This window comes from Aulonocara stuartgranti, assembly GCF_965226115.1.
Source record: "Aulonocara stuartgranti genome assembly, chromosome: 20".
In the NCBI taxonomy this organism is placed as follows: Eukaryota; Metazoa; Chordata; class Actinopteri; order Cichliformes; family Cichlidae; genus Aulonocara; species Aulonocara stuartgranti.
Window position 1 is genome coordinate 6,063,264 of NC_138956.1, and position 64,927 is coordinate 6,128,190.

A 64,927-nucleotide genomic window follows, 5' to 3' on the forward strand; every position below is an offset into this window, starting at 1 on the left:
CAAAGAACTCCAACTAGAGAGTGCAGTAAATGTAGCCTAAATATTATTTTTAAAATACTTCTTATATTTTAAAAAGATTTAATTAAATACACAGCCTCTTAAGAAGAAATCAAACATTGTGAGACGTACTGAGAACAGGAGGGACGCAGACTTCATAACCATTATAGACGCAGCATGTGTGGTCTCTAGGACAGTCATTACACCCCTTACGTGACAGAGCAAGATTAAGATGCGGTGGACATTCTGGTTTGGGAGGAGGCACTAAAGCAGAAAAGGACATAGATCAGCTGTGGTAAAGTGGTAAATGAGATAAGAGTTCTGATGCTGTGTGATTGCCAGTTTGGCTGTTTAATGAAACAAACCAAACATGCACATTTTAGTAATAAACAGTAAGCAGCAGATTATAAACTGAACATGTCTGAGGCAAAATAAACTTGCTTGTTAAAATATCTTCAAGTTAATTGCAAATATGTCTTTAAACGCTTAATTAGCTCCAGCCGTCTTTTCACTCATCCTCTTTCCCTGTCGTCTCAATGACATTTCTGTCTATTGACTCAAGATTTAATTTTCTTTTTCACCCTATCTGACTTCAAATTCGTGTCTTTCTGTTTTGCTCTGATTGTCACAGTGCTGGACCTCCATCTCATACTTTTTGTCCTATGTGCGTACACACACACACACACACACACACGCACACACACACACACATATATGTATGTATATACAACGTACATATTTAAAACTGACCTCTTGACCTGTCAAGTTTCATGAAGTTGCAAGTAAATGTTTTTTTATAGTTCAATTAAATAAGTCAGGTAGAGACATCCTTTGCAATCACTCTTTTTCTCTTCTTTCTATTGTAGATGATATAATAAACGAAATATCTTGCAGATAATTTTCACTTTGGAGTGATCTTTGCTACTTTGTTCATCTCTCACCTCCAACAGGAGCCATGCACTCACGTCCACATCCATTGGGGCAGCACTTCTCGTTATCGGGACAGTCATAGTCATGAGAGCAAGATTCAACACACAGTCCAAAGTCCCAGCGTTTTTAAAAAAACACGGGTCCCTTTTTTCACGAGGGTCACACATGGGTTAAGTGTGCAAGAATACTTTGCTCATCTCTCACCTATGTATGGTGCCATGCAATTACGTCCACATTTGGTAGAGCAGCACTTCTGTTTACCGGGACAGTCACTGTCATTGGAGCAAAGTTTACCACACAGTCCAACAGTCAGGTGCGTGCGAGGACATTCTCCTGGCTTTGCTGATAGGAAAAATAAATTAGTACAAACAAAGAACTCCAACTAGAGAGTGCAGTAAATGTAGCCTAAATGTTATTTTTAAACTACTTCTTATATTTTAAAATTTTAAAAAGATTTAATTAAATACACAGCCTCTTAAGAAGAAATCAAACATTGTGAGACGTACTGAGAACAGGAGGGACGCAGACTTCATAACCATTATAGACGCAGCATGTGTGGTCTCTAGGACAGTCATTACACCCCTTACGTGACAGAGCAAGATTAAGATGCGGTGGACATTCTGGTTTGGGAGGAGGCACTAAAGCAGAAAAGGACATAGATCAGCTGTGGTAAAGTGGTAGATGAGATAAGAGTTCTGATGCTGTGTGATTGCCAGTTTGGCTGTTTAATGAAACAAACCAAACATGCACATTTTAGTAATAAACAGTAAGCAGCAGATTATAAACTGAACATGTCTGAGGCAAAATAAACTTGCTTGTTAAAATATCTTCAAGTTAATTGCAAATATGTCTTTAAACGCTTAATTAGCTCCAGCCGTCTTTTCACTCATCCTCTTTCCCTGTCGTCTCAATGACATTTCTGTCTATTGACTCAAGATTTAATTTTCTTTTTCACCCTATCTGACTTCAAATTCGTGTCTTTCTGTTTTGCTCTGATTGTCACAGTGCTGGACCTCCATCTCATACTTTTTGTCCTATGTGCGTACACACACACACACACACACACACACACACACACACACACACACACACACACACACACACATATATGTATGTATATACAACGTACATATTTAAAACTGACCTCTTGACCTCTCAAGTTTCATGAAGTTGCAAGTAAATGTTTTTTTTATAGTTCAATTAAATAAGTCAGGTAGAGACATCCTTTGCAATCACTCTTTTTCTCTTCTTTCTATTGTAGATGATATAATAAATGAAATATCTTGCAGATAATTTTCACTTTGGAGTGATCTTTGCTACTTTGTTCATCTCTCACCTCCGACAGGAGCCATGCACTCACGTCCACATCCTTTGGGGCAGCACTTCCCTTTACCGCGACAGTCATAGTCATTGGAGCAAAATTCAATGCACAGTCCAACAGTCAGGTGCGTGCGAGGACATTCTCCTGGCTTTGCTGATAGGAAAAATAAATTAGTACAAACAAAGAACTCCAACTAGAGAGTGCAGTAAATGTAGCCTAAATATTATTTTTAAAATACTTCTTATATTTTAAAAAGATTTAATTAAATACACAGCCTCTTAAGAAGAAATCAAACATTGTGAGACGTACTGAGAACAGGAGGGACGCAGACTTCATAACCATTATAGACGCAGCATGTGTGGTCTCTAGGACAGTCATTACACCCCTTACGTGACAGAGCAAGATTAAGATGCGGTGGACATTCTGGTTTGGGAGGAGGCACTAAAGCAGAAAAGGACATAGATCAGCTGTGGTAAAGTGGTAAATGAGATAAGAGTTCTGATGCTGTGTGATTGCCAGTTTGGCTGTTTAATGAAACAAACCAAACATGCACATTTTAGTAATAAACAGTAAGCAGCAGATTATAAACTGAACATGTCTGAGGCAAAATAAACTTGCTTGTTAAAATATCTTCAAGTTAATTGCAAATATGTCTTTAAACGCTTAATTAGCTCCAGCCGTCTTTTCACTCATCCTCTTTCCCTGTCGTCTCAATGACATTTCTGTCTATTGACTCAAGATTTAATTTTCTTTTTCACCCTATCTGACTTCAAATTCGTGTCTTTCTGTTTTGCTCTGATTGTCACAGTGCTGGACCTCCATCTCATACTTTTTGTCCTATGTGCGTACACACACACACACACACACACACACACACACACACACACACACACACACACACACACACACACACACATATATGTATGTATATACAACGTACATATTTAAAACTGACCTCTTGACCTGTCAAGTTTCATGAAGTTGCAAGTAAATGTTTTTTTATAGTTCAATTAAATAAGTCAGGTAGAGACATCCTTTGCAATCATTCTTTGTCTCTTCTTTCTATTGTAGATGATATAATAAATGAAATATCTTGCAGATAATTTTCACTTTGGAGTGATCTTTGCTACTTTGTTCATCTCTCACCTCCGACAGGAGCCATGCACTCACGTCCACATCCTTTGGGGCAGCACTTCTCTTTACCGCGACAGTCATAGTCATTGGAGCAAGATTCAACACACAGCCCAAAGTCCCAGCGTTTGCGAGGACACACTCCTGGCTTTGCTGAAAGAAATGAGAAATCAAAAGTGACCAAGAACTCTAACCAGAGTGTGCGTTAGGTTGTCCCTCTGAAAAATCTTATTGAACCCTGCAGCAAATGAATCAAAATGTCTTGAGGCCGCTGGCACCACCGGGCACTCTGACCACCACCAGTAGGCAACAGGTGAAGTGTCTTGCCCAAGTACACAACGACCAAGACTGTCCGAGCTGGGGCTTGAACTGGCAACCATCAGATCACAGGACAAACTGCCAACTCTTGAGCCACAGTAGCCCAAGGCAGTGAGGCAAAAAAGGATATGGATCAGCTGTGGTAAATCAGGTGACAGCTGAGGTGACAAACATGCACATTTCAGAAAGAAACAATACTCAAAAGAAACTCACTTATTAAAACGTCAGGTTTAGGTTTCACCTTAGAAAAAGCCGTGCCAAAGTGCACCAATGCACAAAGTGCTGCAATCAATATACAAACTGTAGACGAGCTTTTGTCCATGTTCACCTCTTTTTTTTTTAAAAAAAGACTGTCCGCAACCACTGACTGAGCAGCCAGTTAAAGGATGATGGATCACTGTGCTTGTGGTCTTATATTCTGTCTGATAAGGTTTCATATCACACACATTTGGTTTTTTATGTTCCTTGTTGCTCAAATGATGATACAAATTTTGTGTTTACATCTTAGTCAAACCACTAGGCAGTTTTCATTATCTTTATTATCCAGCATGACAACAACCACATAGTCATGGAGAAATTAACACCACTTTATCCCAATGTTAACTTTATTTTTATACTGTTGAACCTTGTTGGTAACCAAGATTTTTAAAAGTTCTTAGAAAGAGAACTGGACAACACAATCACAATATCTTTTGTTTCTTTATGTGCTTTGTATCCTTGTTTATTTTATTTTTATTTTTTCTGTTCCTGTGGTTCAGATAGGACCAGAATGTGCCTTTAGATAAGGAGGAGTCAACTCACTATGACATTCATATAACAAAATTATCCTTAGCTGTAAAGTGTTCTTTATCGTCTTTTTATTGTTGTTTTTTCTCCTTGTTCTTCCTCAGGGTTGTATAGATATCCCTCGTTTTTGTTCACCTCTTACTAGAATTCCATTCAGTCTCTAATAGTCTAAGTGATTTTGCTGTTTTTTTAGGATAACAAATTAATGCACTATATTTGATCACATTACCATCAATGCGTTTTAAGGTTTTTTTTCTTTCATTTCTTGCACAAACTTTTCTTCTTCTATTGTTGTTGATGATTCGTCTGTTTCTATGAGACATCAGAAACATCACTGCGTGAGGTCCATTCACCATGAGAGACGTGATAGGGACAACTTAGTGAGATAATATGAGTCTGCACAACTGTATTTTCCTTCTGCATGAGCATGAGGTGATACACAGTTTAGTCTGTATTAGATTTCAGATCACTCTGCTGGGAGACTGGACGGCCAGACTATCTGATTCGGTCCCCTGATTGTGATAAAGTGGTGCCAGCACACATAATCTACTGTACTCTGTCAGGATGTACAGTACCAGCCCAAAACACAATATGTTTGTACTACATGTAAGGTTTGAGTGTTTAAGCAGTTCTTTTATGGCATAAGAAATAGTCCAAAGTGATCAAAAGTGGGGAAACATTCCTAACAAAAACAAGTAAATGTACTTATGATGAGACAAATGAACACTTATAAATAATACTTTAAGTAATGTGGTGTTCACTAGTATAAAAGGCAGAGGTCAGGTCCATCGTCAGAAAAGCAGAACACTGTCTCTCATCACTTCACTGAGAAGAGCTGTTTCACTGAAATGAGCTCATTTTCACAAACACTGTATTTGTGTAAAACAGCTGTACGCTGCACAGCTGTAACCTTTTCTAAACTCTTAAAAGTAAATGGTAATGTTTAAGGTTAGCTAAATGTTTTTTTGTTTGTTTGTTTGTTTTTTGTTCTTTTTAAGTGAGTGGATATATAAGATTCTTAAAACAAGCAGATTCTAGTGGATCCTTGATTATATTGAGCACACAGAGTCAGATAGACTGAAACACATTTTTGAGCAAAGGTGCAGGTCAAATTTTGTGAGAACAGAAGGATGCTTTCATCCAGTCAGCTAACACTGAAAACTCAGGTAACCAAACAGGTAAAAAGCTGGAGTACAACAACGATAAACAAACAACAAGAAGGCTTTTACAGCCTAATTTGAAAGAACTGTTAAAGCTGGTTAAGAAGGAGTTCATAATCCAAGGTTGCTGAATAATACCTCAGGATTACCTCTGCTCTTTGAAGCCAGGTTTGAAAAAAATAGGCGTCCCTCACATGTATTACTGAAATGTTGAAAAAAACTGTCATGGTTCTGGGTCAGTTCTGACCCAGCATTTTGAGTTCTCATGTTTTGGTTTGATTTTGTATTTTTGGTTATTGTCTTGATCTATTGTCAGGTGATGATGATGATATTTAGTATGTTCCAGCTTATTCTGGGTTAGGTTTAATTCTGCCCGTGTAAAGTCCATGTTTCTTAGTCTGCGTCTTTGTTTATTGGTTCCTGTTTTATTTTGAAAGATTATGTCTTATGTCAGTGTGTCCAGCTTCGCTCCCCTGTCTCGTTAGCCCTAACCTCTCCCAGCTGTGTCTCTCTCCTGTTTCCCATTCCCTGATTACTCCCCTGTGTATATTAGCCCTGTGTTTGCCTTTGCTCAGTGTTGTGTTGTACTCTCAGATTGTGCCTGTGTGTTTCTGTTCTCAGTATTCATTGTTCAGTTCATGTTTTGTTTTCTGCCAGCAAGAAAGCTGAGGTTTTTGAGTTGTATTCAGCCTCCGAGTCCTGCATTTGGATCCTCACCTCCACCTGCCCGCACACAGAGCCCTGACAAAAACAAAACAAAAGTTCCTTTAAAGGATGGAGATGGATGTGTAAACGAGTTGATCTCCACAAGAGATCAACTTTTCAAAGAACACTTTAAACAGCGAGTACTGGCATTTATCCAGGGATGAAAGTTTAAAAACGGGCGCAAACGTTGACTTAAAAGGAAAGACTCATAACAAACTGTTATTAGTCAGGGAGGACAATACAACACAGCGCAGTAAAAAGGATCCTTAATCCTCACCTTAAAAAGCATAAGAAACTGTTACTAACAGTTATCTTTACAATTTATTGCACTATGTGTTTACATGTTGGATGATTTTGGCCAAAATGCATTAGAAATTGACGATATTTTAAATTCTTAAGATCAAAGGACCAAGTAGCAAGGTGTATGTGTGTGTATATATATATATATATATATATATATATATAAATTAATGCTTTAAGCTGATAACCTGTATTTGAGAAAAGGAACAGTCTTCTGTGGTGAAACAATTTAAGACAGGTCTACCAAGCAATCAGTTTTGTTCACCTTAAACGATGAAAAAATCATTCAAGAATGCATTATGAGAGGCATTTATATTAAGATGAGAAACAGAGTCAAATATTTACATCCAGTTTCAGTAAGGAGTTCTCATAAACATTACACACACAGGCAGTCCAGGAGAGCACAGGCTTGAGCCCTAATGAGCTTGTGTTCAGACATAGTGCGCATGGACCCTTGGCTGCATTAAAGGATAATGGGGTTGATTCAGAACCACTTAAAACCTTGGCTGTCATTGTGAATAGGTTTAGATGCCAATTGTTTGTAGTTGGTTTTATGGCAAAAGGCACAGACTGGAATGAAGAGTGTGAATGATTGTGGCACACAACATCGTCAGTTTAATCCTGGGGATCAAGTTGTGGTGCCGTCTCCAATTGTGGGATCTCCACTTCAGGCCTGATATACAGATCTTCATATGGTCAGAGAAGCTTTCTGATCTGAACTATTTAGTTTCAACATCAAAATGGACAAAGTCAGTTCAGCTTTGTCTTATTAACAAACTCCAACTGTATCATATAAGTGACATCCACATCTGCACAGTTGTTCCTTCAGCCCCTGGCACTTCACTAGTTTCCTGTGCTCCTTCTTTCTTTCTTTTTTTTATTTTTAAATTCATCTGTAGTCCTTACCATCTCATGACCAGAGTTGGCAAAAGTACAGATATTCTGTACTTAAGTAGAATTACAGATGCTATTGTTAAAAAAAAACTTACTCCAGTAAAAGTTGAAGTACCGATTAAGCTTCTTTACTCAAGTAAAAGTGAGAAAGTACCAGCTGTCAAATGGACATGCCACATCTCCTGGTGATTAATACATGAAGAGAATTGCCTTTCATGCATTATTGTTCAGGCTCAAATTGGTTTGTTGGACAAAGTCAGTTCAGCTTTGTCTTATAAACAAACTCAAACTGTATCATATAAGTGACCAAAATTCTAGTCAGAGTGTTAAGGACATTGTGCACCCTGTTTTGTCTGTTTCTTAGTGGTTAAAGTATACCTGTTTGTTTGGTGATGTACCATTTTGCACTGACTGGGTTGAACATGATATTGATGTTGGAGATGTACAGCCAGTTAAGAAGCGATTCTATCGCAGGTCACTGGAAAAGCTTAAACAAATGGGTGCTGAAGTTTCTTTTATGCTCTGAAATGACATTGCTTTTCCATCTATCCTGGTGCCAAAGCCAGATAAAACATTTTGTATAGATTTAAAAGTCAATTCTGTAACAAACTCTTTTCTGTTCCCACGAATGGATGACTGTATTGACCAGGTTGGATCGGCCACATTTTCAAGTAAATTTGATTTGCTTAAAGGTTATTGGCAGGTGCCATTGTAGGCACGGGAACAGGAAATATCACCTTTCACCACCCCTTTAGTTCCTTATTCTCATAAAGTCATACCATTTGGTTTAAGAAATGCTCTGGCAGCATTTCAGTGATTAATGAATGAATGAATGCTTTATTGGCCATATGCAGGTTGCCCCACAGAGGAATAGGACCCTCTGTGGACGGTTACAGCTTTAGGAATAAAGCTGTAACCGGCTTAGAGGGTCACTGACAAGTAGGATGCTCATCTTCATCACATGCACACCTCAGGCCCTCCAAACCTTGGAGGGCCTGAGGTGTCCCCAGAGAGGTGGCGTCTGATACCCAACCTGACATATAGACACAGACATACAGGCACACACAGACACAAACATCCATTCCCACCCTCATGCTCTCATATGCACTCACTCCACACTCAACCAACGTGGAGACAGACATAAAGAGACGCTGTACACACAATCACACTCCCCAAGCGTACTCTACAAACCGGGTCTAGGTACCCTTGCCCCTGGAGGGGGGAATTGCACCCAGACCCAGGTGGTGTTACCCTTTTCCCTGCGGTGGGGAGAGGCAGACCACCCCGACTCCGCAGCAGCAGGGAGGCCCCACACCCCAGACCGCAGTCGGACGGCCAACTCCTCCTACTAGCCCTCCCGCTCCAGCAGGCCGCAGAGAATGGGGGTGGGAGAAGACTCCAAACCTCCCTCCACCCGCTCATTGTAGTGTTGATGCATATGTGTTCTAAGGTGCAATTAAAACCCAGGAGGGCATGGAGCTACCTGCCAAGGAGCAGCAGGTAAGCGCATAGTCCCTCCTGCTAACCCTCAATGACTAAGTGTATTTAAAATTGAGAGGTGGGCAACGACGTCAGGGGTGAGGTATACACTCTGCTATTTTTCAACAAGCAGACGGTTGAAGCTGTGTTCAGCTTACCGCATTTTATATCAATTGCACGGAAGTAGCTGACTACGTAAGTAATCTGGACGCTACAGCTTTAAGCAGCTGCGCGCGCTCCCGCGGACGGTAATCACAATCACTGTCTAGCACAACACCTGGAGCTAAGGGGGCAAAACAATTGCATGAGTGGTGCTGTTTGACTGAGGAAGAATAAAGTAGTCGTGGTGAGCCAATCACACGACCACTTAAAGACAAAGCAACAAGGTGATATATACCAGTTTTTAAATTGTGTCGATGGGCCACGTAAAACCAGAGTCATGATAAACAATATATACGCGGCGTTTTTTCCTCAATAGTTTCGTCACGTTTACTGTCTAAGGCACAGGTGTCGAACTCCAGGCCTCGGGGGCCGGTGTCCTGCAGGTTTTAGATGTGTCCTTGATCCAACACAGCTGATTTAAATGGCTAAATGACCTCCTCAACATGTCTTGCAGTTCTCCAGAGGCCTGGTAATGAACTCAGGTGTGATGACCCAGGGTGAGATCTAAAACCTGCAGGACACCGGCCCTCGAGGCCTGGAGTTCGACACCCCTGGTCTAAGGGCAGCGCTAGCAAGCACTCTCTGCTTATGAGCAAAAAAACAAACAAATTATTTTTTTGGAGTGGCACAAATAATTTGTGTGGCATCTTATTGAATGCAGAACAGCTGATTGTTCTGTAAATAGTTTGAAATGGTTATTTGAAAAATCAAGGTAAAAGGTAAATGGATGCAAATAACTTTGTTGTTTGCAAAACTTGTGCATAGGATTTTAAAACTGACAATTTATATTTGCATTTAAAGTTATGAGATATGATTCATGTTTGTGGTTGTTACAGTAAAAAATATAACTTTTCTACTCTGATTTTATGTTTTTGTCTGATTTTAGATCAGTTGTGTTAATACAGTATGTCAAAATAAAAACATAACTGTAAATTCAGACACGTGAGGTTGTGCTAAAAAGAATAATACCAAACAAGACAAAGTAAATAGTTTTTAAAGGTAAAATGTCGAGGTAAAATCAAAAGTAGTTAAAAATGGCCAATTATACCCTGGACCCCAGAGGGTTAAACGTTTTTTTAAAGTAACGCAATAGTTACTTTTCAAGTAATTAATTACTTTTAGAATATTGTAACTCAGTTACTAACTCAGTTACTTTTTTGAAGAAGTAACTAGTAACTATAATTAATTACTTTTTAAAGTAACTTGCCCAACATTGAACCCCAGTGACCACGTGGTTGTTTGCAGCATCCAAACAACCGCATGGTCATAAAGAAGAACTACTTTTCACAACATGATCCACAACTCATCATCTTTTATCTTCTCTTTTTTCTTAAAAATTTCTTAAAATAAAAATACTGTAACTAAGTTACTGCTGTAACTTTTGAATTTCCCCAGTGTGGGATTAAATAAAGTGTATGTCGAGCTGTTTTATATGATGTGATACAAAAGATATGCTGTAAACAGTCACTTTGTTCATTTCTCACCTATGTAAGGTGCCATGCATTCATGTCCACATCCATTGGAGCAGCACTTCTTTTTATCAGTGCAGTCGCTGTCTTTAGAGCAAGATTCTACACATGGTCCAAAGGTTGGGGGATGCCCGAGAGGACACACTCCTGGCTTCACTGAAAGGAAAACAAAGTCAGTATAAAGATATTTGGAAATATGGACTTGAAGCTGTAAAGCCAGAAAGAAGTGTGATCAGCTGTAGGAAATGAGGTATGAAGTCTGTGATTTGTGATTAAAAAATGAACCAAAATCTTATCTAAGAGTGTGTGACAAATATGAAACATTTTATTGTCTTTTTAAGATGATGTGTACTCAGCACTGTCGTCTGATTCAATAATCATTTCTACCCTGCGACTCATTATTTAACTTTTTTTTCACCCTAGTGATCTTTAGTTCAAGTTCTTAGCTCTCTGTTTTGCCCTGATTCTGTTTCCCAGTGGGAGGCTACTGTACCTCATACTGGTGATGAGGTACCATCATGATTAAACTGTAGTTTTAAGTCAAATTTACAATTTATTCTTCATATACATGATACAGATGATATAATAAACAGATATCCTGTAGGTCATTTTCACTTTGGGGTGGTCTTTGCTGCTTTGTTGTTTTTTCACCTATATCTGGGACCATGCACTCATGTCCACATCCGTTGGAGCAGCACTTCTCACTATCGTGGCAGTCACTGTCTGTCGAGCAAGACTCAACACATGGTCCAAGGGCTGCGGGAAGCCTGTGAGGACACAATCCTGGCTTCACTGAAAGGAAAACAAAGTCAGTCAGAAAATATGGACTTGACGCTGTAAAGTGAGAAAGAAGTGTGATCAGCTGTAGGAAATGAGGTGTGAAGTCTGTGATTTGTGGTTGCCAAATTGGTTGCTGAACAGAAAGCAAATGAGAAAAAAATCTACATATTTAGATATAATACAAAGCTACTTTGTTCATTTCTCACCTATGACTGGAGCCATGCACTCATGTCCACATCCGTTGGAGCAGCACTTCTCATTATCGTGGCAGTCACTGTCTTTAGAGCAAGATTCGGTACAATCTGCATGTATGTAGTACCTGACAGGACACACTCCTGGCTTTGCTATTTAAAAAAAAAACAAGAACATCCATTTAGACAAGGAGCTCTCGAAAATGCAAATGTGGCTTTTATTAGAAGAAACGTAATTTTTGTACTACTTCGAGTGCTTTTATTTAATGAGATTGTTCACACACACTCTTAAGAAGACATTAAACATTGTAACACGTACTGAAAACAGGAGGGACACAGACTTTTCCACCATCATAGTTACAGCATATTTGGTCTCTACAATAGTTGTCATTCCCATACATTACAGAGCAAGATTAAGGTGCCATGGGCATTCTCCTGATTTTAGAAACAATCAATAAGTAGACAGATTGCAAACAAAGACAAAGGAAACTCACCTGTCGAAATGCCACCTCTTCTCAAAGCATGTGCGTGAAAAACAGTGCCAAAGTGCGGAAATGCACAAAGTGCTACAATCAACACATAAACTGTAGATGACAGTTTGTCCATGTTCACCTCTTGCTCCAAAGATTGTGCACAACCACTGACTGAACAGGCCAGTTAAAGGATGCCAGATCCTTGTGTGTTTAGAGTTTTATTCTCTCTAATAAGGTGTCATATCAGGCACATTTAAGGTTGATTTTTTTGTTCTTTTTGCTCACATGATGATATGAGTCTTGTGTTTACATATTAGTAATGCAACAAGACAGACTTCAGTATCTTCTTTATCCAGCATGACGACAACCACATGGTCATAAAGAAGATTAACACCGCTTCAATGTTAACTTTTTTTCATAGCAATAGACCTTGTTGGCACCCAAGGTTTATCGTTTCTTGGAAATAACATATTTTTGCTTGTACTCTGAAATCTAATTGTTAATCTCTTGTTCAGTACCATATGTCCTTGTTAATGTTTTTAAAATCATTTGTTTTTTGGGGGGTTTTTTGTTTTGTTTTTTTGTTTGTTTTTTTGCCTGTCCCATTTGGTTCTTTAGCCATCAGAATTGTTGTCTGAAGACCAACAAGGATACCCAATGGATTTACTTTGCCAAACGGATCATCATGGCCTTGCCGTATTGGTCCATTTGATCGACCTTTGTTTTTATTATTTATTATATTTTATTTTCAGATGTTACAGACGGGACAGACATGAGTGAGGGATAGGAAAGGGAGAAAGAAGAGGAAGGAAAAGAAAAACAGAAGGGGAGAGGGACAGTGAGAAAGGGGGGAGAAAAAAAATCTCCTGGATCACCTGTTGAGAGAAGAAGAATAGAAAACAAGCAAAAAAAAAAAAAAAAACCAAAGCAACATACTAAACACAACACCATCGCATTAATCTAGCTAAGCGTAAACAGCAGTAAATACTAAATATTCAATGTTGTTGTGCAGCACGCAGGACAGACAGCCCACAATGTGCTTTGAAGTAGCAGCCAAGAAAGGTGTAATTTAAGTCTACGAGCAGTGAACACCCGTGTGCACACCTGTGTGGATCAGCGCGCTTGTATTCAAATGGTTTCCACATGTAATGGTCTGCAAGAGGATGTAGCGAGCCATAGCCCCGTCCCCCAGGGCATGAAGCAGGCATGGAGGAGATCCAGGCCCCAGACATCCAGAGGCCTCAGAGTGCGAGAGCCCAAGGAGGACCACCGGAGGGGCATCCGTGCCACCCTCATGGGAAGGGCTGAGGATCCCTTAAAATCATTTGTTATTTGTTGTTTTGTTTTTTTAGTCTTATTTTTATCGCTAGGATTTCTTTTTATCCCTTCATTCTCTCTCAACTAATCTATACAAGTGAGATTACTATTTTTTAGATAAAAAATGAATACACTAAGATTAATCCAGTCCACATACATGCATTTTAAATATTTTCTTCCCTTTCATATCTTGTTGGTTGAGCATTTCGATTACTGCTCCAAACAGGCTTGTTGCACACTGCTCACTTTTTCTTCTTCTATCTCTTGTAGATTATTCTTCTGTCTCTATGAAACATCAAAAACATCACTATATGATATCATACCCATGAACCATGATAGTAGTGATAGGGACAAATTAATGAGATAATATCAGTCGGCACAATTGTATTTTATTTCTGCATGAGCTGACACAGTCTGTGTTAGACTTCTGATCACTCTGCTGTGAGACTGGACTGCCAGACTATCTGATTCGGTCCCCTGATTTTGATAAAGTGGTGCCAGCACACATAATCTACTGTACTGTGTCATGATGTACAGTACCACCCCGAAAACATAAAGAATGCTTAAACAAAACATGTCTAAGCATTTTTTTATGCAGTAAAATGTAGCCCAAAGTAATTGAAAGTTAAGAAATGTTTCCTACAAAAACAAATAAAAGTAACCATCATAAGATAGATCATTGCAGTATACTAGTATGTTTAAATAATAATACAATTTCATTTAATATAGCACATTTCAAGATAAATATCATAGAGTCAAGTCAACTTTATTTGTATAGCACATTTGAAAGATATCAAATGTCAGCCAAAGTGCTGAAAAGAAGAACAAAGTTCTTAAAAGTTTAACAAAGTTAAAATAAAATAAAAGATTAAAATGAATTATCTCAAAACATTACCAAAAGTCCATATACACGCACACATACCTATAGAAACATATATAGCATATACATGTGCAGTATCTCAGCTGTCCTGGACAGAGATCTTGGATGTTGTTCCTGGGATCTGCTGGAGCCACTCGCCCAGCTTGAGGGTCACTGTACCGAGTGCTGCGATTACCACTGGGACTACTTTTGCCTTCACCCTCCACATATTCTCGAGCCCTTTTTTTTAGCCCTTTGTACTTCTCAAGCTCATGTTCCTTCTTCCTCTGTTTCTCTGAATCACTACATCTATTACTACAGCCGACTTCCTCTGCTTGTCCACTTCTACTATCTTTGGTTGGTTAGCCATCACCAGTTTTTTTGTCTGTATCTGGAAGTCCCACAGGATCTTAGCTCGGTCATTCTCGCCCACCCTGTGGGGTTTGTCCTATTTTGACCTCGTCTTTACGCAGCCTGCATCTTGGGTCTTGCCTGGTGTGGTAGACCCCAGCCTCTACGGATCTTGTACTTAGAGCTTGTTACTGTGCCGCCATGGTCAGTTCCTCTGTGCTGTCTTTCAGTCCAGCTTTGTCCACCCACTGGTAGGATTTATGGATGTCAGCCACTTCTATCTACCGGTGGTACATACTGTGCAGGGGCCTTTCATTCCATGATGGTTCCTCCTCTTGGTCCTTTTCTTACTCTGCTTTCTGTTGCCTGAGGTATTCACTAAGCACGCAGTCGGTTGGGGCCATCTTCCTGATGCACTCATGGATGTTTGATATCTCATTCTGGACAGGTGTTCTGACACTCACCAGTCCTTTAACGCCTGACACAAGCTTCAGTGTGGTACTGAGGGAGATTACTGGCCGGTAGTTTGATGAGACCGGTCCTTTCTGGGGATACTTGGGGGGAATACTGGGGATCTGGCAGTTGGTTCATTTGTGCTGCCAGATGCTCATGGAGTGCAGTCAGCTTCTTCAGCCAGTAGGCATAAATCATGACCAGTTCTTTATAGTGGAGAACCTTTCTTGGATGTCTTGGATGTCTGGATCCTGGCTCAGGGGGTTGGGAAGCGTATCTGTAACCGGAAGGTCGCCAGTTCGATCCCTGGGCTCTCTGTCCTGGTCGTTGTGTCCTTTACCCTGCCTCCTACTGGTGTTGGCCAGAGGGGCTGATGGCGCGATATGGCAGCCTCGCTTCTGTCAGTCTTCCCCAAGGCAGCTGTGGCTACAACCGTAGCTTGCCTTCACCAGTGTGTGAATGCGAGAGTGAATGAATAGTGGCATTGTAAAGCGCTTTGAGTGCCTTGAAAAGCGCTATATAAATCCAATCCATTATTAATATTATTTCTGCAAGCACTCAACTTTTCAGCAAGAATACATTAAACAGCAAGTACTGGCAATTATCCAGGGAGAGGAGTTCAAAACAGCAGCTTACCTGGCTATAACAAGACACACTTTTTGTTAAAAAAATATATTTTGTAAAACAAAAATACCCCATTTTGTTGAGACATCAACATTATCTTGAGGGAATAAAAATGCATTAAAAGTGTCAGAATATTTAACAGTAGTAGAAGACAGAGGTGGGACCAAGTCATTGTTTTGCAAGTCTCAAGTAAGTCTCAAGTCTTTATCCTCAAGTCAAGTCTCAAGTAATGTCAGGCAAGTCAGAGTCGAGTCTCAAGTCACTGGTGTAAAAGTCCGAGTCAAGTCACAAGTCTGAAACTTTGAATTTCAAGTCCTTTCGAGTCTTTAAAAAAAAAAAACGAAAAAATAATGTTGCAGTTATGCTAAATGTAAATATTAGACCATGTAATTTTAAAATCTGTGTTTTTCTCAACACATGACAAAAGAGTGAACTTAGAAAATATACACAAATTGTGAAATTGCACCTCTTTAAAATGCAGCTCAATTAAACCTAGCTCCAAGAATAATTTTCACCGACAGTTCTGAGATAAGCTGCATGTTATTCTTGGATGCGGTTGTAGGACCGGCTTTAAAATCGCATGACAAAAATATCATACACATTAAAAAAAACTGCATCACCAACGTAGCCTGGACAACATTTGCTAGTTAGATGAAGTCAGCTATCTCATCTTAGCATATTTATTTCAATTCAATTCAATTCAATCTTTTTTTTTATTTTTATAAATTTTATTTTCAGTCACAGCAGCATGTTAACAACAAAACATTGAACATACAGTAGTTTGCTGTTCAGTATTTACAATACCCCAAAAGATAACAGAAATAGAGAAGGAAAAAACAAACAAACAAACCAAAGAAACCCCTACAAAACAACAAAAAACAAACAAACAAATAGAAAAATAAAATGTATAAGGGACATTCAGCGTACAGTTAGCTATGATAGCGATATAGAGATATGGTATCTGGTCATGATAAGGTGGTCATTTTAAATGTTTCCATGTACATCAAGAATGGCTGCCATGCCCTAAGAAATTTGGTGGTTGAACCTGCCAGTGTATATCTCATCTTTTCTAAATGTAAAAACCTCATGAGCTCCGCAAGCCACTGTTCATGTGTGGGAGGAGCTTCCTGCTTCCATCTTAAAAGTATAAGGCGCCTTGCGATAAGTGAAGCAAAGGCAATAGAATTCGAATAGCATTTTGGCAAAGTGATGTCTTGAGGTATCACCCCAAAGATAGTCGTTAGAGCAGAAGGCTCATATTTAACGTTATACATCTCTGACAGAGTGTTAAATATAGACACCCAATAGGTATGAAGATTGGGGCATGTCCAAAAGGTATGAAGGAGCGAACCTGTTTCTGCTTTACATCTGTTACACAGAGGGTCAGCTCCTGGATAGAACTTGGCTAACTTTTCCTTGGAGATATGTAATCGGTGTAGGACCTTAAATTGAAGGAGCCCATGCCTGGCACATATCGAAGAAGAGTGTACCCTCTGGAGAAAAGATTGCCAGAGCTCATCTGTTATAGTCATCCCAAGGTCTTTCTCCCACTGTGCTTTAAGGATGAAGAGAGAAGGAGATTGAAGATCTAATAGTATAGCATAGATTTCTTTAATCGCCCCTCTCTTATGAACGTTTATATTAATAATTTTATCCAAAGAAGTTTCCTCAGGTAGTTCCGGAAATGAAGGAAATCGACTCGTTACAAAGTGACGAATTTGTAAATAGCGGAAAAAATGTTGCCGAGGAACATTAAACTGCTTCAGGAGCTGCGTGAATGAGGCAAAAATCCCATCTACAAAAAGGTCTTTGATATTTCTAAGGCCATTACTTTCCCATATTTTAAAGGCAGAGTCCATCATGGAGGGTGGGAACATATGGTTTGAGCAGATAGGTGCTTTAATTGACATTAAGTGTAACCCCAACCTTTTCCTACATTGCACCCAGATTCTGAGCGAGTCATACAACAAAGGGTTACGTTTATAGGTGTATAGTTCTAATGGGAGAGCTGAACTCAACAAAGCTGATAGGCAAATTTTGCCACAATTGGATGACTCAATTTGGAGCCAAGCTGGAGTCTCTGTAGTAACATTACTCATCCAGTACAGCATATTACGAATATTTGCTGCCCAATAATAAGACTGAAAGTTTGGCAAGGCTAATCCACCCATTGGCCTAGTCCTCTGCATGAAATCTTTACGAATTCGTGGACTTTTGCCATTCCAAATAAATGCAGAGATATGCTTATTCAGTGTTATAAAATACTTATTGGGTAAGTAGCATGGGATACATTGAAATAAGTAAAGGAACTTGGGAAGTATGTTCATTTTGATAGAATTGACGCGGCCAATTAATGACAGTGGTAAATTGTTCCACCTCTGAAGATCTGTCTCAGTATTTTTAAGCAGCGGGACAAAGTTTCTTTCATAAAGATCTTTGTATGAGTGGGTAACCTTAACCCCCAGATAGGTCACATACCCTGATTTAACGCTAAATTGAAAACCTGAAAATGAAATCTTTCTGGCTATAGAGTTGACACAGAGAAGTTCACTTTTATGCAGATTTAACTTGTAACCTGAAATATTACCAAAACATTCAAAAATGGCAAGAGCACGGGGAAGAGAGCATAAAGGCTCTGACATATACAGCAGGAGGTCGTCAGCATATAAGGATATTTTGTGCTCCTGGTCACCTCTGAAGATGCCCTTAATGCAACTGTCAGCTCGCAGTTTAATCGCCAGTGGTTCAATTGATAATGCAAAAAGAAGAGGGGATAAGGGACAACCTTGTCTCGTACCACGGAGAAGTGGGAAATAAGAAGAGAATAACGAATTTGTTCTAACACGTGCCATAGGTGAGGAGTAAAGTAACTGAATCCATGAAATGAAATTAGGGCCAAATCCAAATTTATGCAGAGTATAAAACAGATAATCCCACTCCACCCGGTCAAATGCCTTCTCAGCATCGAGTAATAAGGCAATTTCAGGGGTTGTAGTTGACTTGGTGTGTAATATGTTCAAAAACCTGCGCAGGTTGAAAAAACCATGCCTACCCTTCACGAAACCTGTCTGATCTGGAGAAATTAACAATGGTAGATGTTGCTCTAGCCTGAGAGCAAGTGTTTTTGACAGTATTTTTAAATCTACATTTAAGAGTGATATAGGACGATATGATGAACACTCTAATGGATCTTTATAATTCAATTCAATCTTAATTGGCAGACTTCATGTCCATAAAAACAAGACAAAAAAAAAACAAAACACACACACACAACACTCCCCCCCCCCCAACACAAGGTATACACCATTAAATATATATATGTATATAAATAAGTATCTAAAACATTTGTAAAAACATAAAACCATAATATACATAAAACACAGTTACTTAAAATAAATCAATAAATACACAAACACTTTAACCAGTGCTTTCTGAGACTGGATGAGTAACGGGAACCACTCACTGTCGGATCTGTGAGTGCTAAAATTATACTGTTACTCGAACCATCCAGTCGTTCTCTAAAATTGAACATTAGCTTCCTTAAAAGTGCTTTAAAAGTCCAAACACCCACAGCTACAAACATCTGGCTGGCACTACCACTTCTAGGTATCCTGCAAAGGATTCTCATCGCATCATTATATGCAACATGCAGCTTCTGCATGCTACATTGTTTGTAGGATGACCACAAGGGGGCAGTATATAGCGGTGTGCAATACGCTTTAAACAAAGCCACTTTAACTGGAAGTGAACAAAAGCTGAATTTGCGTGCAATAGTATTTGCCTGCACATAGAGCTTACACCGTTGTCTGTATATGTCATCATCATCATTCATTTGCTCAGTAATAAAGTGACCGAGGTATTTCACCTTTTTATGAACTTCAAGAGTTTTTTGTGCCAATTTAAACAAAGGGAAATTTAGCTGTTTATCCTGCTTGGTTCTACATATCAAAACAGCACTTTTAGCAGCATTGTACTCAATGTCATATTGCACACCATATTCAGTACAGACATTAAGAAGATCCTGTAACCCAGCACTGCTTGGACTAAAAACAACCAGGTCATCTGCATACATAAGATGATTTATCAGTGCTTTACCTAATATACACCCAGTGTTACAGGCTCTCAGTTGTATGGACAAATCATCAACATACAAATTAAATAAAATTGGAGACAAAATCCCACCCTGTCTGACACCATTGCTGACACCAAAGGGGGCAGAAATACTGCTTCCCCATTTAACCTGCATGTTCTGATGAGCGTACCAGTAAGAGAGAATCCTCACGATGTACTGAGGAACTCCCCATCTCTTCATTTTATCAAAAAGTTTTCTGTGGTTCACTCGATCAAAAGCCTTAGAGGCATCAATGAAAGACATGAGGACAGATGAATTTTTAGCCCTGTACAAACTGACTATTTCCTTGAGTGCATATATGCACATGTCAGTGCCGTGCTTTGAAGCCAAACTGATTATCCAGAGAAGAGATGAACACACTAACTCTGTCAAACAAGATTCTTTCTAACACCTCAGATAAAATACTGGCTAGTGCAATCGGCCTGTAATTATCCAAGCAGCTCACTTTTGCAGCTTTGTCCTTCATAACTGGTACCAGTAAAATACACAGCATTGAGTCTGGTAATATGCCATGAATCATAAACCCAGTGAAACAGAGTGCTAGAAGAGGAGCTAGCCTTACACTAGCATGTTTTAAATGTTCTGCAGTGATGTGATCCAAACCAGAGGATTTATTATCAGATAACCTATGAATGGCTTCATATACTTCATGTGTCCTTACACTTATTGTGTCATTACTCATGTCAAGATTGTCCTCATATGGTTCACTTTTTATACAGTTAAACAACGCACTGTAATGCTGTCTCCATAATGCTGCAATGTTATCTGCCCCAGAAACACCTTCAACAGTTGATGGTAGAGATGGTTTACAGTTATTAAGAGCTTTCACCTCTTTCCAAAAATCTGCCGTATTATTACACAGCATTTTCCTGGCCAAAGAATCTGCTCTCAGCATTTGCTCATTTTTAGTTATAAAGCGAACAGCGTACTTATATCTGGCATTCGCACATTTTTTCTGTTCAAATTCTGGGCCTTGTTTAGGTCTTCCAGCCATGGCCCAACATTTATAAGCTATGCGAGCTTCATCATGGTACATGGATACATGTTCTTTCCAGCCAGGTCTGATGTTAGGTTTCTTATGCTTATATTGTTTATCAAGCAGTGTGCCACTTTTATACAGAGCAGTCACTATATCATCATACATGGAGCAGAGTAAATGTTTATGCACAGCATTCTTACAGTTGACATCTTTGCACAAAATAGCTTCTTTATTTATATGCATATTAATAATCATACGGTTCTTGGAGTGAGTGCATACACTCATGAAGTTTAGTAACTTCCGGTCACTGCAACAAGTCCAGGTACAGTTTACCGCCGGATGGGTACAGGACCTTGAAATGCACCGTGTAGAACGAAAGACCATCGTACGTATCATAAGTTTACCAATCTCACAAATCGTCGTCATAAATACACATTCCTTAACCGTTTATTAATATAACCTTTGAGCTCAACGGTAATTAATTAGTAGTGGAAATAATTTCTGGTTCATCACAGAAATGTAGCAGTGACAACAATACTGTATGCTGTAATCGTACTGGGCAATTAGTGATACAAAAAAACCTGTTTTATCCTGTGAATAAACGTATATGTTTTTGTCAATGTACCATAATAACATAAGCGAAACGCAATATTGTGTCAGGACAATTCACTATTTATGCACAATAAATAAAGGAGCATAGCGCGACCATTTCTGTTCAGCGCCAGACTTGCTTGTAACCTATATCACCAATTATGTTAAGAAAAATGACGTATTAACTACTAAAAGACACTGACCTTCGTGTAAATGCTTGGAGCAGACTAACCTGTGAGCTGGAGTGTTCTGGGACGTTATATTTGATCTTTGAATGGCTGCAATCCAGTCGCCTCTTTGTTACTTCGGAAACATGGCTCGAACAATTTCTCTTCAACGACATAATCCGATAACAACCGATCTCTTTACCCGTCGGCTTCCCGTGGCTGTCATGCGACCGGCTATTGCAGTTAATAATACAACAGCTTCTTGACATTTTTGTGTTTCTTTTTATCGCTGTGTGACTGATTTCAATTGAAAGCCTGCGTGCGCTAGTACCGCTTGCCACGAGTTCCCAGAATCCTTTGCGGTTCTACCCGTGAATGACGTCACATTTTCAATCTCTATATAATATGCATGTTAAATTTTATATTTGGGGTAAAATATCAAGTCTTTTCAAGTAAACCGGTTCAAGTCCAATTCAAGTCCCAAGTCATTGGTGTAAAAGTCCAAGTCAAGTCACAAGTCTTAGAACATTTTTTCAAGTCAAGTCTAAAGTCATAAAATTAATGACTCGAGTCTGACTCGAGTCCAAGTCATGTGACTCGAGTCCACACCTCTGGTAGAAGAAGAGCGAACCATGTAGCAAACAGGAGACAGAGACACAACAAAGGACAAGTGAAAAAAAAAACTGATGATCAGAAATAAAAATGTCCTCAGAACAAATACAGTCACCAACACTTTTTTGTTATTGTAGTTCACATTTTAGGATGAATGAAAGAAATCCAGTCAATTTGTTGCCTTCTAGTGTTTATGGACTAATGAGAAACAAAGAAAACTATGACCTGAGAACAGTAAATAAAGCATGACACTGACAGGGTTTTTTATGTATTCATTCTTTCTGACTTGCCAGATTGTCAGGTACTAAATCAGTATCTTTGTGTTACAGGGTGGAAGTAGTTTTCATGTTTTTATACTGTGTGCTTTGTTGGTTTGGTTTTATAATATAGTTTTATGCATGTTTGTATATTTTTTGCATTTATTTTGAGGTTGTTACATGTACCTACCAGTGACTATTCAAAGAAATTATCCACACCTGCTCACTCTGCATAAAGATAAGAGGTGAGGACAGTCAAGGAGCTTGTACAGAAGGAGTGCAAGCCACAGCGGAGCATCAGCAGCAACAGGATGGATAGGTCAGAAGGATACTAAGAAGATGGGACTGGAATTGTCTGTGGAACCAGTGTTGGAACCCTGTAGAAGGCCTTTCCCAGTGAGACAGAACCAGTGAAAAGTGTGATTTCTGTGATGGTTGGTGCTAGAGCATCTGTTTCAAGACTGTTACACCTGTGCATATAATATATAAGTGGGGCTTCTTGTTTGTCTTTTATTGCTTTTTAAATTCCCTGGGCCTGTTTTATTGTAAATAAATTACTGCTGCTCATGTGTTTTGTACTCCTTGGCTACCTTTTATTTTAGCTCCTCTCCAGCAGATGGAAAAGGACCTCTCTCTTTCTTCTCCTTTTCCCTCTTCATTACATTTAGTCCACATCAGCATAGGTGAGCGCGAACAAGAAGAGTAGAGATTGTATTATACACTGAACAAAAATATAAACGCAACACTTTTGTTTTTGCTCCCATTCCCCATGGGATGGACGTAGAGACCTAAAATTCATTCCAGATACACAATATAACCATCCCTCCCAAACAGTGGTCACAAATCAGTCCAAATGTGTGGTAGTGGGCACATCTGCTATATTGAGATAATCCATCCCACCTCACAGGTGTGCCACATCAGGATGCTGATCTGACATCATGAGTAGTGCACAGGTGTACCTCAGACTGCCCACAACAAAAGGCCACCCTGGAAGTTTACAGTTTTTTGTTCTATTGGGGGTCTGGGGACCCAGAACCGGTCAGTATCTGGTGTGACCACCATTTGCCTCATGCAGTGCAACACATCGTCGCATGGAGTCTATCAGATTGTCAATTGTGGCCTGTGGAATGTTGGTCCACTCCACGTCAATGGCTGTGCGAGGTTGTTGGATATTCGTGGGAACTGGTACACGCTGTCGTATACGCCGGTCAAGCACATCCCGAACATGCTCAATGGGTGACATGTCCGGTGAGTATGCTGGCCATGCAAGAACTGGGACATTCTCAGCTGCCATCTGCCCTGAACAATGTGAACCATGATTCATCCGTGAAGCGCACACCTCTCCAACGTGCCAGACGTCATCGAATGTGAGCATTTGCCCACACAAGTCTGTTACGGCGACGAGCTGGAGTCAGGTCAAGACCCCGATGAGGACGACGGGCATGCAGTTGAGCGTCCCTGAGACGGTTTCTGACAGTTTGTGCAGAAATTGTTTGGTTGTGCAAACCAATTGTTCCAGCAGCTGTCTGGGTGGCTGGTCTCAGACGATCTTGGCGGTGAACCTGCTGGATGTGGAGGTCCTGGGCTGGTGTGGTTACACGAGGTCTGCGGTTGTGAGGCCGGTTGGATGTGCTGCCATATTCTCTGAAACGCCTGTGGAGACGGCTTATGGTTGAGAAATGAACATTCAATGCACGGGCGACAGATCTGGTTGACATTCCTGCTGTCAGCATGCCAATTGCACGCTCCCTCATTGCTTGTGGCATCTGTGGCATTTTGCTGTGAGACAAAACTGCACATTCCAGGGTGGCCTTTTGTTGTGGGCAGTCTGATGTACACCTGTGCACTACTCATGATGTCAGATCAGCATCCTGATGTGGCACACCTGTGAGGTGGGATGGATTATCTCAATATAGCAGATGTGCCCACTACCACACATTTGGACTGATTTGTGACCACTGTTTGGGAGGGATGGTTATATTGTGTATCTGGAATGAATTTTAGGTCTCTACGTCCATCCCATGGGGAATGGGAGCAAAAACAAAAGTGTTGCGTTTATATTTTTGTTCAGTGTATGTACGGCTGGGTAAAATAGTCTGAATATTGCCCATTTAATTTTCCCAAAGGGCCACATGAGAAACTCAGACTGTTTTGGAGAACTGCACCAAATGTTTTTTGGGTTTTTTTCTGATGCACAATGTTTTGGTGTATAGTCTGAATAACACATCTGCCTATCTGACAGCCAACCATGAGCACACATTTCTGTATTGGATCGAATTCACTAAAGGCCATTCTGGAAAATAAATAAATAAATAAATAAAATGAAGGGGTTGTCTTATATAGTTTAATTTCATCAAAAATATATGTCTCATGTAGCTTTTGCATGTACAGTGTGGCTCACACACAACCCTCAGCCAAACAGTCATCAAAAGAACTTCTTAGGCTTTATACCATTTAGTCAAGCAAAATTAGCATATCATATATTCAGCAAGAAGGCTATCATACAGCCACCTCACAGCAACCTGTTTTAACAAGCTTGATTTGGGAGCCACTGGTAGAATGAGATATTAAATATAACAAAACACGTCCTGATCTAAAGGTAAAGTAATAAATCTTTATTTTTTTTTCTTCCTTGCATTACATATATTGACCTCCAAATGAATACACAGACCTTTCTTTGCAGTCTTTAAAGTTGCATGATAACAAGTCTCCCACTTCAGCTGAACTTGTCTGTGTTTAACTCTAAACCAAGGCACAATGTACATTTCAATTCCTTTAATTTTAAATATGTTTATATTGTCTATCCTGTAAAATAGTCAGATATCTATTCATATTAATGTACAGAATTCACCTGCTTGCTGCTACTACTGCACATTCACCCAGTGTGTGTGTATATATATATATATATATATATATATATATATATATATATATATATATATATATATATATACACATTTCACTGTGTGTTATACTTGTATAACTATGCATGTGACAAATAAAGAACCTTGAACCTTGAACTTGAGCTTTCATTTTGTAGCCTTCTGTCAGTTATGCTTGTTAGCTTAAAGGTGCTGTGAAGGTGAGCTTTGGGGTGCACATCACTGTGCATACCACATTTTGACAGGCCAAAATTGATTAAGAACCTGTAGTGATATGTGGGCAGGATTGAAATTTTGCAAATGGCTGGATTTGGACACAGCTGCACCGGGTTCATGCAGCTGCTTCTTTTCACCAGCAGGTGGAGAACATGTTTCAGTGTTCCTATTTGACATGTTTCTTAGTTCTTTTGGATGATCTACTTGAACTACTGTATAAAGTTTATTAAGTAATCATGATATCAAGTCATATCATTTATAACACTGCAGAAAACTCTGAAATGTGCGTCAAAGAAAATGTGGATGGACATACTACTAGAGTAATTTTTGATGTGCAAATACTTTAACCCTAGTCTCAAGCAATGAAGTTGTTCGATAAGGAGTCTTCGAGTTGTCAAACATTTGTCGCCCTCTACAGTTTTCGAGTATGACCTGAGAAATGAGAAATCCTTAAAGACGCTATGAACTAATATAGCTGGAAAGAGTGGGATTCTTCTGTATTCATGGTTATTGACTTGCCAGATTGCCAAGTACAAAGTCAATCTGTACGGCCGTATAATGACGATAAACGTCATTCTCTTTTCATTCTAGATCAGCAAGATCCCTAATAGCTAATCTTCTAAAAGCCTAAGTGTTGTGTTGGTGGTGACGTTTCGTGATCGATTGTCCCCTCTGCATCCTTTTAATGGTACGGTCCGTTGCCTAGGTGCTGGTAGAAGCCAATTTACACTGCCAAGCCTGTCCACAGCCGTCCGTATTTACTCTAAAAGGTTCGTAGAACTTTAACTTTGCATTATGTGCTCAGCTTTACCGCCTCGGAGAAGTTAGGGTTAAGTAGGAGTCTTAAGATATCACAGAGTCTATCTTTTGCTGCCAAGCGGCCAGTGGTAAAAGCTATGGCTACCGTTAGCGAGCTAGCGTTAGCTCAATGTGAAGTATGCCTTGGTAAGTTTGGAAAGAACTTTGCTAACTAGCATCGTGGGAAGTCACATCTGTCTGTTTTCGTTGTGTAATATCTTACTAAAACAGCTTGTCTTGGTTAACACATCTGTGATTGTTACATATCTCTGACTGGAGATCTTGCCAAAAGAAATATAAAAATCCCCGTTTGCTCCTCGTCGTCAGACATTTTGGAAAGAAAGGTTAGCCGGGAAAAAAAATATGTTTTTTTTAACAAAATTAAATGATCCTTGTCTATTATTGGGAAGACACTTGCATTGTTTTTATTGCAGGGAATTTTCATAGATCTCCCTGCTCCATGAAATCTTCCTAAATGTTGGAGAGGAAGCTTAGGGCTAGATGTGTTATCCTTACCATTTAAGGAAACAGCAGATAAAATAGCTCACCAGTTTGGAGTTTTGCATAGCCTCGGGTGATGCAATGTGTGTCAGCTGTTAAAATGCATGTGCCTGTAGTAGGTAGATAATCTCTAAGCTTATGACTGCCTGTCCTACCTGGCAGCACTGTTCTAAAGAATCGCGTCTTTCACAGAGCGGACATGAGATACTGGATGGATTACTCCAGCAATGTGAGTGCTGAAGTTTGAGGATCTGCTGATCTCTGGCGCATCGTTGGAGCCTGAGTTAGCAGAAATGTTGTGTGGGATCAGTACTTCGACTGATGGAGATAAAATTCATCCCTTACAGACGCTGCTGTGCCAAACTTAATTTGTAACGATGGATAATAAAGAGGTAACACAGCATTGGCTACTTTTGAGATACACTAGACCTATCTGCTATGCTCCTATGTGCTGGCCAATGTAACTTTTCTTCAACTATGAAAACACTGTACCTAAACTGGTTTTGGTGGCGAATAAATCTTGCACGCACAATCACCAAATTTCTGATCTTTTAACCATTTAGTCCGCGATAGCATAGACCAGGTGGTGCAATGTTTGACTACAACAAGTACATGAGACCTGATACCCAACCTGTGACAATATGCAAGATGTTGTTGGAGCCGTGACAGCTCCCAGAGTAGTATGCAGTTTGCATGACCGCTGGCTCCAGTTACCAGCCCTACAACGTACAGTGTTGAATTCTGCAACATGTGTTCAATGTCACATCATTGAACCGTGTGCCACTGCAAAAAGATATACCATTGTTCATTATGCTTAGTCTTGTAGTTAGCTAGCAGGAAAACTGTATAGAAAAATACTCAAAATGTAAAACCTTTTCACTCTTACTTAAATAACACTGGAGTTGAATAAACATTAGCAAACAAAGAATTATAATACCCAAAGCTGCATATGCAACGGCAAGATGACTGGAAGGAGTGTACATGTATAAATTCTTAAAAGCTGCAGGTAAACATTGCATTAAAAAATATGATAACTGGACCTTCTCCGGACCTTCAGGTGTTGACGGAGCTGGACAAGATTTCTAGGCGGCTCCAGGAGGATGGCTTATCGCCAGGGGCCAGTGGAGAAGAGAAGCAGTGCCACCTTTGGCAGCAGCTTCTCAACAGTGAGGCGAAGCTTCATGCAGCTACCCAAGAGGTGCAGACCCTACGTGTGCAGCAAGCCAATGAGATGAAGGAGGTGAGACTCTCCTTTGTTGTTTTATTTGACCAACTTTCATCATAGAGTGAGCCAATGATGTGTAATGAAACGCCCAAAAAAAGTCTAAAAAGAACGTGTCACTTTTCACATGAAGTACAATCATGAACATGTGCGGGACACATCAGTGTCACAGCTAAATTACACTGCAATTATTTTTGTCTATCAGCTGGAGAGCTATGTTGCACATATTCGTGGGCTGTTAGAAGAGCGAGAGGGCCTGGCTGCAGAATATGAAAGACACAATGAACAGCTGCAGCATGAACTTCACCAGATTCAACACCAGCTGGGTGAATTTTTCACAACTGTAGTACAATGTGTTGGGCATTTTTTCCTTTGGGCTATACCCTAGCTTTGCTTACCAGTGGAAATGTACTTTGTAATTACTATGTTGCTGTAGAGCATCATTTGTTCGTATGTGGGGGGTTTTTATAATTGTACATGACAAACTGCTGACCAGAAGAAAACCCTCCTTTCTTCTAGAGAGTCAGAGCAAGGAGTTGGCAGAGATGCTGGCTCAGGAGGACCTGGTGGAGATGGGCTTGACCAGCCCCAGTGAGATAGTGGCCTATTTACTGGTGGAGAGGGCCACACTGCTGGAAAGGTTGGAGGCTACTGAGAGGAGACTGGAAAGTCAGAGTCTCAGTGTTAACTTGAAGGAAGTTGACCACCAGGTAAAGAGCTGACCTACGTAAATCAAAGGCTTTATTTGGATGTCAGTTATCTCGTGGGACCAACGTAATTTTGAAATGTTTTGAGAGCTAATAGAGTAAAATAGTATGCCCAAAGGCTTCATGCTTGTAGTGAAAAGCAATGGTTAAAGCTAACACGTGCAAAGACTGTATGTGTATGTAAAATGCTAAGTAAGGCCTTGTCTCTTTGTGACATTTGGACAGGAGTTTATTTGCCATATGAGGGGGGATGACCTGAGACAGCAAAAGGAGGATCTCCAGAAGACCTTCAATAACGCAGTGAAGGTGAAGTGGCGTTCATTTTGCCCTGGCTGAGATCCATGTCCGAATAGTGTTTGTTGTGAGTGTGTATACAGTGGTTTTTCCTCTCAGCAGTGCTCATCCCAGAGTCCGTGGAAGAAGCTGTTTGGCCTTCGCAGGTCTGGTCAGAGCAAGCACAGTATTAACCCTGTAGGTCTCCACTTTATAGCTTATGCTAAGTAATTTAACAGTGGTATCATGATAAAGAGCCAAACTTCACCGGCTTGTTTCAGAGGGCCACTGCTTTTTGAAATGTTTTCCACATTAATAATATACCTTGTTATCTGCATGACTGCTGTGCTGCAGAGCATTTCACTAATACATCTATAAATGCATTTTTTAAGGGTGTCCCTGGTTCTTAATGGTTACAAAACATTTGACTGTCTGCGTGGACCTTTGCTGCATGTCATACCCTCCTCTCACCTCAACAATTTCCTGTCTACTGTGGCTGTCACAAAAAAAAACTGATTTAAAGAACATAATTTATCATAGGGCAGTGATGGCATAACACAGGTAACAGCATGTGCACTTTTGGTCTTCCTGGTCTCTCTGTGCAGGTGAATGCTGGGATATAAATATATACTTAATTTCCCCTGCTTTGTTCCAGGCCTGCAGAGATGATTACTCGCAGTCTGAAAATGCATGTCTCTAACAATTGCATGTTGGGTCCATGCATCTCCAGTCTACCATTCCTACCATTTTTCTTTCCTCCCCTTTCTCCTACTCCAGTTGTTAATCCCTTATTTCCTGTACATCAGGCCCACAGTGAGGAGATTTCCCAAGAGCGAAATGAGCGTCAGCGACTGGAACGGGACTTAGAAGAAGCATCCCGGAGGCTGGCGATGGCTCATCAGGATATCCGCAGACTCACTAATGAACTGGATGCTGCCAAAAACAACAACCCAGACCCAAGCGGTATGTTGCAGTTACAGTATGGTCCTAAATTTCTGCCCTGCACACACATCCTATTAACCTTTCCAGTGTTTAAAGTCAGCATAACAGTAGCTTTGATGTCTTCCCCTAATGAAATGTCAGTTACCTGTTATTTATAACCATAGATTTTGGTAACATACCTCATCTTTGACTTTACTGAATGTTAATATGAATAGACACAAATTGGCACCAAGCATATTTGTGGTCCACAGAATTAAAAATGTGCTTTTAATCTCAGGATCTGAGCTTCAGGGAACCGTCCAAGAAGTAGAGAACCTGAGGAAGGAAGTGGAAAATCTTAAACACTCTGGTGAGACAGATTGATGGAAACTTTTCAGATGTTTTTTTTTTTTTTTTTTAAACTATTTTTAAATTTAGGTGGACAAAAAAATCACTATGTAGATATTTTGTATCTCAGTATAAACTGTGCTTGTTTAGTTTTGCTTGTATTTAATCTGTATTCATAGGAAAAATAAGGATAATGTAAAAACTTTACTCATCTAGTAAATTGTTTATTTTTTATTCTTTTAGATTTAATACATTTTAAGACTTTAGTCACTGTTAGAGAGAAGCTACTTGTAATTCTACAACACTGGAGTAAAAAAAAAATCATTATATAAATGTTACAAATATTTCCCCTTTGCCTGATATTCAGTTCAGTGACTGCAACATAATTCGTACACCACTATGCTTGACAGTTGCTATGAGGTGTTTGTGCTGGTCTGCTGTGTTGCTTTTCACCAAACGGGGTGCCATGCATTATGGCCAGGCATCTTTACTTTAGTCTCATCTGGGCAGTTTTTTCAGAAGTTTTGCGCTGTTTGCAAACCTAAGCCGTGCCCTTTTCTTTTTTAGATAGAAGAGACTTTCTCTTGGCAGTCCTTCTAAATCACCATATCATGTTCAGCCATTTTTTAACTGTGCTGTCATGAACTTTAACATTTAAAATGCTAAATGAGGCCTGTAGAGTCTGAGTTGTAGCTCTTGGGTTCTTTTGAATTTCTCAGAACATTGCATGGTCAGACCTCGGGGTGAATGACTGGCATTGTTTTAACACATACCTGCTCCAGAGCAGAAAAAACAGCTACTCTTGCTGCTTCCTTGTCTCAAGAGGTTTCCACAATCTGTGCCTCTGCATATTTGATTTGGCAGATTTTTATACCGCTCCTCATGCAACCCTCAGGGGATTTGTATCCTCTCCTTAGATCAAACTGGGCATCTATGACTTGTTAGACAAATATGTAAACCACTATTACTATGGCTATACTGCAAACTGCCAAAACCTTCTGCTTTTATAGGGATGATCACATTTGCTGATCACCGGCATTTTAATCTCACATTAATACATTTTTCACTCCACAGATGTGATGAAGTTGCAGCAGGCTAAAGAGCAAAATGACAAACTAGATGCTGAGAACAGAGCTCTGAGGGACAGAGTGCGTATTTTGGAGTCGGAGAAGAAAAATCTCCTTGACCAGGTTAGTATTTACAGAACATACCTATTAATTTATTATAACAAAATGAATAAAATAAGTTATGATAGAAGCTTGGCACTGACTGGTGTTGTATTTTTTTTTTTCACTTGGCAAAGAATGATGCAGCCAAAGAAGATAGAAAAGATAAAAGTGTTTGCAGTGACCAACAAAACAATCTGTCTGCTTTATCAGCTCAAGAAAAAGACCACATTCACAAACGGTAAAAACTTGAATTCCTGGATAATTACATTATGATGGGTATTCACAATCTGCTCTCTCTGGCTGTTTAATTGTAATTTATTGACGGTTAGGTGTCAAGAGGCTGTGGAAGATGGGCTTGTGCAGGTGAAAGACCTGCAGCGACAACTGCAGAGGCTACGCAAGGAACATGAAGAGCTGGAGGAGAGGAACGAGGAGCTGGAGGCCTTGCTGGGGGAAGCCCAGAATGCTAGCAAAGAGGAGAGGCATCGACATGAGGGAGAACTCGAGGGCCTGCGAAGAAGGGTACTTATCAGAACTGGTTCAAATATCAAATATCAAACTCATTTTACATTGTGGGCCACAAACAGCCTGTAAAAACAAATGTGTAAAATTACAGAAAAAGTTCTGGTAGCCCATTGTCCAGACTGTCATGTAATTATAAAACACATTTTTTGTTAATTCACAGAATTTTTTTTAACCATGGACCTGTTGTAAAAAAACAAACAAACAAACCAACAAAAAAAAACATATGCTTCTATAATAGTGTGTGTGTGTGTGTGTGTGTGTGTGTGTTCCTGTCTAGCTGTCTTTGTGAGGACTGAAATCTGCATTCTACCATACTTGTGAGAACCAACAGTCACTTGTGAGGACACACAACCCGGTCCTCACAAATTTGAAGACATTTAAAGGCATTTTTGAGGCTCAAAATGTGGTTTTAGTGTCAGGGTTACAATTAGGTTATGGTTAGGTTTAGGGTAAGGGGCTAGGGCAGGGGTGGGCAATTCCAGGCCTCGAGGGCCGGTGTCCTGCAGGTTTTAGATCTCACCTTGGGTCAACACACCTGAATCACATGATTAGTTCGTTACCAGGCCTCTGGAGAACTTCTGGACATGTTGAGGAGCTAATTTAGATCAGCTGTGTTGGTTCAAGGACACATCTAAAACCTGCAGGGACACCGGCCCTCGAGGCCTGAAGTTGCCCACCCCTGGGCTAGGGAAAGCATTATGTCAATGAAGGTCCTCACTAAGATAGCTGAAAGGGGTTGTGTGTGTGTGTGTGTGTGTGTGTGTGTGTGTGTGTGTGTGTCTATTTGTCTGTCTGTCTTTGCCACACCAGTTCTGGCTCCAGACCTTATGTTTGACACCCCTGCACCAGTAACTCTAAAGAAAGCTGTTTTCACAGTCATTAATTACTAATGGCAGTTTACTATAGTTTAGTTACAGATTTACCTAATGACTAATAGTCTTACATTTCTATGCAGATCACAAACCTGGAGGCAGAGATAAAGAAGCAGAAAACCCAAGAGAAAATGTTGCAGAATGGAGAAGAGGTCAAAACCACCGAATCCTACTTAAAGTTGGTAAGAAATGCCCTTTAATCATTACACAACAATGTGCGGTAAGAATGCAGTAGCCGTGGAGGTCACAAATTTAAATGAGTAACTAAGGTAAAGCTCACTACAAAGTACAAAGGGGGTGCGAGTTATGATGTGACATGAATAACTTTTTTGTTTGTTTTTATGCAGTATGTCTGTTTCTGTGTTCTTGTCCCACCATATATGAAGCACCTAAGGAACAGTGGTCAAGAGAGCCTGGCTATGCTTGAGGCTCGTCTGACTGAGGAGAAAGACTGGAGGAAACAGCTGGAGTTGGACCTCAGTGCTGCACAGGCTGCCCTGAAGAAAGAGAAAGAGGTAAAAACTAGACTTTCGCTTTGTGTGAAATACAGAACAGAAACGCCACACGTACACAGAAATTCAATTTAGGACTGATGCAAAGAGTTATGGTTGTATTTTCAGAATGTTTTTAACAATGTTACAAACTAAATGCCACACAGTTACCACGTGTATTCTTTGGGTGTTATTCTTTGGTTCTTTACACCAAAGGCTTTGCAGATAAGTGAGCGAGAGCGAAACAAACTGAGACTTGAGAACAACAGCCTTCATATAGAATGCCAACAGGGGAAAACACTCATCAAGAGTCTCACTCAAGTCAAGGTGGAAAAAACACTTCTGGAAGAAAAGGTTTGTTAATTTTTCATTTTAAACATAATGAAACGGTCACAGTCTTTCTTCAGAGGAAAATGGTTATAGACTAGAAACATTTTGGCAGAAATAGGCCTTTGGTGTAAATGGTTTAAAAAGTAAAAATACCTTGCACACAATACAGCTTTAGAGTATATGAAAACAGGTGTGTGTATAATACTAAAATATCTTGACTCCTAATTAATTAAATAAGTTTACCAATGAGTCTAATAAATCCCAGATAAAATCAAAAAGCTCAAGTGCAAGTGTGCTGTTAAGTTTGTAGGCGTCTTCACTGTGTTTAAGTGGTGAATGGACAGAAATTTTAAAAAGCACTACAGAGAGACTGGGGATTTCTTTATTTAATTATTCAAGTTTTATTTATGATTATGGATATATGGGACATTCGTTGGGGGCAAGAAATGAAGGAGAAAATTTGGAAGCATAAACAGAGAAACTTGAAGCGGCTTTGGGATTTCTGAAAGACACCCTTCTCTTTCAAATCTGACTTTATGAACTAGCTCTTTACACCCTTGCAGGATGATAACCACTGTATATGCAGGCTATTATGCATATGATAAAATAACAAACTGATATTTGTGTTCTTTGTATTTACTCTATTAAAAAGAGAACATTTCTTGACTAGAATTCCACTGGTTATCATATGAAACAAAAGATTTTCCAGCTTCAAATTGACTGGTTCATGATTATTAGGTAATACAAAATTATAGCATATTAAACAAACTTCAGACTCTTAGCACTAACATAAGGTATTTCTGACACTGAAAATTAGAAGTACATTTATTAACTATTCTCCAAATAATGTACTTATTTTACAAGACTTTCGTGCAGGGCTGTACATTACGTGTCAGTATAAATATGTCAGTATGAATTTATAGCATGCATTAGTTTGACATTTACACCCCCCAACTTGAGTTTCTCATCACCTTACTGTCTTTAACTCTGTGGCTGTCAGGTCTCCCAGATGGAGCGTGCCTATAGCAGACTCCAGGGAGAGCTGCAGTGCTACAAAGACAGTAAGCAGACCCAAGAAGAGATGAAGGAAAACATGCTACACGTCAGCCAGCTGCAGGAACAAGCTGACCGGCTTACTGCTGAACTTAGCAGCCTCCAGACAGCACACAACAGCCTGAGGTTGTTTTTTAGTTCCAGTCCTACAATAAGATAAGATATTTTATTCATTGCATATTTGGGAAATTCAAATAATATATAGTACATGTATGGTATTTATGAGATGTGGATTGAAGTGGATCATTGTTGGATGAGAACTGATATCACTGCCTCAGTTGTTACTTGTACCTTTTTTCATAGTCAGTGATGAGATAAGACTGGAACATTGTAGCTTACTTACTTTGCATATATGTGAATATTTCCCAGAGATGAGATGGCTTCTGAGCGGATGCAGACTGCAGAGCTACAGGCCAGGCTAAGCTCTAGTGTTCAGGAGAAGCTAGCAGCAGAGGGCAAACAGGAGAGATTGGAGCTGGAGATCCAGCGCCTCGTTAAGCAGCTTCAGTGGCACCAAGACCAACTATCCACCACGAAGGAAGTGCTTGGCAGCAGCCAGAAGCCTGAACTGCACATAGCTCATTTTGAACCTAGAGTCAGTCCAGTGGAAAACCGCAGAGAAGAGTGCGTGGCTCAGGTAACTGGATTGGTTTCTTTAGGTGGGTTAGGGTAAATGGGGTATTTCTTATGCCAGAACTATAGAAGATGGATATAAATGTTTTCACTGCCTTCTTTGGGGCAGGAGCTGAGTGATCTACAGAATAAGCTAGAGAAGGAGCGGCAGCAGGGTCTTGAGCACAAAATGGCCCTCGAGGCTCAGGTCAATGAAGCCCAGGCACATATTAAGGTACATATGAAAAACAAAAATCTATTCTGTAGGTTTATTATGTAACTGGCTCTTTATTGCTATAATTGTCATACTGTAGCAGCTGCATTAGCCTTTATGCTTTAAGCAGCTGACATCTTAATATTCTTATTAATTAGCAACTTCAGCAATCTTACTGAAAGACAGAAAGCCGGAATTTTATGGCAGTCTACCTCTCTTTTGTATTGTAGTAATAATAATGATAAAAGTAATAATGTTGTAATTATTTTCATCATTAACACAGAAGCTTCAGATGGCCTTCTTTCACTAATGTTCCATTAAAATTACAGAAGTTGACTATCTCTGTTCATTTGCTAAATCAGCATAAACATGAACACTGACAACAGTGTCCATCTTTAGTCCCAAGATTCGGTGCTGAAGCAGAAGACAGAAGAAGCTAAACAAATGAAGCAAGACCTGCAGAGGGCCCAGAGCCTGTTTACCTCAGCAGAGAAAGAGTTACGCTATGAGAAAGAGAAGAACTTGGACCTGAAGAGACACAACACGCTGCTGGATCAGGAAAAACTCAAGGTGAGTATTCCCTGAAACCCTCGGTTTATCACTTAATTTACTTAGCACTTCCTCATCTTCATTCCACTGTTAAGAGATGTCTAAATAGGAAGCGATTCACAGCAACATGACGGCCAAAGACCGCTGGATGATTTTAAAGTGATGATGGGAAAAATAACCACAAATGAAGTGACTACTGTGTTAGCAAATAATACTGTAGATTGACATATGAAACTGGTAACTACATAGGAGTGTTACTTGGGCGATCATAACCTGAAATCTTCGTTATCAAACAACCATCAGCAGCAAGGTGATGCGCGACATGCAGATCACTTTCTGTGTGGACAACCCTCACTTGAGCTACTAGATACTTATATTAACTTATGAACAAATGTGTAACTGCAATCAACATGTAAATGAACACTCAACATCTTTTTTTTGTTTGTTTGTTTTTTTACATCTGCTGTCCTCCCACATGTTTTCTCAGCTTAGTGCAGAAGTGAAGCAGGTCCAGACAAAGCTGGTACAGATGGAGCAGAAAGTCACTGGTCAGGCGGCCGAGTGTGAACATCAGCAGCAGAAAATCAGGCAATTGGAGCTGGAACTGGCTCGTAGCTCCGCAAACCGCAATGCCACTACTAGTCTGCAGGGGGACCTCCAGGCTGAGAGGGCACGACTCATCGCTGCTGACAAGAAGGTTAGCATAACTGTAAAGACTCTAGTCCGGTGTGAAATCTGGATCGCCTGGTTTGTCAGTGTGTCAACTGTTATTAAAGGCTCCAAGTGGTTTTATTCAACAGTTATGTTATTCTTGCTGTAGTTGTTCTTATCAGTGAAATAACCAGTGACACCATACTGAGCGCTTAATGGAATATCCAGTCTATGACATGTTTTGGTCCTAAGCAAATGAAGTTAATGCTTTTCTGAACATTGAGTAAGATGAAGAAGCGGTTGCAGTCAACATTATTTGCGAACATTGTGGAGTATTTTTTGTTTGTTTGACATCATAAGGAAATCCTGACATATTTTGTTGATGGGTGTAAAGTTAGGAGCTTGTGTTTTTGAGCAAAACCTGTGGTTCTGTTGTGGTTTGGAAGGTCCTGGAACTACAACAGCAGCTTAAGTCTGTCCAGCACCAGCTGCGTGTGGAGGAAGCTCGTGCAGGCGAGACCAACCGCTTGGAGAGGGAAAGCAGGGATCTATCTGACGCCTTGTTAGCTCTGAGAGCCCAGCAGCAGGAAGAGCACATCACCAGGTTCCACAAAGTGCAGCACAGCTGACACTGTCCTTTTTCTTCACCTGCTTTTTAAGAGCTTTGAATAGTCTTTTTTTTTTTTTTCTTCTTCTTCTTCCGGTCTCCTCTCAGGAAGCTGTTAGAACAGCGTGAGGAAGAGCTGCAGCAACAGGTTCGCTCCTTGAGGCATAAGGAGGCCTCATTGACCAGGACAAATGCAGAGCTCAGCCACCGTGTCCAGCAGCTGGACACCCGTCTATCCGTCCTGGAGGCTGAGCTTAGCAATGCTAGAGAGGAGGTGAGGAATGGTGTACCGTGCTTCCTAAGATCTGCTGTGGCACTTGAGGTCTCATTGAACTGAAAGTTTTCCCTGAAAAGTGACAGTCAAAACATACACCCATTCCAAGTTTGCTACACGCCTTAAAAGGAGTGTGTTATTAAGTGTCTTGTTTGTTTGTTTTTTAAGGCGCCCTGCTGACAGCCCAAATCAAACATTGTTTGCGCAGTATGTATCTTCTGTCACTTCCTCTGTTTTCGAGCTAAGATTTCAATCCTTTGCTGCAAACCAGAAAGTTTTTCAGAGGAATGCGTACTCAGTTTTGACAGTAAGCTGCTATACAGGGCACATTTAACCTATTAAGTACATTATTTAAGATTGCTTAATTGCTGACAGATATACAAAAAAAATCTATCATATTGCAAGAAGTTTGCTGTCAGCGCTTCACTGTGTTTAACACGATTGTACATTTTATGCACTTGTAATATCTGTTGAAATGTATATGTTCTGTAGGGAAAGGACAGCCAGGCGTCACGTCAAAAGCTGCAGGAGGAGCTGTTGGCCAGTCAGCAGGATTGTAAAGGACTGCAGGATGAGCTGCAGCAGGTTCTCCTCCAACTCGACGTGCATGTCAGGTTAGATGCATCTAACAACCATAATATAAAATAAAGTAAATGGTAATTAGGTTACATTAACCTTTTGCCTTTCTTGCTCTCAATCGCCTCTGCTCCACCAACCAGAAAGTACAATGAAAAACAGAGTCAACACAAGACCAAACTGCGTCAGGCTAAGCTGGTGTTTCTAAAGTCAACCGAACAGAGAGACAGCACCATCCAGAAACTGGAGAATGATCTCGAGCTTGCTTCCATGCTTTCTCAGAAGGTCACACATGAAGCAGAATGCTGACTCCTAAATATTCCTGAAGAGATGTGAAGCACTGTAGAAAAGTGTTCTTCAAAATCTGTTTTCATTCATTTTTCTCTTGTCTTCTGAATTGTGATAGGACAAAGAGAGGATCCAGTTAGTGATGGAAGTCAATGAGAAGCTTTTGGAGGAGAAGAGAGAACTGGTGCAGAAGATAATTGAGGCCGAGGAGATGGGCAGCAAGGCCACGAAGACCGCCTCAACAGTCCAATATAGGTATCCTCAGTCACTGTTTACACATGTACATGATGCAGAACAGTATGAATATTACTCTTTTAATTATTTCAACCAGAAGTATAAAATACTATTTGTTAACTTCATTAGTTGCATAATGCAGTGCTAAGAAATCACATTTACTTGTACATATATTGAGATGGTTGGAAAGCTTTATATTTAGTATTTAACACAACAGAATCATGTTTTTTAGTTGTTAGCCTGAATGTTTTTGTAACTAAAGATGTGAAGAATATGTTGGAAAAATTATTGTGAAGTTGTGAGTGAATGCTGTGAACATTATTGTGTTCAAGGGTTAACCTCTTAGAAGTGGAAAACAAACAACTGCAGGACGAAACCTTGAAACTCTCCAATCAAGTCAGTTCTTTAGAGCGTGCTCTGAGGAATGTCCAGTCACTCTACAGCATGGAGGTAGCTCTTTATACATCTTTATGTTGTTGCAATATTTTTCTATACTCATATTAAAAATGACAGGATTGCCATTTCACTAAATGACTGGTGTTTTGTTTTTTGTTTTTTTTTAATAAAAGAAGAATAAAAAAACTGTAAAAATGTTTCTCATCTCACTGTATTAAAAAAAATATGTTGGCATGCTTGCTAATACATTTTAAATGATCAACAGAATGCCAGAAAAATGCTTCCCACTGATGCTCTCACTGACAGCATCCTACATACGTCTGCACTAAGGTAAGACAACTTTAAGAGAACAGCTTGCTGACCTAAAATATTGATTGATATTTGTAATTTGGGCAATTTTCATATCATCTGTGGTTTGTCATCAGTTTGACGTCAGGTTCTGGTAACAAACTGGGCGTCCTGGATGCAATCTGTCGGGTGAAGGTGGACGATGGCACCCGGACACCTTTCACCATACACCAACCTTCAGAGCAGGGATACCTGAATCTCACTTCCCCATTGATTCCTCTAGCCTCTGCCAAAGGGGCGGAGGAGAGCTCTAAAAGCAGTGACCCGGTATAAGAAATGGTACGATGTCTGTCTTCATCTACAGGGAAAAATCTGTGTAGAAGTAATGAATATATATTATATATAGAATCCAAATTATCCTTGTTAAAAGAGTAATAATGAAAGGGAGCTTCCACTACATTTCTGCTCAGGACGGTGTCTACGTTTGATGTGTTAGCAGGTTCTTCTTTGGCTGGGAGGTACATGTGTATATATCAAGTCAGATTTTGGACGAGGGAAAATTTGGGGGGTTTGTAAAAAAACAAAAAATGCCTGTGCTAGTGTCAATACGATATTTTTATTACATATTTTCAAGGGGCATTATCTAAAAGGAGATTTGACTTGGTAGCTGAAGAAGTGAATCGATTTTGTAAAAAAATCTTAAGCCGTCTAAATATTTAAAATCACATTAGTGCTTTTCATGCTAATGCAGTGAATGTCTCTTCATGAGGAATATTTGAATGGTACTAGTTTAAACTGAGCACTTTACAAGATGTTTAACTCGTGTTTACATTTGGGGAAAGTGTGGGATATTAAAGGTATGCATTTTCCCCAATTAAATTTAACCTTGGCAGTGTTCTGATGCCGGTGAGTGCGAGCGTGTGCTGGTGGATGGTGCCCGGACACTTTTCTCCACACACCAACCATCAGGGATACCCGAGTCTCTCTTCCACATTGATTCCTCTAGTCTCTACCAAAGGCACAGAGGTGATAGTAATGAATGTTTCAAAGACATTTTAAAAAGAATAAGCATTTTTACAAATGTAAAAAAATCGTACTCATTTCATATCAACCATAAAGACAGACTCAAGATAGACAAGGCGGACTCACTTTTTCGTTTAATAAGAGATTGCCATACACTGAAAGTAAATACTGGACTCTGTTCAGAGATGAGTACTTGCTACAATCAGTGCTTTATTTACTATTTATAGTTTTATTTTAGTCTGCAAAGTCACACAATTCCAGGCATTTTTTTCCTCTTTTTTTTACACTTTTTTTCTGTTCTCCAAGGACCCGCTGTTTAAGGTATTTGTGCTTTAGTCACAAAGACGATCAGCAGTAAGACTTTAGCCATTTGCACATGGTATTAAATACAGGTTTTGTATCCACCGTTATACAGTGTCTTTGGTTTTGTCTTCAACGTGCCTGAAATGACGAAGTGTGAATACATCTGATAACAAAAACGACATGGGAACAATGAGATGTAGTCAATAAGAAACTTTCACTCCTGTTGTATTTGTACAAATGCATTTTTAAACAAAGCTATTTTCATAAATAAAGACTGATAAATAAACAATGCTTTTTGTTTGTTTTTTTATTTCCCCTACATCTCAATGTGCACTGTTGTGACTTAGCGAAGGATGCAAAGCTGCTTTAATTTTACACTGATAACATTGAGTTTAACATCTCTGGAGTTGTTTTTTTGTATTTGTAATGAATGAAAATATATGAAATATTTTAGAATGAAATTACTGCTATTACCATCTGCTTTTTAATAAAGTTGCTCAGGAGAGTTTTCACTGTAATTGTTGCCTGACATGCATTAGCTTTAAATCCTCGTTGAGCAACAATATTATTATAACTGCATATTATGCATTTCACACTTCTCATCTGTGTGGGTATCAGTGTAAAAACCAAAAACAGGAAAAAAAACTCAAAAAGCATATCAATCATATTTGGATTTTTTATTGTGGTTTGCTTTATGTTTTTTTGCTGTAACTCGACAACAAGGCGAAGTATGGTATCAAATTGATACCATAGGTGTATCTACTAGAAAATCGTTGAATCTCAGTATCTTCCCCCTTAAAGGTCAGAGGTCAAGTGTTCTGAAAATCTTGTGATTGCAAAAACTTGAGAACAAGGCGATGTAGGATTTTGAAATATAATAGGTGTGTCTACTAGGAGGCTGAGGGGGTAGCACTGGCAGATGCCAGTATTTTTATAATTTATAAAGATATAGAAATAACTTTAAGAGGGTCTCTTGGAAATTTTCCATTCAAATCAATTTAAAGCTGTTTGTCGTTTTATCATTGGAGAAGAAATTCTGTCATAATCCTTAAATTATGATATGTTTTGAACTCAGTTTTGTAAATGAGAACAAAATAATAATTTTATATTTTTATTGTTTGGATGAAAGAGTTCTAAAGTTACTGTTTAGGGTGGGTGTGGTCCTTTTCAAAACTCTTTCCCTTAAAAAAAAAATATATAAATAAAATGCACAGAATCCTATTTAGTATTATGCATGTGTGGAGGTTTTATGTTGACATGATAGTGAATAAACTGTATTGCAATACCTGTTTTAAGTTCTTAAATCTTTCCTCCAAATAGCACTAAACAGATACCGAAATGCATGTTACACAATAAAAATGAAACTGAAAAAAAGAAAAAGTAGTTGAAACTAAAATCAAATGAACAATCTGATCTAAATAAATGATCTAAAAAGTACAAATAAAAGGAGCATTAATGTTAAATAAAGTATTAACAAGCACAACCTAAATGATGTGAAATGCTTCCCAAAGTGTTTTAACTAAGTATTATATAGCGAGGCTCTTGCGGTGTCAGCAGCTCTGTCAGCGGTTTTAGTGACATTTCGGCCATCGCAGTAACAGGAAGAGGGCTGTAAACAGGAAGCCTTAGTAGCTGGTGAGCATCCTGCAGGCCACAGATGGGCTGTAATAACAGTTAAAGAAAGGATCTGTCATAACTGGTTTACTTAATAGGAAAAAGAACCTCAGTGTTGATATGAAATATGCTGATAAAGGTTTTGACAAATGCTTTTAAAGTAATAGTGATTCCTTAAAGTGCATGGCAGTGCAGGCAGACATGCACAGGAATAGTTTGGTATTAGAGTAATAGACATGCATGAACTGTAGTACCTCTTTTATCCTCTGGGTGGCTGTCTCCATTCGAGGATCTCAGCAAACGAAACCTTTTTTTTTTAAATCATCCTCCAGTCAAATAAGTTTATTAGAGAAACATAATTGCTGCTTAAGATGGATCACTTCCTAACAATAGCCAAGATTAAGTGTTTCATTAGATTGCTTTAATGTTTAGATCAAAATTAGGAAATCTGATAGTCTCATAAATCTTGTTCATAAAAATGGCATTATTCAGACAATATTTCTTGTCAGTGTCTCTGAGATGCTACACTGTGGTATAACTATGTAAATATATTCTGTGTTCCTTTGAGATGATTGACAGGCATCCCCTGAATCCTCAAACAAGGAGAGATATTATATATGGGTTATTATACGGGGTGCAGTGAGTAGAGAGGACTAATTTTACCCCCAGGAGTGGAAAGGCCGTGCAATTTACATGTCCAGCCGTCATGCCTATAGCAAGCTTAGTAGCCAGTGGGATTTCATCGGTGGGCTTTTCAAGATCTGACATTTGTTCTTACTGTCAGCTGGTTTCAAATGTTGTGTGGAATACTGGACAGTTTGAAAGGTTTGTATGCTGAATACTTTTGCACATGCATGTTTCAAACCCATAAACAAGATTAGAAATAAATATTTTCATAAATTGGTTTTATTAAAAGAAAATTGAGGTATGTTTCACTTTGCATTCTCAGCCATCCGAACCTTCTTTCATCTCCATTGCTTCCCCTTTTATTCCCTCTTCCTCTCGTCCTTGGGAATTCAATCATGGAATAGTGTTGCTGGAAACCTTTCCTCTATGTATTCATGTAACAAGGCTTGGCTGGTGGGTGTTATTGTATGTCCTTGAAATGATGTAGATGCTATCAGTTTCACTGCTGGCTGTGAATGTTGAACGTGTGAATGAGGTGGAAAAAAAGATGGTTCGGTGCGACTGTAATCGAGCAGGTGACGGTGGTGATGACTGGAGTTGTGAGAGCTTCAAATAAGGTCATCTGCCCACGTTTATGGCCGTATTATTCCTTTTCTACTGTCCTCAAACACAGGCTTATAGATGTGGCCATGTAGAACAACAGCAAATTGATATATGCACAACGTGGACAGGGGGGATTTTATTTTTTTATTTTTTTAAGGATGTCTAGCTTTCTGAAATTAAATATGGACCTGTTTCATGAACTATTAAAGAAAATGTTGATGTTGTAACAAAGATATAAAAAGCTTGTACAACCTAGGTTTCCTTTCTCCAGCATCATGACAAAATCAAATGACAAACGTGATAAATGGACATAATTCAACTCATCTTGTGCTCTTGTGCCCCAAAACAAGACTCGGAGCCACCTCTTGACCTCTAGGCCCCTCCCCTCTAAGATCTGCTACTGAATGATGTATTGCATTGTGCATTAACCTGCCATTGACCTCTCTATGCTAAACCCAATTGCCATATTATCTCCACTGTAATGTCCCACTCCCAGTGAATCAGATTTTGTCTCCCACTTTACCCCCGGGCTTAAAAAAAGAAGAAGAAGAAAAGTCTTGAATGAGCGAGAAGAATTGGGGGTTGTGGGGTGTGAGGGGTTGGACCCTGACTCACCAAAAAGTCAGGTAAAAGCACACACTGAAGAGCTCCAAATGAAAGGGGAAATTTCAGGTGAGCATGTAAAGCATCATTTTCTGATTAGAAACAGAATTTAGCTCTTTAGCGCTGGCCTCTCTGACGGACACCTGACACTAATGTCTCCAATTATTGCCAGCAGGCTTGACAAATAATTACTTTTCTTATTACGATCAATGTGTTTGACCCACGTGTCCGCTTGCTGTGCTAATACCAAGAATAATGATAATCCCTCAGATAGTGTTTTGAAGTCAAAATAATACTAATGCCTGTAATGATGAAGCATGCTCGCAAATCCCTTCCCGTCATCCCATTGTCTCCTGTGGTGAAGATGCTGGCCCCCACGGCCCCATGGGATATCTGTAATGTATTCAGCCAGGCCTTGGGAGTAAAATGAAAACAAATGTGGTGTAATAAAGGAGAGAAGATGAAGCGATTCTGTGATGATGCTCTCTACTAGCCTTATAAATCAAAATAAAAGTGGAGCAGGTCATATGTGCCCCTACCGTCAGTGGATACACCCACATCCCCCCATACACACACATATATATATATATTGCATGTGTATGTATATACATATATATGTGTGTGTGTGTGTATAGGCACACATGTGTACGAAAACCTGGGGTAAGAAGAGAAGAAATCAGAGGAAAAGTCTGTGGAACATTGTTTTATTCATTTTCATTCTATTAAATCAGAATACAAGGTTGTATTTATTGTCCACACAGAAAACGAAGCCCAGTTGTTCTTGGATTTTTCTCCTTTACACTTAATCACCAAAACAAGATCGTAGCTTCTTTTTTTTAAAACCTTTACAACAAAGTATTTGTGGCCCATTGTTTTGGTCGTACGTCATTCACGACCTACAAAGAGATTTTTTCTTTTCTATTTTTTATTTTAATGTGCAAGTTTATTTTCCTGCCCTGCCCATCTTATTTTTAGATGTCTAAAGAGGTAAAATTAGCCAGTAATTCACAAGCAAAGATTAATAGAAGCGCCCGGAATCATGAATTTAATTTTGTGCAGTATAAACGTTTTGTCTGCTTCCCTATCCCGTTAATCGTCTCGTGACCTTTTGAATTTATCTTGCAATCAACCTGCAGTTTGGAAACCTCTATTACTGTAATTAAACCTGACTGGAGCTGATGGCAGCGCCGCTGTGTACCTGTAGGGGCTGCTGTGGTGTTGGTGTACTGTATCAACTGGACGGTTGATGATGGTTACAGTAGCAGCAGCAGCAGCACTCATTATACAGGAAATCCAGAAAATTAAAATGTGGGGGGAAGAAAAAAAACAAACCTCACAAACAGCTGGCCCATATTTTAATCAGATGATTGAAGACTCAAAAATGTATTGAGAGGGCGAGTATGGTTGATTTTAAAATTGCCACCCTCACAAATCCGTGGCTTCGTTTGCCAAGTTTTACAGTCTTAAATAATATTATTTTATTCTTCTTTATATTGTTTATGCAACATTCGCAAATACAACGTCCCTTTCAAACCTAGAAACTCTGACAACACATTTGAGACTTCAGCTGACAAGGGGTGCTGCTTATTACATGGATAAAGAATAGTAAACAAAGGGTACGATAAATTATTGATGCCTAATAAGTTGAGGCGACTGCACTGAGGTTCCTTTTATTATTATTATTATTTTTCTTTATTTCTGGCCAAGAATAGAGAAAGCCTCCCGAGTTGTTTATTTCCTTCCTCCTTTTCTTTCTTTTCATGTCCTTCTCATTTTACGAGCCATGAGTCAACACAGCACACGTAAATGATATTTTGACACAGAGATCCATGAATAATGTATTTGAATTTACTTTTATGCCAGAGTTAGACCCCTCTAAGCACCCTTCTCCCCCTCCTCACCTTACCTTTTTTCCCCCAATATCGGTTCCCCTCTTTTCTCCTCCTTCCTCTCAATCCACCCCTTTCCTCTTTACCCCACCCTCTGCTTCCCCCCTTCTCTTCCTCTCTTTTCACTATTCCTCCTCGTCAGAGCCCAACCTCATTTCTCCTCTAGGGGCCCCTCCCTACTCTTCTCTCCTTCTGCATGTGGTTTGCTCTCCACCTATACCTCTGCCAGACAGCAGACAGGAAACAGTATGGTATCTTTTTAACACTCAAGATCACATCAGTGTTTCCTATCCGGGTCGTGCGCAGCTGGCTGCTCACTGATAACATTTTATAATCATGAGATCGGGAATTGGGACAGACACATGTGACTTCAGTAAGCTGGACAAAGGTAAATAAAGTCAAATGAAAAAGGAAGCATAGTTCATCTAGGAAATTAAAGGAAATTCCAAGATAATTTGCTAAAAAGCGAGGATGCTGGGAAGGGGGGAATTGGCTTTAGCATGTCGCCTCGCACTACATAATGAAGGTTTGTAAGGTCAGCAAGGCCTCCAATGAAGCCAACGGCAAGCATTGATTCAGTTTCTAAATTAATCATCCATAACTTGATCTGTTCCGATAAAGTCATCAGCAGCCTGCATACTGCATGATCAGCAGCAATCATTCTTCCCTGCCACGCTGCTGATATTTAGCCTAGGGCCCACAAACTGCCAGGCACGGCTGTGTTTTAAAAGTAAATTAAAAACATTTATTCTCATGCTAAGCTCGCTTGTAGTCATGGCGAACAGAGGAAGTAAGGAGGAAGGAAGTAATGGTGAAGTTCAGGATCCTCTGTCCGTCTGATTGTTCTCTCCATCGCCATCACTCCCAGGCTGTTTCAGTTCCTCCACCCACGCATCATTATTATCATCATCTTTAAGCAAAGCCGAGCATCCATGTAGCCTTCCCGTTTTTCTGTAAACTGAACCGTCACTTTGATCAGAAGCCTGTCTTTAAAAAAAAAAAACCAAAATATATTCAGTCAAAGATCAAAAGTTACATAAATACATTTGAAATACACACACATTAGTGATTCAACAGTGACTAAAAGAAAGCCCTCAGGAGAAGTTTTTTCAGATTAAACAACTGAAGATTGAATCCACCGTATATCGATAGTAGTCTTTGACATTATAAAAAAGTTTGGGGACCCCCTGATCCACACCATAATCCAGATGGTGATACCAGTCGCTGTCTGCAGCCTGTAATCTACTTACTTTACACTACTGAGTAATACAGTCCTCATCCCTTTGGCGTGAAATCCCTCTGCTGAGAAGTGGCATCGAAGGAAGCAGGGATGAATAATCTGCATCATCCTCTTCGCCCACAGAGTGGTTCTTCATTCATAATTTACTGCCACCCCATTACATTTAATGAAAGCCACTGACCTGAAAACACAGAAGGAATGAGTTTCTACAACTATGGCATCGGGATTGTTTCCGTTACCTCGTAAACATCAGTGAGAGAATCCAGTGTCAACGCTGGGATCTGATGTCCTTTCTGCTCGTGCTCATGGGAATATGAGACTGACCAGAACTTCCAACTTCTGCTTCTGTGAAGAAGTGTAACATCATCTCAAATAGAATGAGCATTTATAGTTCCTTTTAAAAGAACAGAAGAAGTGTCATGTATTTGCGGCTGTCTGATATTCAGTTACCAAATCTGAATTGTTGCACACAGAGATGGCTTGTGAGTGATAAGCCATAGGGTGGCATAGGGTGTTTTTGACACCACAATGCAATGCTTTTACAGGGTATGCATGTGTCCATGAAAAATTATAAATTTACTGTATTAAATGCAGTTATACACGGCTCTTTTCTTCCCCCTGCTGTGACCCAGAAACTGCAGCGTTTGAAAAGTGCAAAGAAACACTAATGCATTCATTTCTTTTTAAATTGTGGCGTGTGCTCACATATTTGTGTGTGTGTTTAGCTGCAGCACACAATTAGGGTACCTTTTGTGCTGGCCGTACATTTTCCTGAGCTCAAGCCTGTTTTAGATGGCATCCCTTTGTTCTTCTGTATGATTGCATTGTGACAAACAATGGAAACAGCTTAGTCCACAATAACAAGTAAATAACAAGTTAGTGTATCGCCCTTTTCCTGTAACACCCTGCCCTGAAAACAAAAGTAAGAGTAAGTAGGAGCATTTTAAATGGTGTGAGCTATTTGATGAATTTTAAAGAGAATACATCAATTTTTTTTTTAAGTAGACCCAAAATAATAGTTATAAATATTAGTTATATAACTACCCTTTTCCCCCATGTTTTTCCTTTTATTTCTTGGAAAATGTGACCAGTTTTCACATTAAATATACAGTATAGCCTGTTTAATCACAGCTAAATGCATTAGTCACTGTGCTGGCCCCAGGCATTTGGGGTGCATTCACAGCGCATCATTTGCTGTGATATCTAAAGCTACAATATCCCTTTAAGCTAGTTTAACTGTCTGTATTTCTTGTTGCTGTTAAATGCATATTTAACAGACTTTCTAGTTTCTTCTGCACAGTTATTCATATCAAGCTTTTCCAGAGATAAGCGAGTCTTACACACACACACACACACACACACACACACACACACACACACACACACACACACACACACACACACACACCACCCAACACAGCCATCCCCCAGACAAGAGTTAAAAAGTAGAACAAAAGGAAGAAGCTCCAATCTTGTCAAAACTATACCCATCCTGTATATTGCAAACCTTGGTGTGACTTCAGCTCACCACATGAGTCATCTGGGATTGTGAGTCATATTTTACCTGAGTACAAGAAGAGCCTTACCGCACTCCTACAGACAGGAAAACTTTTCACAGTAGTTACCACTGCAGCATGCCTGTGACTGTTGACGCACTAAAACTGGGGCAATAGCTTCTTTTTTTTAATGTGGTGCTGCCTAAAATTTCAACAGAAGTGATTAGATCCGGTTTAAACTGATGTTGGAAGGTAAACATCCCCTTCAGCTGTGAAAACAACCATGACTGACGTGTAGCAGTTGACCTTTCAAAATATATTTCAAAATTTTCATTCGTTTTTTTTTTTTAATCCCAGATGTGCAAAATCCCAAAAGTTGATAGGCTTTTTAGATCGTTACAGGCATATATAGAAACAGCGTCAATGACCTAAATTAAATCATTGTTGCATACAAATTCATAAAACCAAAATAGTTGCATGTGAAATCTCAAACAGTCAAATGTAAACATGCAGGAACAAAAAGCCCTACACTCGCGCTTCATCAGCCAAACTTCATATGAAGTTGCAACCTCTCTTTGAAATGGATGCATCTGTGCCATTATATGGATATAATTGTGGCCACTTTCATCCTGAGCGCAATTAGTATCTCTTCTGTGAAGTTATCAGTCAGATAAAGCACAAGAGCAGACAGAACCTTTATCACTTTAATCATTCCTCTGTTTTTTCCCCCCATCGCTGGAGTGGACTGAGTTTCCTGCAGCTGAATGTCAACAACTCAAAATGTCCTTCAGTCCTATTTCACATCATTAGTGCTCTTCTTTCAGATGATGTTGTGACACCATCAACCTGTGCTGTATATTAGTGTATTTAGAAAGAGTGTGCACTGTGTCTGTTGTATTTCCTGAAACAGCGGTCACGTTGTCTGATCACCATGAAAACACACAGTATATGAAGTAAACTAAGTTAATCTCAGCACAGTTACCAGAATCAGACTTAGTGATGCAGGGAAGATAGGATAATATACCACACTGTGCAAAAGTCTTGAGCAAAAGTCTTGCTAGGAAAACTGGAAATAGGTGCAGCATTTTTTTTTTTTGAAACATGTGCAAACATAAATGGAATTACATAAATAAATAAATAAATAATTAAATACATGGAAACATTGTAAGAAGCTAAGAAGCTTAGAAGTCAGTATTTGGCATAACCACCTTCATTCTTCAACACAGCCTGAACTTTCTTAGGTAAACTTTCATGTAATTTCTTTAAGTAGTCTTCAGGAATAGTTCTTCGGGCTTCCTGAAAGACATTCAAAGCTCTTCTTTGGATATTTACTGCCTTTTGTTTTGTTCTCTGTCAAAATGACTTCTGTCATGAGTTCAATCTATGACTGATGGAGACAGTCTACCATTATGTTTGGTTGTTTTTTTTTCAGTCCAGATATATGGTAGTTGTTTCGGGATTACTGACATGCTGAAAAATTAAGCCATTGTCAATCAGATGCTTTCCAGGTGGTACTGCATGGTGGATCGAAATCTAACTTTGCTGCATTCACAATCTCTTTATTTTTGACAAGATCCTCAACACCACTGGCTGAAATGCAACTACTAACCATGACAGAGCCTCCGCCGTGTTTTACAATGATGATGGTTGTAGACACACACTGTTGTACTTCTCTCCTGACCTCCTCCATATACATACTAATTTGGATTCATCACTCCATAAGACCTGTTGCTAATTTACCATCCAGTACCACAACTGTTTCTCATTGTTTCCTTCCTTAAGAATGGCTTCTTGACAGCCACCTTGAGATCATTTCTGATGAGGCTTCAGTGAACAGGAGATGGCCTGCAATGTGTTCTATTGTCTTCCAATTGTCCAGTTTCCTTGTATTTTTTAAGGATGCACTTGCTGAGATAGGCCAAGTTTTCATCTAAGAGCTCTTTGGGATTCAAAAATATTTCCAAAAATACTCGCTGATGCTTGTCAAACTGTGTAATCTTCGGCACTTTCTGTGGGGAACAAATAATGCATTTTACAAATGGTAGTAACAGCCTAAAAGTAGAATTTAGAGTTAATTTTATGCTAATTTATCTTTTATGTGTTGACACAATGCTGGTTTAACCCTTAAGCTAGGTGCCTTTTTTATACTTGAGTGATTCATTCAAAAAACATTCCCATTGAAATGGTCAAAAGAGTGAAAAAGCATTTCCAAAGGAAATCTGGAGAACTACAGCTCAAGAACACTTTAACTAATTCCAAGGAAGGCGTATTTATCTGTATTTATTGATTAATTAATAGAAAAACATCTGGACCTGATTAATGTTAAGGCATCAGTAACAATACAATAATAGAATGTAATATTCTAAAAGAGCATGCTTGGCATAAAAAAATACCTTTGTTTTTAAAAGATGTGCAGATAATACTGCCATGCTTAAGTAAAAGTCACAGATAATCGTATTCCTGCCTCTTAAGTATTCACTCTCTCATTTTGCAATCTTTGCCCTCCTACAATCACGCATAAAGAAACTTTTTGCTTATGCTGGAGCTACACTGAAGCTGAGTGAATTAAAGCTACAGTTTGACTCCCCACCCCCGTATACCTCCTAATAAAACTGATTTGCTTTGGCATGTATTGTTTTGAAAAATAAATCAGTCGACTCGTTCCACTTCATGCGCTCGTGACATCATTTGTTTCCCCTCTTAACTCAATTATTGTCACTTAGTTCATCTGTGGGCCAACAATGACCTGTAGCTACAGCATGCAAGGCCCTTCCCACTCTCTGCAGCACGACACAAACGAGTAGGTAACAGTTAATGCCTTGAGCCTGTAAGTTTGTCAGAGTTAAATGCAGCTGGGAGTATTACTCGCCTTATTTTTCTGTCACCCAATCCTCTTTTGCCCGCCTTGAAAATAAGCTTTAAGGTAATTGTGTCATTGTGTCATAAAGCACAGGAAAAATGGTAATCCATTAAATTGTATTCTGTGTTCTTTGCTCCTGTTGTAGTGCAGAGCGACACCAACGGATTTTGGAAAGGTGAATTATGAATAATTACCTTTGATCTGCAAAGCCTGACGAGTAATAACGTTTAATACTATAGCCGATCAATGAAACGAAGTCTTTGGCCTTTTCTTCTTTTTGTCGCAAAGATCAGTTTTGCAGAAGGTGCCAGCATGTTTATTATCACACTTACAAAGTGAAGTTGTATTTTACATCAGCTGTACTACCAGGGTCTTTACTTTGGTTTACTTCAGTTTAACCTTTTAACCTTTGCTGCCTGACACTCACATCAGTAGCTGAAATGTTGAGTTGTTACTAGTTTGGATGCCAAACACTGAATTCTATGGCTGGTAAATAATTTAGCCTTAAACATGAGAAGGACCAGATGTTACTGAACGCACACATTTGAAAAGGTCTTTGTTGTGTCAATTAGTTGATTAAGTATCATCTACTCCCCTGCAGTAGGGAAACTTGATCTGTTTTTAAACGGATTCATATTACAGGGGCAGTAGAGAGCAAGAGAACAGCAGCATTTTCAATTACATGTCACCTTATTTGACTGACGGTGAGCCACCATTTGATCAGGCTTTTACTTTAATTGCTTGCATTTCATTGAGCAGAAGCATTTATGGTAGAATTTAATCAGCAAGGATTCAGCTACATGCTCAGAAAAAAAGTAAAAATGGCACGCAGCTATGATCGGGCCCTTTTACCTTTTGTGCTAGGGTGCTACACAGCTAGTAGCAGGCAGGGTGGGTGGGGGGGTCATGTAGATGTCTTCAGGCTTGGGCTTTTATCAATGTTACACAGAGGTGTAATATGCTTGCCTACTAAGTCAGATGATCGAATGAGCAAATCAAGGCAATGTCCCTGCTCGGCCAAGATTCAATTGTGGCCGGGTCCTTTGAGGCATGTCATCCACAGTCAAATCAGATGACTTCCTGTTAACTGTAGGGGGGTACTGTGACAGTGACTGAGTATTGATGTGTGTAGGCTGAAATGATCACCAAGCACGGACAATGTGAATAATGTGCGCTGTATTGCAACCACAACTTTATGCTTAATGGTGCATGTTCCCAGTTTCAAGAGTATCTAGACCCTGACATAATTTTTCTGCTTCATGGTTAAAAATTCATAATTTGCTGTGCTATGTTTTACATGAATGCAATCAGCGGCTACAGCAAAGTTTAGAACTTTTGCCAGTAGGGTACACTATAATTTAAACTGAATATTAAAATTGAAAGTTAGTGTAAAAATAAAAATACCGTAACCCCGCTGCTAGGGGAAAAAAACACAAACTCTTTAGATTTGGATCATTTGAATCATCATCATCAAGTTTCTAAGGGCACACTGTACAACCATGTGCTTCCTGTTTAGTGGGTGGTTCCTCAGAGGAATTTTTTGTAGGTCAAGGTTACTTATGGTTACTGAATTTTGCTTCAGGGGCACCTTCAAGCTGGGGGCCAGGGGGGGCACTGACCCCCACCCAGGAAAAAATGCTGGAACCCAACAGTGGCCCACCCTGGCAAGACTGCCCCATGCTGGTAATAATTTTAACAAACATGACCAAAAGAGAAGACATCGTGCAATGAGTTCAGGCATTTACTTATTATTTATAAAAGATAATTATCAATTCAAAATGTTATTTGTTTTTCATATGTACCCATTTTCAGTGATGTCAGCTTTAAAAGCAGGAAATTAACTAGGCATACAATTCTTTTCTTTCACTCATTTTTGCCATATTTTTAAGTAACATATATTTGACAAAAGCATCATAAACATGGAAATTCTGTTTTCAGTGTGCCACCACAGTTATTTCAGGGTTGGTCCCCATATGGCCACCCCTGAGAAAAAATTCTGGAGGTGCGCCTGTTTTGCGCATGTAGCAGAAACATAGTGCAAGGAATCATTTTTTGAAATTAAAAGGAGAAGGTAAACAGTCATTTTGCCACACTTCTGTAAGAGACAGAAAACATGCAAAATGATGGATAATTACAAAATGTTTTGTTTTTTGAAACAACAGTAATCATACGATGGGGCCTGTAAAATTTTAGCTCTCCTCATTGTTAGTTTTTGGTTTATTTTGGCTCAAAACGCTTAATTTAACATACAAAAAAATCATTTTACATGCCAAAGACATCCATCAGTGATAAAGTGTGTGAAATCAATATTCTTCAGCACTAAAATATGGAATTACCTTTGTTAATATTATTTAATGACAACAAAATTTAACTGCTGGAAATTATCAACATGGTTCATACCAATCGCATCTAAAGCATTCAAAGAAAACTCAAAGTCCTCTCTGAGAACTGAAACCCTCTTTTTTTGTTTGTTTTTTAAATGTTTCTTCCCACACAAAATCTCTTGGATGCCGACAGTAGATGTGATCATATGCGGAACAGAAGACAACGCTGGTAGAGAACAAGGACACACGGGTGAGCTGTATGCAGAGTGTGACTGAGAAACAGCGATGGAAAAGAAAGCCTGATCCAAGCCTTATGATGACTGCTTCAGCCCAGCAGGAAGTCTTTATCCTCCTAAATATTTAGTAAGCACCTGATTCTCAGCTGATAGTCCAGACCTAGCCATATTAGGTCAGGGGCATCACAAGACTTGATCCTCCACCAGCTGCCAGAAGGACACACTTCAACAGCTCCTCTCTTTTTCTGTCAACTACTCAGGTACACCTGCAGGGAGGAGATTTTATTTTTTATTAAACTATTTTCTGTACAGAACCAGATTATCCCTGAAACTCATGGAAGATATGTCACCTGTAGATTTGCAAAAGAAAAAAAGGAAATCCTTGGTTTGCTGATCAAACAAATTTTAATCCAAAGCACTACAGATAATAACTCTGCCTAAGTTCTATCAGTAAAGCAGGAAAAAGACATTCCAGCATAACAGTGGACACACGGTGGTTAAAAAGGGACGCGTTATACCACAGATGTTAATTGGATTTTTAAAGGTCAGGTCTCCAAAGTTGCATTAAAAACACTTACTTCAAGTGGTAATCAGGTTTTGAGATTTATGACTGAGATTCAAGCAACATGTGGTGCAGTTTTGATCTGAGCCTCTTTCTTCCAAAGAAGTAGTCCCCGCTGAGAGCACTCAGTGAATTATTCAGCGTTGCTGGGACAGGTCCTTTACTGTTGAATTTTTACAATGCAGTGTTTTAAAGACACCAAAAACATCAACTCAATTAGTTCACCCCTACACTGGAAACTGGGACTCTTTCCTGAATGTAGCCGATCAGGCTGAGCAACTGCAGATGTGCGCTATGACAGAGCCGCGTCTCTTCCCAAGAGTGGGAAGTCAGAGGACCAAAAAACAACAGAGAGAGAGAGAGAGAGAAGTAAACTAATGGAAAACAAAAAGGTGACCATGCAAACATTGTTTAACGATGGTGTGAGCTAGGCAGTCAGCCAGAAGTTCTGCATGATAGCTAGATTCATTATATCTGGCAACACAGCAAAGCTTAACATCATGAAACACTCTGCCCTGAGTTTCAGAAACCAAGCCATCAAGAATGTTACCAAGCATGCAGTCAAAGTGAGCTCATGAAATGGCAACTAAAGGTTATTAACAAACTGCCTGAGGTGCCGCCAACTTTGTGGTAGAAACTATTCAGCTTTGGAGCACACTTCTCACTTTTTATCACTTTTACCAGCAGGGTAGCCAGTTTGGTATGAATTGATTGATTTTATTTGTGATATAATAAGGCACAACCACACATAACTTTCTACCGTTTACCAGGGTTAGAGTCTTATGTCTGAAAATGTTATATTATATTACACTGTAATAAATCTGCTTAGGTTTAGGCAAAAATTATCTAAAGGCAGGATCAGTTAAAATGAAGTCTTTTACAACATTAAATGCATGTGAAGAATCTCTGTTTTCTAGGAGTGAAAATCAAATTTTGCTTACAGTCATTCACACAACCGCTATAGGCCATTTAATTTTGAAATATGTATCCTTTATTTGTCCAGGTAAAAAAAAGTCTGATTGATATTAAAACTCTCTTTTTCAAGAGAGATCAGGAAGGGGAAAAAAGGGCAGCAGAAATTATTAATACAACAATAGGTTTTAATAAGCTGCTTGGTCAAGCGACCTGTGGGATTTTTTTTCTACTTCTTTTGAGGACCTTCATTTTCAAAGGGCTCAAAGTAGGGCAGCTTCAAGAGCTGAGAAGGAGAGCAATTGTAACCCAATTAAAATGGAAAATTTTCATTTTTTTATATATAATATTTATTTTTAGTTGAAATATTTTTGAACTATTCAAACAGGAAAATTATATTTAAAGAAATAGGCTGTAAAAAACCATAGGGAAGTCTGGTAAAGTAATACTATAAGCAGTTCTCCAGTGCAGGTGTTACCAAACTAAGGGGGGACTTGTTTTTAACATTATTTTGTATCTAGGGAATAACAATTAGTCAAATAAAAATGTAAACTTTTTTTTGTCTTTTTGCCTTGAGCACAATGCTGCAAACCTCATTTAACCAGCGTGAAAGTTGGGGGTTAAAAAAATATCAGTATATTGTGTAGTGTAAGTATTGTAGGGTCTTGTAGGGCACTATTGTTGCTTGTGTTTGAAAGATTAGTTTTATATATTTACATATAAATCTGAATTAAACTGAGCTGAATTGACTTGGCTAAAGAAAATAATAATAATACACTCGCACTGACACCATAATGCAGTAAATGAATGCCTTTTTAGTTGTTTTTCTTCTTCACTCTCTCTCACATATTCCATGATGTAACTACATTTAAGTATTACAGAATAGCAGAATCACTATACAGTGATGCCATTGTTAAGGTGTCCTGTGTATAGTAAGAGTACTGTGTGATTCCCACCGCTACGAACAGAATCACACTATAATTGTAGACTACTGGTGAGACTGCACTGACATCACCGGGTGTTGTTGTTTATGTGGTGTGACCTTGATAAGCGCTACAGCTTTGCTCAGTTATTTTTAATATCACTTCAAAAATGCATGAGAGCTATTGATTATAATAGGAAGGGTGCCCACAGAGACTAGTTATAAATATGGCCCAGAATGTTGTGCTACACCCCTGCTCAGCCTCACCGACCCATTGATGCACTGTTTAGACCAGTGACAGCCCTCTCATTTATTAGGCACCTGTGTTCTCATGTTGTTGGGTTCCAACTTTACTAAAACATGCTAAGATCTTACCAGTGCGGTGTAATTCCATCAACCAGTCAAATACATGCAGGGCACAAAATTCTGGTAGATGACTTTTCAATTTCAAACCAATCTGTCTGCTGTGTTTTGCAGTCACTGTAACATGATACTTGCCAGTGGCAAATTTCAGGAGCTGTAAAATACCATCTACAAACCTTTGTCTTTAATATAGAAATGATTCAGTCCTCAGACTGGTGAACATATTAATGATATCTCTCAGCTGGCTTGGATTCATCAGCACAGAAATCTGCTGCAAATGGTTGATGTCAGGATCATGTTTTAAACTTATTACAGTTTATTCAGTTTTGGACACTACACCCTCAAATCTATCCAGTTATCTCCAAAAATGAACAGGAATTGATGGTAAAACTGCAGGAGACCAGTAAAGATAAACCCTTCCTTCTGCCTACTTTCACTCACGTTGTCTCTAAGGGAGAAACTGGGGGGGGGGATGCATGGTTTCATTCATCCTATATGCATAATGCCTTGCGTGGGTGTTCACCTAACAGATGGACACCCTGATCTAAATTATAATCAGGTTATCCAGTGAGAAGATGAACTACTCATCACTGATGGACATGCAATTTGCATAAAAGTGCACACTACCTTAACCTCTTAAGCCCCAAGCCTAACTGATCTCCTGCCTTTTGCCCCCGTATCAGGGGTCGTTGGGGCTTAAGAGGTTAAACACCCCCATCGCCTTTGACATGCGCCTTTACCTCGTGTTTTTAGGAAAGCGTATCACCAAAATCACACAAGACAAGACAACAGGCAGGTGAAAAAGAAAGAGAGACAGAGAGGAAGAGAGAGAAAATAATTTACAAGTGTTGTAAGGAAGCAGTTCGTTTCTCTTGTGCCATTTGCTTTTTCATAAATACCACAGCTCTGAGTGCTGTTAATGCTTTGTGAATCACTTTGTTCTTGTTTGCCAGACAGTGTTCAGAAACAGCCTCTGGGGCTTGTCTACAGTCAAACAGGCTTTTCTTTCGCTTTCTCTGTTTTCTGTCATTTTTAAGTGATTGTAGACAAGGGTGAGGAATGTCAGCAACAAGCACCCGCACAGAAGTGTGTGTGTATGTGTCATGTGTTGATGCTGGTCTGTTCTGGCACATGTAAGAGCTGTCACTTTCCTTTTCAATCACAACATCTTAAAAGTTTCCAAACTTGCAGGAAGAGGTAAAAAAAAATCTCATCTCTGACCAGAGTATTCAGAAATCTTGACAAAATGTTACTTCAAAACTGAACAAAAAGAAATTACAAAGTTGATGCCGGAACCTGTTAATATTCATTAAAAACATGCATCACAAAATAAAAAATGACAAAGAAAAAAAATGCTTTTTTTGTTTTATTTTCTTAGTTTCCTGTGCTTGCTCTTTTGTATCATAATGGCTGCATTTTCACAATGTTCCCCACCATCTGTGGGAATGTGATACCTTTCTATAGCTGAGTGAAAGAAGGGTGGGGGGAGGAAGTGGTGTTCTCTAATCCCAGAATCCCTCACATCGAATCATGCAAATTTGGTGCACTTTGAAGCGAATCCAGCTCCTACCATATGCAGAGTGAAAACAACAATCTATTATGCATGCATTGCACCAAGCTTATGGTAATGTTATTTCACTGCTATTCCTATAAAGTCAAATTTGCAGATGCACCACATATCTAAAGTTTCTTTTAAAATAATATTTGTCTCATTGCGGTGTGTATTTGTGAATAACAAGTGTTCGGAGGTAGCTGCTGAGATCTGCTCGCGTGATGCTTGGAAATTCGATGGGTGATATTTTCTTCTCCCAGTCTGTGTTTGAGAGGTTGTGTGTATGTGTGTGGGGTTTTTTTTCCCCTCTGTTCACGCAGGAGTACATTCTGGATTCAAGTTATGCTCTTCAGATACAATAGCACAATTAAAAACTTCTTGCAATACAGTGCCATTTGTTTTTCAAGGTTGCTGTCTCTTCTGAGCTCCAATGAGCTTAGCATTCATTACCTCCTTGTCTTGTGATCATCAGACCAAGTTATCCAATCAGACCAAAAATGAAGCTAGAAATCTGCATCGACCACATATACAATTTTAATGACAAGGTATGTATTTAAGCTCCCAGGCTGCTCATCGCAACATGCTGCTTTCGGCAGTCTTACATTTTTATTCCGCAAGCCAAAAAACTGTCAGAGTGCTTTGTTGCTCTCTGTCTACGGTTGGATTGAGAACACAACATCAGTGATATTTCCATTTGTTCAATGGATAATTAGGGCCCACGACATGCCAAGAATCATTTTCCATCTTGGCTCATCCTAATTTGGGGGAGGAATCATGCAAAGTGTAATTGGCAAGACGAGATGTGACTGGTGTCTCCCATGCGGATCCATCCTTTGTTACAACATGCAGTTCCTAATGAAGAGACCAGCAACTTTCTTAATTATGTTGTGTTGAAGGAAATCATATGCATGAGCTTTCGTGTGGAACTAAAACTTGTGTTGTTACCTGGCAATCAATTTATTTATAATAGATAGATAGATAGATAGATAGATAGATAGATAGATAGATAGATAGATAGATAGATCTACCTACCTATCTATCTGGTTTTAGGTCACATTTCATCTTTTTTTTCTCTCTTTCTCTGAGCTTATCTAACTTTACTAAAAGCAACATCAGCAGGTTTGAGACTGCCTGGGTCAGTGTGGGTGGTTGCTTAAGAAAGGATTGCATACCACTGAAAGGACACACACACACATATAGGCAGACAAGCACACTTTGCGGTGTACCTGTGGCAGTACTGTTATGAAAAATGACAGGGTGTCAAACAGTTTCTTGTTGATTATGAAACCTTTTCACAAACTGAAACAATGGCATCCTGCAGTTCTGCATGTGCCCAAACTTTGTACATACACAGTGAGTTCTGAATGTCAGTGAATGTCTCTACACAAGCACTGCATATTGATTTGGTTTGAAATGTTTTCATTTTTCTTCCAGTGTTGGGGTTACTTTAAAAAAACAAATCAGTTTTTCTGACTGAAAAATATCTTCATATTTCAAACTGTCTGACGGTTCTAGCGTGATTCAGCTCTTTATCCAAGTTTAGAATAAAAGATATTGTTAAACCACTAAATCTTAAAAGGTTTTTTTTTTATGTCTACATCATTTATGCAAATCAGCCCAACTTATTTGGCATGCTAATAAAAATTTGTTGGCATAAACAGTATCGTAATTTGGCATTACGGTACTTTTTTTATCTTTATAAGTTTTGGGGGGGGGTTAAGCTCTCTGGCTTTGAGCAAAGAATAGCTGCACAGCATTGGTTTGAAATGACTGGGCCACCAACGGATCAAAGTGATTTACATGTTATAGGTTACATAGAGCTCTGGTGTGTAGAAAGCATATAGGAAAACACTGGAAAACAACAGCCACACTCGCACATCCATTATGCACTCAAAGCCCTATGGCATAAGTGTACACCTTATAAATCCGCAGGATTTGGGGAATAAAATTGTTAACCTACTGTTGAGAGTGAGTGTAGCTCTGCAGGGGCAGCTGCATATCATGCAGGATGAGAGGAGGGACGTGGGGTGGCTTTATCACTCAAACTGGCCTCATGGAGCCCGGTACTCTCTGCCAGCCAGACTCCAAGTTATTCTATGCCAGTGGAGCATTGATTTTCCACACTGTTAGCTCACATTATTCCCCCTTTCCTCAGAGGAAAATTGCTGGGAAGAAAAAAAAGGACTCCCTGTGATCGATTGGTCCACTGCGCTACTGTATTCAGGTTACAAACTGAGGGAGATGAGGGAGGGGGGAGAGCAGGGTGGAAGGGATGAACGGAGGATGAAGATGGTGTAAGGAGGGAGGTTTGCATATTAGTCTTACTGATGTAAATATGGGCTATAAAACTAGGACTGGGGAAGACTTGAAATACCTCAGTGTATAAGATTTATAAGAAGCCATTTATTATTTTGTATTTTTATAAATAACATTATATATTATTACTGAATAAAAATCATCAATTCTGCACATTTGTATGTAAAAATCAATGCGCTATTAAGTCTTTTGCCAGAAACCTTACAATGGCAGTTTTAATACACACAGTCAGTTACAACCTTGGAGCCTCCTTTAACTGGTTCCTTTTAAATGGCCTTAAATTTAAAAAAAAAAAAAAAAGTTTCAACTTAAATGTATCTAATAAATTGATGTAGCTCTTGATACTCAGAGATCTTAAAATATCTGTCGCTGTAATCTTCAATGAAAAGACTTCATTTTTGGCCACAGACATGTTACATGAATTATCCAAAAATACCAGATATCAAGCCGACAAATCCAACAAGCAACGGAACTGAAGAAAAACATGGCAACAAAGCCCATCGGCTATACAGGGATGGTATTAAAATAGCTCATGCCATCAACAGCCAGTCACTCAGCCATTTATTAATAATAAATAATGCTCTGTCTTCCACTTAGCCATTGCCTCCACTGGTTTTAAATGGTATACATTTTCATTAATGTCAGTGGGTTCTTCTTTATTGTGCCATCTTGCATGTTAGGTGAGCCATTCTCCCAGCCTTTTAAGAACATTATGTTAGCAGCAATGCACATGAACTCACTTTCTCATGATGGATGGGAAGGATGAGGAGAGGTACAATGGCCCATACAGCAGCTCAGGCTTGAGCGTCACAACAGGAGCTTCTTGTGGTTTTTAGCATTAAACATAGTGTTGTGTTTGACAGTTAGCCAAACACAACACTTTGGTTGAGACTGAATCTCAGTGAAAATTATTTAGTTATTTATTTATTGGACTGACGTGAGGGATGCAGTCTAATTTGCAGAGGTCTCAGCTTAAAAGTATCAAACTTTCCAAACAGTGCACTACACTGTGAGCAGATTAAAATATGCATATTAATCTATTAATAATTATTCCATGATGTTACCGCTGTGTTGGCAGGAGTCTCAGAGATAGATATCTCATAAACAAATTAAAACTAAATAAACGATTTTTATGTTTAGACAGCATTATAGGTAAATTAGAGAGCACGGAAAATGACTGTAAATGAATGTTATTGCAAAGATAGGCACAATGTCCACATGTGGTCTTGAGTAGGCTCGCCTTGCTACCACCAGGGAAACTATAAATGAAGTGTGCATTTTAATACTACAGAAAATGTATTTTATTTTATTTTTTTAAAATTAATTCTAGCTTTACTACAGTGTGTAGTTTTGACCAGATAAAAGGTCTTGCTTGGGTTACAACCATGCAAACTCAAGAACTGAATAACAAATCCAAAATGAAGTGCAAAAAAACTGCAGTTCCTTCAGTGGCCACTTGAGGCAAACAGACAGGCAGAAACGGACAGAAACAGGCAGACAGAATAAAAGATGGACTTCTGTGACGTCGCCCACTGGTTTCTGAAGTCCCGCTTGAAGCCTTTGGATGAGCATTTCCACTGTTGACGTCTTTGTTGCAAAAAACAGATTTGACGAGCAGTGCTGGGTTGAACACATTCCAAAGTATCTCATTACTGTAATCACATTACATTTTAACACACTAAACTAAATTCAGTAATAACATTCCAGTTACAATGTGTTACAAACATTCTTCAGTTGTTTGTATGCTAGGCATGCAGAAAAACAAAACATGTAAGTGTTTTTGAGTAACAACTGTAACAATTGATTAAAGCATCGTAAAAATCAACATTTACAAAATAGACTTAATTTACCAGTTAATAGGAATATAATATTTGAGCCCCAAGACTCAATACGAAAATGTTTGTAGTTTATAGTCTTCTGGGGGAGCAAAAACCTTTGTGCAGCAAAAGCTATCGCCACGTGGTGGCCTTAAGAGACGATGCAGATTTTTAGGCACTTCGTCACTAGCCTAATTTTTCCAACTGCCTTGGAAAAGTAACTAATTACCCATTCTGAAATGCTCAGCTTTACTTTAAAGTATTTTAGTTTTATGTTACTTTAATCACTAAAGAGCGGGTATCTCTGTATGTGTGCAGTGCACCCATACGTTCTATGTATTTGCTTGGGGCAGGGATAGCTCAGTAGGTAAAGTGGTCGCCCCATGATCGGAAGGTCGGCGGTTCGAATCCACTTAACGGCTACCCTGAGGTACCCCTGAGCAAGGTACCGTCCCTACACACTGCTCCCCGGGCGCCTGCTTAGTGGGCTGCCCACTGCTTCACTGAGTGAATGGGTCAAATGCAGAGAAAAACAAGTAATTTCCCCATGGGGATCAATAAAGTATCCATTATTATTATTATTAATCAACCTTAGCTAATACCTTAGTAGACCACACTCCAAATGTCCAAATGTGGTCACTCCTGCTGCCATTGACCATAAAGTTAAACTTAAAATCTCAAAAAGAGACTCAAACTAACAGGGAGGTCATTGTGTCTACAGCTATCTTTTACATTCAGCCTATGGTTAAGACTTACATAAACATTTGATGTTGTTTGATTGAGATTTCCTGTTGCAATGAATAAATCAAGTCACACATTTTCTGTCAGTGATGAGGTAGCACTTTAGTACTTGACTGAGCAGCATGTCATAAAGATTGCACTTTAAATCTTAAATATTGCTTGTATCAAGGCAGAAAGTACACATAGTTTTCTAAAAGCCAAGAGAATTAGTAAAATTGTGTCCAAGAGCATTGCTGAAGATTACCAGAAGATATCAATAGGTCTAAATGTTAAAGTCAATCGACGTGACAGGAGTAACACTAAAATATGTAATGTACCTTTAAGCTATAAGATACACACATAAAGTTAAATAAAACTTTATAGAAACATTTTTCTCATGAAAAGTTAATTTAAATAAGTTATCTTTAGGGTTCCTCGAAACATTGCCAGCTTTATCTCTGTAAGTAACCTTGTTAAGACCAAGATTGTCAGTGTATGCAAATAATTCATTAAAGTTCACACTGTTCCAGTTATTATCTCCAGACACAGCAAAAGCTAAATTTAATCTCAACTTGATCTAAAAGGCCAATAATCATTGTTTTCATATTTATCTAAATGGGATAGTCCCTTCTTTTGGGGGCCAGGATGGGTGATAAGCATTGTCACTTTAATTACATCAAAGTAAATATTTCATATTGGCCAAATCAGATCTTGTGGCTGAAACATTCTTGTAAATGGAATTTTATCTGTAGCTCGGGACCATTAGTGGCACTGAGTTCTGAGGCAGCCTAGAGGATGGTAATTAAGTCCACTCAGCCGTGACTAAACATTTTTGACATTTTTCCTAGTCTGGAATGAACTGTCAGTGTGCAGAGAGAGTAACCATCTTGTCACTTTGTGTTTGTATAAGAATAGCAGAAAGCTGGGTGCTGCGCTGCGAGTCCAGAGTTTCATATCCGACATTTTTCATTATCTGAAAAAAAGAGGGAATGAAATGCAGAAAAAGGGAAAAAATTGCAGTGCCTTAAACATGGGTTTTTCTGTCTTTTCCCCTCTGTGTGTGCGTGTATGTGCACGTGTGCATGTCTGTATGCGAGCGTGCGTGTGTCTGTGTGCGAGACCGAGATAGAGTGAGAAGAAGAGACAGACTGTAACCCATTTCTAATTCTAACTTGCTTCATTTCAAAACAGTGCTGAGGGAGGAGCAGCCTAAAATACTGTATGTGTAAAAATTCTGAAAAATGTTTTGAGCTCAGTCAATGCAAAGAAAAGTAGGGCACATTTGACTTTGCTTTGCATCATGGTTTGCTGATGGATCAAAGCTGTCAGTATAGCCCAGTTTCTCATGGGTGCTTTTGTTAGATTTTCTCTGTATTCATTTGGACCTTCAAGGTGTAAGTTAGCCTGTGTACGTGTGTCCGTGTGTGTGTTTATGCGTGAGTACATTCATTAACTGAAACTAAGAAACTAAGGTCGATTTCAACAAAGTTACTGCATATTGTGGCACATT

At 39.3% G+C, this 64,927-nt stretch overlaps 2 protein-coding genes across 5 annotated transcripts in view; one reads left to right on the forward strand and one right to left on the reverse strand.

Moving 5' to 3' along the window:
• Positions 1-3,735, reverse strand: part of LOC309697405 (uncharacterized protein) — a 5,843-nt gene extending 2,108 nt beyond the window's left edge. Inside the window, exons 1-6 of the mRNA XM_082519286.1 lie at positions 3,395-3,735; positions 2,558-2,689; positions 2,264-2,401; positions 1,434-1,565; positions 1,132-1,269; positions 130-261 (exon numbers count right to left, since the gene is read on the reverse strand). Of these exons, the coding sequence (XP_082375412.1) occupies positions 130-261; positions 1,132-1,269; positions 1,434-1,565; positions 2,264-2,401; positions 2,558-2,689; positions 3,395-3,410 (688 nt within the window). The 5' untranslated portion in view covers positions 3,411-3,735. The remainder of the gene's footprint in view (positions 1-129; positions 262-1,131; positions 1,270-1,433; positions 1,566-2,263; positions 2,402-2,557; positions 2,690-3,394) is intronic.
• A 22,475-nt stretch (positions 3,736-26,210) lies between these two features.
• On the forward strand, positions 26,211-41,050 carry ccdc30 (coiled-coil domain containing 30). Of its 4 annotated transcripts, XM_082518991.1 has the most exons (29): positions 26,211-26,306; positions 27,028-27,227; positions 27,893-28,075; positions 28,263-28,383; positions 28,577-28,767; positions 28,990-29,070; positions 29,158-29,235; positions 29,844-30,000; positions 30,257-30,328; positions 31,381-31,496; positions 31,610-31,713; positions 31,805-31,997; positions 32,956-33,054; positions 33,259-33,387; positions 33,580-33,717; positions 34,694-34,872; positions 35,116-35,383; positions 35,489-35,593; positions 35,972-36,142; positions 36,609-36,818; positions 37,219-37,376; positions 37,488-37,653; positions 38,146-38,267; positions 38,373-38,514; positions 38,636-38,772; positions 39,084-39,201; positions 39,413-39,477; positions 39,573-39,774; positions 40,329-41,050. In XM_082518991.1, exons 2-28 carry the CDS (start codon positions 27,213-27,215, stop codon positions 39,766-39,768), a joined length of 3,714 nt encoding a protein of 1,237 aa, XP_082375117.1. In that variant the 5' UTR covers positions 26,211-26,306; positions 27,028-27,212; the 3' UTR covers positions 39,769-39,774; positions 40,329-41,050. The 4 variants fall into 4 exon arrangements, with proteins under 4 accessions (XP_082375117.1, XP_082375116.1, XP_082375118.1 ...); XM_082518990.1 differs by having other exon boundaries at positions 39,573-41,050; XM_082518992.1 differs by having other exon boundaries at positions 29,161-29,235; positions 39,573-41,050.
• Positions 41,051-64,927: the final 23,877 nt, after the last annotated feature.

Bases quoted from the DNA above. Each gene is read 5' to 3' on its own strand.
- ccdc30 (XM_082518990.1), top strand. The intron at 29,071-29,157 runs GTGAAGTGGCGT...TTTTCCTCTCAG, and splicing joins CCTTCAATAACGCAGTGAAG to CAGTGCTCATCCCAGAGTCC. The intron at 31,714-31,804 runs GTAAAAACTTGA...ATTGACGGTTAG, and splicing joins AAAGACCACATTCACAAACG to GTGTCAAGAGGCTGTGGAAG.